The sequence below is a fragment of the Rattus rattus genome, chromosome 3, assembly GCF_011064425.1.
Source record: "Rattus rattus isolate New Zealand chromosome 3, Rrattus_CSIRO_v1, whole genome shotgun sequence".
NCBI classification, from domain to species: domain Eukaryota; kingdom Metazoa; phylum Chordata; class Mammalia; order Rodentia; family Muridae; genus Rattus; species Rattus rattus.
In genome coordinates this window covers 159,543,455-159,615,543 of record NC_046156.1, presented here as the reverse complement: position 1 = coordinate 159,615,543, position 72,089 = coordinate 159,543,455, and positions in this window count along the sequence as shown.

Genomic DNA, 72,089 nt, shown 5'->3' with positions numbered 1-72,089 from the left:
TTTTAATCTTTGCCTCTCTATTCCCTGCCAAGGGTATTCTTGTTCCCCTTTTAAAGAAGGAGTGAAGCATTCACATTTTGATCATCTGTCTTGAGTTTCATTTGTTCTAGGCATCTAGGGTAATTCAGGCATTTGGGCTAATAGCCACTTATCAATGAGTGCATACCATGTATGTCTTTCTGTGATTGGGTTAGCTCACTCAGAATGATATTTTCCAGTTCCAACCATTTGCCTACGAATTTCATAAAGTCGTTGTTTTTGATAGCTGAGTAATATTCCATTGTGTAGATGTACCACATTTTCTGTATCCATTCCTCTGTTGAAGGGCATCTGGGTTCTTTCCAGCTTCTGGCTATTATAAATAAGGCTGCGATGAACATAGTGGAGCACGTGTCTTTTTTATATGTTGGGGCATCTTTTGGGTATATGCCCAAGAGTGGTATAGCTGGATCCTCAGGCAGTTCAATGTCCAATTTTCTGAGGAACCTCCAGACTGATTTCCAGAATGGTTGTACCAGTCTGCAACCCCACCAACAATGGAGGACTGTTCCTCTTTCTCTGCATCCTCGCCAGCATTTGCTGTCACCTGAGTTTTTGATGTTAGCCATTCTCACTGGTGTGAGGTGAAATCTCAGGGTTGTTTTGATTTGCATTTCCCTGATGACTAAGGATGTTGAACATTTCTTTAGGTGTTTCTCAGCCATTCGGCATTCCTCAGCTGTGAATTCTTTGTTTAGCTCTGAACCCCATTTTTTAAAATGGTTATTTGTCTCCCTGCGGTCTAACTTCTTGAGTTCTTTGTATATTTTGGATATAAGGCCTCTATCTGTTGTAGGATTGGTAAAGATCTTTTCCCAATCTGTTGGTTTTCGTTTTGTCCTAAAAACAGTGTCCTTTGCCTTACAGAAGCTTTGTAGTTTTATGAGATCCCATTTGTCGATTCTTGAACTTAGAGCATAAGCCATTGGTGTTTTGTTCAGGAAATTTTTTCCAGTGCCCATGTGTTCCAGATGCTTACCTAGTTTTTCTTCTATTAGTTTGAGTGTGTCTGGTTTGATGTGGAGGTCCTTGATCCACTTGGACTTAAGCTTTGTACAGGGTGATAAGCATGGATCGATCTGCATTCTTCTACATGTTGACCTCCAGTTGAACCAGCACCTTCTGCTGAAAATGCTATCTTTTTTTCCATTTTTGGCTCCTTTGCCAAAAATCAAGTGACCATAGATGTGTGGGTTCATTTCTGGGTCTTCAACTCTGAACTCAGGCAGTATTACAGAGCAATAGTGATAAAAACTTTTCTTATTAAAAACCATTTTCTGAATGACATTTAGTTCCTAGGTTTATCTATCTTTTTTCCATTGGATGGTTTTGGCTCCTTTGTCAAAAATCAAGTGACCATAGGTGTGTGGGTTCATTTCTGGGTCTTCAATTCTATTCCATTGGTCTATCTGTCTGTCTCTGTACCAATACCATGCAGTTTTTATCACTATTGCTCTGTAATACTGCTTGAGTTCAGGGATAGTGATTCCCCCTGAAGTCCTTTTATTGTTGAGGATAGTTTTAGCTATCCTGGGTTTTGTTATTCCAGATGAATTTGAAAATTGTTCTGTCTAACTCTTTGAAGAATTGGATTGGTATTTTGATGGGGATTGCATTGAATCTGTAGATCGCTTTTGGTAAAATGGCCATTTTTACTATATTAATCCTGCCAATCCATGAGCATGGGAAATCTTTCCATCTTCTGAGGTCTTCTTCAATTTCTTTCTTCAGAGTCTTGAAGTTCTTGTTGTACAAATCTTTTACTTGCTTGGTTAAAGTCACACGAGGTACTTTATATTATTTGGGTCTATTATGAAGGTGTCATTTCCTAATTTCTTTTCTCGGCTTGTTTCTCTTTTGTGTAGAGGAAGGCTACTGATTTATTTGAGTTAATTTTATACCCAGCCACTTTGCTGAAGTTGTTTATCAGCTTTAGTAGTTCTCTGGTGGAACTTTTGGGATCACTTAAATATACTATCATATCATCTGCAAATAGTGATATTTTGACTTCTTCTTTTCCGATCTGTATCCCCTTGACCTCCTTTTGTTGTCTGATTGCTCTGGCTAGAACTTCAAGAACTATATTGAATAAGTAGGGAGAGAGTGGGCAGCCTTGTCTAGTCCCTGATTTTAGTGGGATTGCTTCAAGTTTCTCTCCATTTAGTTTAATGTTAGCAACTGGTTTGCTGTATATGGCTTTTACTATGTTTAGGTATGGGCCTTGGATTTCTAATCTTTCCAGGACTTTCATCATGAAGGGGTGTTGAATTTTGTCAAATGCTTTCTCAGCATCTAATGAAATGATCATGTGGTTTTGTTCTTTCAGTTTGTTTATATAATGGATCACATTGATGGTTTTCCGTATATTAAACCATCCGTGCATGCCTGGGATGAAGCCTACTTGATCATGGTGGATGATTGTTTTGATGTGCTCTTGGATTCGGTTTGCCAGAATTTGGTTGAGTATTTTTGCGCTGATGTTCATAAGGGAAATTGGTCTGAAGTTCTCTTTCTTTGTTGGGTCTTTGTGTGGTTTAGGTATAAGAGTAATTGTGGCTTCATAGAAGGAATTCGGTAGTGCTCCATCTGTTTCAATTTTGTGGAATAGTTTGGATAATATTGGTATGAGGTCTTCTATGAAGGTCTGATAGAATTTGCACTAAACCCGCCTGGACCTGGGCTCTTTTGGTTGGGAGACCTTTAATGAATGCTTCTATTTCCTTAGGAGTTATGGGGTTGTTTAACTGGTTTATCTGTTCCTGATTTAACTTCGGTACCTGGTATCTGTCTAGAAAATTGTCCATTTCCTGTAGATTTTCAAGTTTTGGTGAATATAGGCTTTTATAGTAAGATCTGATGATTTTTTGAATTTCCTCTGAATCTGTAGTTATGTCTCCCTTTTCATTTCTGATTTTGTTAATTTGGACACACTCTCTGTGTCCTCTCGTTAGTCTGGCTAAGGGTTTATCTATCTTGTTGATTTTCTCAAAGAACCAACTTTTGGTTCTGTTGATTCTTTCTATGGTCCTTTTTGTTTCTACTTGGTTGATTTCAGCTCTGAGTTTGATTATTTCCTGCCTTCTACTCCTCCTGGGTGTATTTGCTTCTTTTTGTTCTAGAGCTTTTAGGTGTGCTGTCAAGCTGCTGACATATGCTCTTTCCTGTTTCTTTCTGCAGGCACTCAGCGCTATGAGTTTTCCTCATAGCACAGCTTTCATTGTGTCCCATAAGTTTGGGTATGTTGTACCTTCATTTTCATTAAATTCTAAAAAGTTTTTAATTTCTTTATTTCTTCCTTGACCAGGTTATCATTGAGTAGAGCATTGTTCAATTTCCACGTATATGTGGGCATTCTTCCCTTATTGTTATTGAAGACCAGCTTTAGGCCGTGGTGGTACGATAGCATGCATGGGATTATTTCTATCTTTCTGTACCTGTTGAGGCCCGTTTTTTGACCAATTATATGGTCAATTTTGGAGAAAGTACCATGAGGAGCTGAGAAGAAGGTATATCCTTTTGCATTAGGGTAGAACGTTCTATAAATATCCGTTAAGTCCATTTGGCTCATGACTTCTCTTAGTCTGTCTACGTCTCTGTTTAATTTCTGTTTCCATGATCTGTCCATTGATGAGAGTGGGTTGTTGAAGTCTCCTACTATTATTTTGTGAGGTGCAATGTGTGTTTTGAGCTTTAGTAAGGTTTCTTTTACGTATGTAGGTGCCCTTGTATTTGGGGCATAGATATTTAGGATTGAGAGTTCATCTTGGTGGATTTTTCCTTTGATGAATATAAAGTGTCCTTCCTTATCTTTTTTGATGACTTTTAGTTGAAAATTGACTTTATTTGATATTAGAATGGCTACTCCAGCTTGCTTCTTCCGACCATTTGCTTGGAAAGTTGTTTTCCAGCCTTTCACTCTGAGGTAGTGTCTGTCTTTGTCTCTGAGGTGTGTTTCCTGTAGGCAGCAGAATGCAGGGTCCTCGTTGCATATCCAGTTTGTTAATCTATGTCTTTTTTATTGGGGAGTTGAGGCCATTGATGTTGAGAGATATTAAGGAATAGTGATTATTGCTTCCTGTTATATTCATATTTGATGATGTGTATGTTTTGTGCTTTTCTTCTCTTTTGTTTTGTTGCCAAGACGATTAGTTTTTGCCTCTTCTTGGGTATAGCTTGCCTCCTTATGTTGGACTTTACCATTTATTATCCTTTGTAGTGCTGGATTTGTAGAAAGATATTGTGTAAATTTGGTTTTGTCATGGAATATCTTGGTTTCTCCATCTATGTTAATTGAGAGTTTTGTAGGATACAGTAGCCTGGGCTGGCATTTGTGTTCTCTTAGGGTCTGTATGACATCAGTCCAGGATCTTCTGGCCTTCATAGTTTCTGGCGAGAAGTCTGGTGTGATTCTGATAGGTCTGCCTTTATATGTTACTTGACCTTTTTCCCTTACTGCTTTTAATATACTTTCTTTATTTTGTGCATTTGGTGTTTTGACTATTATGTGACGGGAGGTGTTTCTTTTCTGGTCCAATCTATTTGGAGTTCTGTAGGCTTCTTGTATGCCTATGGGTATCTCTTTTTTAGGTTAGGGAAGTTTTCTTCTATAATTTTGTTGAAGATATGTACTGGTCCTTTGAGCTGGGAGTCTTCACTCTCTTCTATACCTATTATCCTTAGGTTTGATCTTCTCATTGAGTCCTGGATTTCCTGTATGTTTTGGACCAGTAGCTTTTTCTGCTTTACATTATCTTTGACAGTTGAGTCAATGATTTCTATGGAATCTTCTGCTCCTGAGATTCTCTCTTCCATCTCTTGTATTCTGTTGGTGAAGCTTGTATCTACAGTTCCTTGTCTGTTCTTTTGGTTTTCTATATCCAGGGTTGTTTCCATGTGTTCTTTCTTGATTGCTTCTATTTCCATTTTTAATTCCTTCAACTGTTTGATTGTGTTTTCCTGGAATTCTTTCAGGCATTTTTGCAATTCCTCTCTGTAGGCTTCTACTTGTTCTCTAAGGGAGTTCTTCATGTCTTTCTTGAAGTCCTCCAGCATCATGGTCAAATATGATTTTGAATCTAGATCTTGCTTTTCTGGTGTGTTTGGATATTCCATGTTTGTTTTGATGGGAGAATTGGGCTCTGATGGTGCCATGTAGTCTTGGTTTCTGTTGCTTGGGTTCCTGTGCTTGCCTCTCGCCATCAAATTATCTCTAGTGTTACTTTGTTCTGCTATTTCTGACAGTGGCTAAACTGTTCTATAGGCCTGTGTGTCAGGAGTGCTGTAGACCTGTTTTCCTCTCTTTCAGTCAGTTATGGGGACAGAGTGTTCTGCTTTAGGGCGTGTAGTTTTTCCTTTCTACAGGTCTTCAGCTGTTCCTGTGGACTTGTGCCTTGAGTTCACCAGGCAGGTCACTTGCAGCGGAAAAGTTTGTCTTACCTGTGGTCCCGAGGCTCAAGTTCGCTGGAGGGGTGGTGTCCACGGGCTCTCTGCAGCGGCAGCAACCAGGAAGATCTGCGCCGCCCCTTCCGGGAGCCTCCGTGCACCAGGGTTCCAGATGGATTCTGGTGCTTTCCTCTGGAATCAGTAATGTGTGCAGAGAGCAGTCTCTTCTGGTTTCACAGGCGTGTCTGCCTCTCTGAAGGTTTAGCTCTCCCTCCCACGGGATTTGGGTGCAGAGAACTGTTTATCCGGTCTGTTTCCTTCAGGTTCCGGCGGTGTCTCAAGCAGGGGTCCTGCCGCTCCTGGGCCTTGAAGCACTTTCTTGAGGTTAAATTTACTAGTTTGAGTGGTGTCAGTATGATTTTCTCTCCTAAAATTTTATTTTGTTGTTTGATGATTTTTTCACATTTTTATTATTTCTTTGAGAACATTACACAACACAATTTGATATAGTCATTCCCTGCATCCACCACCATGCTCACACAACCCTGTTTCTTATTAAAAAAAAAACAGAACAAAACAAAAATCAAATATTTTTGATATGCCATATGGTTTTGAACCCATGGCATTTTTGGCATATACCTTTATAAATGGATCTCTCATCTCTCTCCCTCCCTCTACCCCCATCTCTCTCTCCATGTGTATGTGTTTGTGTCTCTATCTCTGTCTCTGTCTCTTTCTCTCCCTTTTTCTCTCTGTGTCTGTCTTTGGATGTGTCTATTTGTGTGTGTGAGTGTGTATCTCTGTGTTTTGTCTTTCTCTGTGTCTGTCTCTCTGTGTCTCTCTGTTTCTTTGTGTGTATTTTTGTGTCTCTGTCTCTCAGCTGCTATCAATTACTAATCAATCCGTAGGTAGGGGTGGGACCTAGTACCTACCTCCCTCTTTCCAATCTAGAATGTTGTCCAGCTTGAGCTTCCCCATACTTTTTGTATGCTGCCACAAGCTCTGTGAGTTCAGATGTGGAACAGTCCTGCTGTATCTGGAAAGCAGTCATCATACTCCTCTGTGTTTTACAGTCTTTCAATTCTCTTCCAAATGTTTACTGAGCAGTTGGATGAGAGGTTAAGATATAGATGTCCTATTTATGGGTGAGCATTTGCTATCTCTTAGTCTCTGGACCTTAACTAGTTCTGAGTCTGTGTAAATGGTATGGAGGGCAAAAAGAAGCTCCTCTTTGGTTGATGCAGTAAAATACATGTATAACAATAACTTTGTCATTAGGAGTCAGATTAGTTCTATGTCAGTTTAGCACAGTAATAGTAATAGATTCTAATAGAGGGCCTAAGATACATATAGTCACAATCCTGATGCCACGTATAAGCTAGCATCACTACTTGAGCAGTCCTTTAGTTCAAACAGAAACAGTTGGTTACTTCCATAATATTTGATCCTTAGTATACAAATCAATATTTCTTAGCCTCTTCCTTCTCCTTGCACTTTCTAATTCCATGTATGTCTCCCAACTCTTTTCTAAACTCATGACCTCTGCTTGAATTAATGAGTGCTGTTTTATATGAATACATGTACATGCAGCCTAATGAGTTCATTTACTGTTGCTATATATGCAGATATCCAGAGAGTATAGAATGAATATAGTATGCAGATTTGTAGAGGAAACCAATTCCCCCTTCTCAGTACATTGATCAGTTGTAACTTTTCATCTAGGGATAAAACCATGTATAATTTTCTTGTCTACATTAGCATGACAACTGGTGATGTTATTATCTCTCCCTTTTTTAGAAACCAATATGAAATACTGAAGAGGAGTTTCAAAATAATTTAATTTTTACCAATACATTTAGTAATCAACATATATTTAGCTGAGGGAAAACACATAAAATAACTTTCCAGTTAGAGGGCATCTTGTTCATAAAGATATCTTAATTAAATATGAACTAACTATATTTGGATAACACTACAAGCAAACCCCTGTGTTTACATAATGGAAAATAAAAGATAATTTGTGGATTGATGTCTGTGTGCAGGTAAAGGTAGGCACAAGGTACAGCAAGGTCTGTGACTGGGCAATGAAAAAGTAAGATCGGCATAGAGTTTTTGGAGAGGGGAGAAAGAGAGAGAATGAAGAGGAGGAGGAAGAGCAGAAAGAGGAGGAGGAGGAGGTGGAGGAGGAGGAGGAGGAGGAGGAGGAGGAGGAGGAGGAGGAGGAGGAGAAAGGAGAAGAACCAAGATGGAGGCAAAGAAGGACAACCCAGATCTGTGGCCTTAAAGGCCACAGGTAGCTATGAATATTTCATAAGGGATAGATTTTTATTGGAAATTTTATCTTATTTAGGTGGGCAATTTATATCAATATGAATTGTTGTAAGTTTATTGTGTAGACATTTTATACAGTGAGAATTTATTGATATATATTTGATTGATAAATTTCAAGTTTCTAGCATTTCGATTTTACCAGGATATTGGGAAATGTGACAATAACTATAGTGGGTGGATTCTGGGATTGTGAACAGAGTTTACAGAAGAGAGTCACAAGAGGGGCAGCTGTTGCTGGTGCGAGAAAATAGCTAGTCCCAATGTATGGCTAGCCTTAGTTTCAGAGAGACTGCCAGGATAGAGAATAACAGGAGGTCGTGTGGCATAGTACATGGTGCTCCATATCACTTATGATATTTACTGCAACAGTAATTTATTCTAAGACCTGTTGTCTCAGTGAATATAGCAGGGATCATGAATTTATGTTTTCCTGAACAACTGCTGTAGCATATGAATTTTTACTGTCACAAAACAAAAACATCTAGGAAATAAATGTATTCACCAAATATTGTCTAAAAAAGAAATAAGTTAGATTAAGTTAGAATAAGCCAGGTACAATCTTCTGTCTATCTATCTATCTATCTATCTATCTATCTATCTATCTATCTATCTATCATGTATCTATCATCCATCTATCAATTCATCCACCCTTCCTTTTATTCATTCATTCAAAATATTCTGATCTTCAAATTTAGTGGGAGTTAGAGTTTGACTAAACCTAGCAGTAAGTTTCAAAAGTTACATCAAATAGTTACATGTGGCTGTTAGTTCAGACAAACTCCTACAAATAAATATTAAATGGAATGATAGAATGACTGATATAATTGTGTCTTTAAAGTTGAAAATTGAATCTCCATAAATTCACCATGGTTTTCTTAGCCAGCCTACTGGATCTTCAATATAAAGATATCTTTTCAGAGTCTTTCCATTCAACTATAACAATAAGGAATGATATAGTAGTTAGTTAAATGAAACTTTAGTGTTTTCGGTAAAGTTTTCAAAACCCTCCAGGAAAATAAAAGGATCTCATATTATGTAAATTAACCTAATTATCATTTATCCAACCAAGAAGGCAACTTTGCATTATAACCATTGTAGCATGCATATATATATATATATATATATATATTTATCAAGTTACTTTGTGCATTTTTACTTCTCTCTCCAATCCTCTGGCCTCCCCTCCCCACCTCTTCTTGCTCTCTGATGTTTCACACCCATGATTTTTTTCCATCAACCTTTATTTAAAGATTTTATTAAATTATATGAACACTCAGCAATTAAGATGTCTTTAGCTAACATATTTTACTCTATGATTCAAGTCTTTGGCATATGTCTTTGTCATCACTGTTATTGTTAATTGATGAAGGAATGAGACAGAATCTTACTACATAGCCAGGATGAACACGAGGCTGCAGCAATCCTCACTCCTCTCCTCAACAAAATTCAAAATTATCATGTAAGGATTTTAAACTCAGATTCAGCTAAATTCAGATTTACTTAGGGTCAGTGCACAGACTATTACCGGAGGGGGAAATGCCTTGGAACATGCACATCCCTTTGCCAGCATTCTTCACAAATGTAAAAAGCAGGAAAATGTCAACTCAGCTCATGGCAAAGAATAAGAAGGCATTTGCAAAGTGAACGCATGAGCAAATCTGCTTTCGGCAACATTTCTTAGCATTAGTTAAAATGAAAGTTTTCAGCATCACTTGATGATGGGAATGAGATTAGAGACATTGACTTCCACATTTTACAAATATATACCACATAGAGTAATTGTGGAAATACAAATTGCACTATATAACAATGAGTAACTTTGATAAAGGCATATGAAGGTCTTTTATCTTGTGGTCTCTTGACTATCCTAAAAAGATAAATCAGGACTTTAGCAGTTAGTTCTATATCTTTCATTTTAGTCACTATTTAAACCACAAACATCTCCATAAAATGAAAGGTTTTAGAATAGAATAGAGGGATTTCTAAACATTCATTTATTAGTTCTAATATTAGATAAAAGTAGTGATGAGTGTGCTTTGTGTCTTCAAGGAAAGATACAGTATTTCTTATGATAGTTCAACATAGTATTATTAGACATTCAATTGAAAATAAATTATCTATTGTCAAATAAGCAGAGTATTGAATTTAACATTAAAAAGTAAGTATATTATTGAATAAGAATATATTTAGGAACAGTGTACTATAACAACATGTTATAAATCAGCCACAGTTTTGCCAAACATTTGTACTCATTTTCATCTCTTGCACTTTAATCATCCCAACCTGTTTTCATTTATTATCCATGATATTAACTGTTTGATAAAACTTTTATTAACTGTGATCAAATCCCTTTCATACTGTTTTTGATTTGCTAAGATTGCCAGAAACGTGCAGTCAGAATGGATAAAGGAACAAATATTTTCCGTCTAGTTCTTGAGGTAAGAAGTTTAAGAAGGATTCATTAAGCTATGCTTCTCCTAAATTGTTCCTCATTGGCTAAGACATAAAAATTTCTCTTTGTAACAGTTTACGCTCATAACTCCTTCTGTGAATGTATCAGTGATATCAGTGCATGGTGACTCATGAGTTTGTTCCAAACGTGTACAAGGATGAGACAAGAGGAGTTCTACGAGTCTGTGGTCATCCTCGTCTACAAAGGGAGAACTTGCCTCAAAACACAAAAAAAAAAGTAAAGAAAATGAATTACCAGTGTTACAAATTCAAGGCCCAACTTGAATCATTTCAATTTTATCAGTAGCTCATGAAATATAATAGAAATATGGTGATAGCTTGGAGTACTTGTAAGAAGAACAGCAAAATATAACTTGAATGGGAATATAGCTTTAATATCTACATATATTATTTTCTCATTGGAAGATTTTTTATTCAAAAATCATTCTTCACTGGCTTAATGATTAATATTATTGTAAAAGAATCAGTGTAAGGAAAATGCAAAGATGAGCAAGAATATGGATATCAGCACATACCTATGAAACAAATTACACTCCTGATTTTCCAACACAAGTACCTTGTTCTAGGACAATCTTTCTCATTTATTTTGTTTTTTTCTCTGCAAAAAATTTTAAACCAGGATTCCAGTTTTACTCAACTCTGCACATAAATGCACTACTATCTCTTAAACTCCATTTCTACCAAACCATGTACCCCTATAAATCATTATCTATTATTTGAAAATAAAGTATTTCTGATACCTCTAATCCCAGCACTGAGAAGGTTCAACTGCAATACTGACATGAACTCAAGCTCAGTCTTGGTATATTGTAGGAAAACAAAACAAGACAAACAAAAACCAAAATAAAAAAGCAAAACAAAACAAAAATCTCAACCTGAGCTACAGTTTCAATTGTGTCTCAAAAGATTAAGTGTGTATGTATACCCTCATATTTCTATTTATTCTCATAGTTCATATGAATGTAATTAATCAAAATGCCAGTCATAGTAGACAATAAAGAATCATTTGCTAATGGAGCAGTTAATTTAAGTCCTTCCTACAATCATTCTTTGTCTCACACTCTATAGCTTACATGGCAGAAATCCTGAGGGACTCTTTGAGTTGTTTCCATTTCAATCTTCCCAGACATATTCCTATCTTTGTCTGAGAATTCAAGATTCCCATTTTTCTACATTAATTGGTTCACTGATGCATCTATCATAAAATAATCTTACATGGCTTTCCAGCAATACTACTTACCCCCTCCACCACATTTCATTCAAAAACTGTTCTTTTCCATTCTTAAGCAATGCTGTGTCCTGTTGCTCTATTCTTTGAGATTTAATCTCACTTAAGATTCCCTCAAGGCATGAGTTTTATGAACTGACAATTTTATTGTCCAGATAAATGATATACCTCTTTAGAAGATACATCTTCGTTGAAGTGGGATTTATTTCTGTCCTCCTTTTAGCTGCTTGTTATTGTCAGAACGCACTCAGCATAGCCAGTCGGGAATCTGTTTATGAATAATTTTTGGTGTAATACCCTCATGTTACCTGATAACTTCCTCTACTCACTGAAGATTCTAATGTTTCCATACTTTCTTTAGATTTTATACATGAACTTTAAACAACTAACTGCAGTTTCCTTCTTTACATTAGTACTTGAGATATCATTAGACACCTAGGTCTTCTACACACACACACACACACACACACACAAACACACACACAGACACACACACACAGAGACACACACACACATTCACACAAACACACAGACAGACACACACACACAGACACACACATATGATTACAGATTTTAGCTTAAAATTCTTATGGGATTCCTGAGTGAGGGAATAAATAGGATTTATTTAAATCTAAATTCCTCATTCAAAATATTTTATAATTTGGGTTAAGTATAACATTATCAATCTCATATTCAGTTTCTCTTCTTCCATTCTGCACAACTTAGAATCATTCTTTTCTTGTATGCTTTCTGTGTTTTTTTTCTTTATTGAAAATTGAGGATTTTTTCTCATACAATATATACCAATTATAGCTTTTCTTCCCTCTACTCCTCCCAGTTCTTTCCTCCTCTCCTACATTCTCCTACTCAAAGGCATTAGAAAAGGCCTCTGGGAAATTACAATAAAATATCATAAAATAAAATATAAAACTAAAAAGCAAAAGCATCACATCAAACTTGGTCAAGGCAATCCAACAGAAGAAAGAGTCCCAAGAACAGACTCAAGATAAAAAATCCTATTTATTCCCTCACTCAGGAATCCCATAAGAATTTTAAGCTAAACTCTGTAATCGTGTGTGTGTGTGTGTGTGTGTGTGTGTGTGTGTTTGTGAATGTGTGTGTGTGTGTGTGAGTGTGTGAATGTGTGTGTGTGTTTGTGTGTGTGTGTGAATGTGTGTGTGTGTTTGTGTGTGTGTTTGTGTGAATGTGTGTGTGTGTGTGTGTGTGTGTGTGTGTGTGTGTGTGTGTGTGTGTGTAGAAGACCTAGGTTAGACCCAATTAGGTCTGGTGCTTATTGTAAAAATTACTTCTGATCTTGAAGGCTTACTGTTGATTAGCCCACCCTTTCTAGTTCTTTTTGAACTCTGGTTGGTTGTTTCAATCCAGTTGCTTTGACTCAAATCACGTCTAGAAGCTGATTGATCCAATTGGATTTTCTTGGCTTCTAACTGAATTGCTGTGCCTAGCTATGTTCTAATCCTCTGGATCCTTCTCATTCTCTAGCATGTTCTGCCTTCACCTGAAAGAGGTCTCTGTAAAACTGTCACAGTACACTCCCTCCCCAGTCCTGTGTGTGTGTGTGTGTGTGTGTGTGTGTGTGTGTGTGTGTGTGTGTGTGTGACCATGCATGCTCTGCTCTCTAGTTGCCTCTCTGTCCTGTATTATTTCATAAGAGTTGGACACATCTCTGACTCATTCTGTCAAATCCTTTCCCGATATGTCCCTTTATCTGACTCTCAATTAGATGTGACATTTTTGTTTCTTTTCCTTTTAAATTATATTACTTATTTACATTTCAAATGTTGTCTCCCCTCTGGATTCCTCCTCCACAAGCCCCCCCCATCTTGCCTCCCATTTGCATCTAAGAAGATGCTCCATGGCCCACCCACACATTCCAAACTCACCCCTCTAGCATCACCCTTCTCTGGGGCATCAAGTCTCCACAAAACCAAGAGAATCACCTCCCACTGAGGCCAGATAAGGCAAACCTCTGCTACATATATAGTAGGGGCCATGGACCAGCCAATGTATTCTCTTTGGTTGGTGGCTTAGTCCCTGGGAGCTCTGAGGAGTCTGCTTAGTTGATACTATAGTTCTTCCTATGGGGTTGCAACCCCTTCAGCTACTTTATCCCTTCCTCTAACTCTTCCACAGGGGTTTCTAGGATCATGTAATGGTTGGCTATAAGTATCTGCATCTGTCTCAGTCGAGTGCTGACAGAAGGACTTAGAGGACAGCAATGTCTTGCTCCTGTCTGCAAGTACATCTTGGCATCAACAATAATATCAGGGTTCGGTGTCCGCATATGGGGTGGATCCTGAGGTAGGTGATCTCTGGATGACCTTTCCTTCAGTCTCCACTTCAATTTTGTCCCTGCATTTCCTTCAGACAGGAACCATTCTGCGTTCAAAGTTTTGAGATAGCTGGGTGGCCCCATACCTCAAATGGGGGCCATTTCTATCTACTGAAGTTGTTCTCTTCAGGTCCTACCTCCCCACTGTTGGGCATTTCAGCTAATATCAACTCTATTAAGTCCTGGGAGCCTCCCACATCTCTGGAGTCTGGAACTTCCTAGTGGCTCCCCCAGTTCCTTCCCCCACACTGCTGCATTATTCAATTCATTCTGTCCCTCTGGGCTTCCCTCCTGTCTCCCCACCATCCTTGATCCTGCTGCCCCTTTCTTTCCATTCTCCTTTCTTCTCCCACCTAGATCCCACCCTCCCTCCCTCTGCCTCCTGTGATAATTTTGTTCCCTGCTCTAATTGGGATTGAAGAAACTTCATTTGGACCTTCCTTCATATTAAGCTTCATATGATCTGTGAGTTGTGTCACAGGTATTCTGAAGTTTTGAATCTAGATGTCCCTTTTAAATGTGGCTGTTTCCTTTAACAAACTAACCTTACCTACGTTGCTTGTGATTAAAGGTATATACTAAAGGTGCTTTTGTATTCCAGGAAGAAGGAATAAAAGCGTGTCATTCCAACAGGATTGCACAGATCTAGATCTTTGTAACTGATCTCTTGCCAGAGGAACCATGTTACTGGATTAAATTTTTTTTCTACAGATTACTGCTTAAGTCTCTGTGACCTCATATGTACCTTGCTTAGTTGATTCAAAAGATTCTTTTTTAATTGTGTACTTCATTTCCTCTCTGTAAAGAGAATATCATGTATATTGTAGAGCTGGATCACATGAAAATAAATTCCTATGGCCTATATGAAAGTGTAACATCTTGTATGCAGAAAGAATATTGGGATAGAGCCAGCCATAGAAGCATTTGGCCCCCATGAATTCTAATCAGAAGCTGCATGTATCTGAGCAGAACTTAGAAGAGAATAATTAGGATATTAATTTATAAGGAAATAGGGGAACAAATCAAAGCTTATGGTCAACTTGTTTGTAAGTATATATTGGATCTTAGAATCATTATTTCCAGGTAAATTGTGTATGAGTGGGAAAACTACATTTACATCTCTGACTCTTATACTTTTTCTTTCAAATTTTCCATGGGGTTACCTGAGCTCAGAGGAGAGGGATTTAAAGAGACATCCCATTTAGAGATGTGTGTTACAAGGACTCCCTTTATGCATAATATTTGGCTGTGAGTCTATGCATTTGTTTCCATTTGCTTTCTGTGTTAACTTCTCTGATAATGTCAGAATAATGCATTGATCTGACAGTAGAGTAGAATATCATTAATAGTTGTTTACTTAATACTTTTATTTTGACCAGAGTGTTTAGTTTTGTCCTAAGAATCTGGGCTATCTAGTATCTCATTCTTGGTTACCCGAATAGTATGTGGAATAGGTTCTATTTTGTGTAGTGGACCTTAAGTCAAACCAGACTTTGGTTGGCTGCTCACTCAAGCTCTATGCCACCATTTGACCTACCATATTTTGTAGGCAGGAAAGATTTTGAAATCATTGAAATTTATAGTGGAAAGGGAAAAAGAGAAAAAAAAAGAAAACAATCAAGTAAAGAATGATTAATCAATTGAAACATTATAAACAAGTGTCCTGCCAGGCAAACAGTTCTTAGAGGACATCCTATATATTTATTTATTTTAATATGATTGAAGTATTGTAAGACAAATGAAAAAAATTATGAAACCCAGAATCATTTGCCTGCTATAAGGATGAGGTAGACTTTTTAGATTTTTACTGTAGCTTCAAAAGGTAATACTTACAACGTTATAGCTTGGCCTGCATCCAGAGCTGACCCTGTGCCACAACACTCTGTTACCAGATCCACTAGAAGAGAGTTAGATTTGCAGAAGTTCTGACAGTCCTGAGAGCACAAGTGAGATTGCCAATTCTGCTCACGTTCCTGGCCCAAGAGGAACCCTCCTGGAGCCTTCAGGACACAAGAATCAAGAAGCAGTGTGTGACAGGATCCTTCCAGTTTCTATTTGCACCCAGAGTTCAAACTGTGCCACAGCTTTCTGTATCCAGATCCCACTGAGAGAAAGTTGGTCTCCCAGAGTGTTGACACCTGAGAACATAGGTAAGACCACCACTTCTGCTCCAAGGGACCTGGAGCCCTCAGGACACAGGAATAGAGGAGCAGTTTGGAAAAGGATCCTTCCAGTTTCTGCCTATGCCCTGAGCTGACCTTTGCTCAGAGCAGGTCAGAACCCATTGTCAGAAAGGTGGATTATCAGAAATGCTGACAATCCTGAGAGCATAGGTGAGACCACCACTTCCGCTCACATTCTTCACCCATAGGAACCTGCCTGGAGCCCTCAGGACACAGGAACTAAGTAGCAGTCTGGAACAGGGTCCTTCCAGTTTCTGTCTGCACCCTGTGTTGAAACTGAGTCATAGCTCTCTGTACTCAGATGCCCCCTGGAAGAGAGCTGGTCTCCCAGTAGTGCTGACACACATGCTTACAGGAGGGTCAAGCCACTGTCAGAGAAACCAAGACCAGCTAACACCAGAGATAACCACATGGTGAGAGGCAAGCACAGGAACATAAGCAACAGAAACCAAGGCAACTTGCCATCATCAGAACCAAGTTCCCTCAACAGAGCAAGTCATGGATATCCCAACACACCAGAGAAGCAAGGTTTTGATATAAAATCACAACTCAGGATGATGTTAGAAGACTTTAAGAAAGACATAAATACCTCCCTTAAAGAAATAGAGTACAACATAGATACAAAAGTGCATAGTACAAAAGAGATAGAAGCCCTTAAAAAGGAAACACATAAATCCCTTAAAGAATTACAGGAAAACAAACAAACAGGTAAAGGAATTGAGAAAAACCATCCAAAATCTGAAAACGGAAATAGAAACAATAAAAAAATTATAAAGGGAGACAACCCTGGAGATAAAAAACATGGAAAATATATCAGGAGTCATAGACCAAGAGAGGCCCGTAAACATACATGAAGCCTCCAGAACTCCAAATAGATTGGACTAGAAAAGAAATTCCTCCCATCATATATTCAAAGCATCAAATGCACAAAACAAAGAAAGAATATTAAAAGCAGTAATGGAAAAAGATCAAGAAACATAAAAAGGCAGACCTATCAGAATTACACCAAATTTCTCATAAGAGTCTACGAAAGCCAGATCTTGGGAAGATGCCAAAGAGACCATAAGAGAGTACAAATGCTTATGGTGATCTGATTTGACAACAACCACAGAAACAACAGAAAGCCCACATATACATGCAACTTGAACAATGATATACTCAACAATAACTTTGTCAAGGAAGAAAGAAAGAAATTAAAGACTTCTTAGAATTTAATGAAAATGAAGTCACTATACCCAAACTTATGGGCCACAATGAAAGCTGTGCTAAGAGAAAAACTCATAGCTCTGAGTGCCTCCAAAAAGAAACAAGAGAGAGCATACAAAAGCAGTTTGATCACACAATTAAAAGCTCTAGAAAAAAAAAAGAAGCAAATACACCCAAAAGGAGTAGAAGGCAGAAAATAATCAAACTCAGGGCTGAAATCAAACAAGTAAAAATTAAAAGGACTATATAGAATCAACAAACGCAGGAGCTTGTTCTTTGAGAATATGAACAAGATAGATTAAACCCTTAGCCAGACTAACCAGAGTGTTTCCATATTAACAAAATCAGAAATGAAAAGGGACACATATCAACAGAATCTGAAGAAATTCAAATAAATCATCAGATCCTTCTACAAAAGCCTATATTCAACAAAACTGGAAAATCTGAGGTACCAAAGTTAAATCTGGAACAGATAAACCATATAACAACCCCATGACTCCTAAAGAAATAGAAGCAGTTATTAAAAGTCTCCCAACCAAAAGGAGTCCAGGACCAGATAGGTTTAGTGGAGAATTCTGTTAGATCTTTATAGAAGATCTCATATCTATACTGTCCAAACAATTCCACAAAATAGAAACAGATGGAACACTACCAAATTCCTTCTATAAAGCCACAATTACTCTTATACCCAAACCACTCAAAGATCCAACAAAGAAAGCAAACTTCAGACCAATTTCCCTTTTGAATATTGACACAAATATACTCAATAAAATTCTTGCAAACCAAATGCAAGAACACATCAAAATTATAATGCCTCATGCTTCAATCCATAGATGCAGGGATGGTTCAATATATGGAAATTCATAAATGTAATCCACTATATAAACAAACTCATAGAAAAAAAAAAACGCATGATCATTTCATTAGATGCTGCGAAAGCATTTGACAAAATACACCACCCCTTCACGATAGAAGTCCTGGAAAGACCAGAAATTTAAAGTCCATACCTAAATATAGTAAAGGAATATACAAAAAACCAGTAGCTAACATTAAAATAAATGGATAAAATTTGAAATAATCCCACTAAAATCCGGGAATAGACAAGGTTGCCCACTCTCTACTTATTCAACATATTACTCAAAGTCCTAGACAGAGCAATCAGACAAAGAAAGGACGTCAAAGGGATGCACTTTTTAAAAAGAACTTACATGAATTAGTAAAGAATACATGTCATTATTTACTCAAAGATTAGGCATATCTATATCATGAGTCAAAGATCTTAGTCATTGCACTTGAAATTACTTGCTAAGATAAATTGCTGGCAAAAGATCTATGTTATGTTTTCATTGAAAACCATGTTATTTGTTAAAATAAATTTTGCCAATTTCTATTAAAATATAAGGTATATAGGTTTATTCCATTCCCACTGTATCTGCCTTTAGGAATTCAGCTCTTTGGGATATTATCTTACATCACATAGTGTATTGAGTTTGCATCTTAATTTATAATATCTTATATAAAAATATAGGCTCACATAACAAATCATTATTTTCAAGTCGGGTGTTTTTATTTGTATCTGTGATTCCATGCCTAATACCTTTATATGAAATTATTATTAATAACCACAATAGGTAGAAGGATGTAAAATTTCATGAACGTATTTGTGCTTATAAACATGCCAAAGTAATCAAAAAAAAAAAGATAGAGCACATTTGGGATTTTTTCCTTCCAAGGCATGAATAAAAGTATGCCAAATTTTTATTTCTCCCAATTATATTGGAAGACCAATTAGCCATCCATTGTGCTACAGAGTAGTGATCAAGGGTTGTAGAATGATCTTTAAAATGTGTTGTTATTAATTTTCATATATATTTATATATAAAATCTTAGCATTCTAGTAAAATACTATTTGTAAAGTTTTTATGTAAAGCATATTTAAAAACTTTAAGGGAATAACACTCGAAATGTATACTCAAGTTAATAAAAAAAAAGGTAAAAAAAAAAACTTTGTTGTTCATTTGTTACTTTAAAGCAAATAACCAATCCTTTTATAATTAGTGAACACATACTTCATGGTTCCTTCTTCTACAACCTTAATAATCTTTCATGCAGTATAAGAAATTATGCATCAGTAAATATAGCATGTTTTAATTAGATATAAAATAATATACAGAAAAGCAGCTCTATTTTGTAAGAATGTGTTAAAATATAACTATAATTAAAAAGTAGAAAGAAATCATTACTTATGCCTGTGGTATTCAATTGTGACAATCAACTTCATAGATCTTTTAATCACTTTGAAGACAAGCTGTGCTCTAATCTGTAAGGTTTGTTTGTTTGTTTGTTTGTTTGTTTTTAAACTGAATTGAGATAGGATAATACCATAAATGTGTGGCACAGCATTTTGTTGTTGTATGTCTCAAATTATGAGAAATAGCAAGGTAATCATCGGTTTTCCTACTTTCTTGTTTCTTTAATGTAGTCCAACGCAGAACAACTGGTCTACCATTCTGCTAACACAACTTCCCAATGTGATGGACTGCAGTCTCAGCCTGTGGCCCAAAATAAAACTTTCCTTCCTTAACATGTTTATTCTCAAGTACTTTTTTTTTCTCAATAATGAGAAAATTAGTTAATACTTACTTTGTTCTTAATACAAAATTACTTTGCTTTATGTAATATGTTGATATGACTGTTAACCTGAATTTACCCAAAACTCCCTAGTGACTCTTTCCATTGACAGCCGGTTTCTCTGAAATAAGCTGTGTTACCCGAATCACCCTCTGTAATATCCCAGTTATGCCTTCATTTGAGCTTATTTTCTGCCCCAACATTGTAGATGGTTTGAAGAAAATTCCCTTATTGTACTTTCCATTTGATTTACAGACCTGTATTTCCCTTTTCTAAAGTTATAACAACATTCTCAAACTATTTCACTTTTCAATTTACCAGGTATTCTCTAAGCTTGCTGTAATCCTGTGAGGTAGAATATCATTCTGAACATGTATCACTGTATTAATGAGAACAGCATTGGTGAATTTCTTCTCCCTGGATTTCCACATTTCATAAATGCTCCACAAAGTGAAAAAATTACCTCATTATGTAGTTATCACAGCAAACACTTTACACATACTAAAATTATTATTAATTGTTAAATAAGCAATTTACAGTGACAATGATATCGCATATGTCAAAAATTTCAAAATAACAATTTTGAGTTCTACTGAGTTTATTACATTAAATACCTACTAAAAAATTAACAAAAATGAACATGTGAGTCATCAAATTCACTCAGTGGCTATCAATCCAGACCTTCATATGTTTAATTACGTTAACATCAGTCAATTAGTCAAGAAGCTTAAACTCATATACTTTGTAGATCTGCTGATAGAATTTCATATGTTTACAGGTGGGAAAGTAAGAAATCTGTCAGTACTCATAAAAGGAGAACAAAAAATTAACTTTGTTTTCTAAGACAGAATTTTTAACTCTTTTTGTGTATTTACTCTTTAAAAAAAAAAGATTATAACTAGGAGTTCAAGCACATACTTTCAGACAGCCATAAGTCACAGATGTATTGGCTCAGTCCAATTACCTGAATGTAATTAAGTGTATTTACTTATTATTATTATTATTATTATTATTATTAATTACAGATTATTTATGGATGTTGGCTTGATGAACAACTGTCACTCTTTGGGGCTGTAAAACTCAAAAATATTCTGTTTTCTGCCTAGCATTCTTTTTCTGTGTATCTTTCTATCCTCTTTTGGTTAAGTACTGTCATTGATAATATTATAAAATCTCAAGGGCAGAAACACACAGACGTACATAAGCTTAACCACCCACTGCCAATTGAGCTCCACATGTAACACAGTGAGTCTTATCACACTCATGCAAAATCAATTTGAGGATTATTTATCAAAGAAAACATTGATTAAACTTTTAAAATTGAAGAAGTACATACCAAAAGCCATCTGGGTGAGGAAGGAATGTCATTAGGACCAGTATTAAGAAAATCTGTACACACACACACACACACACACACACACACACACACACACACACACACATGAAGAAATGTTTCAAACTCTTTATTTCATAACATAAACATACTAAGGATATTACACTTGATATTGGAATACGTTTTTTTTTTTTAATTCACTACTTTATGTATTTGCATTCCATCCATTGCTCCCCTTCCCGGTCTCCTCTTCCACATTTCTCAACCTAATTCACTTATCTCATGCCTTCGAGAAGGTGTTCCCATGCCTGCCCACAGCTTCTCCTTTCTCTGGAGCCTCAAGTATCTCAAGGGTTAGGTTCATCTTCTCCCACTGATGCCAGACTAGGCAGTCGTCTACTATATATATGACAAGGATCTTGGACCTGCCCGTGTAGTCTCTTGATGTTGGCTCAGTCTCTGGGAGCTCACAGAGGTCCATGTTAGTTGAGACTTCTGGTCTTCCTATGGGTTGCACTGCCCTTCCGCTTCTTCAATCCTTCCCCTAATTCTTCCATAATTCAATTCAATGGTTGGGTAACTGCATCTGTCTCAGTCAGCTGCTGGAAGGGCCTCTCAGAGGACGGCAATACCAGGCTCCTGTCTATAAGCACATCATAGCATCAGTAATAGAATCAAGCCTTGGTGCCCACCCCCATGAGCTGGATGCGAATTTGAGCCAGTCACAGGGACAAAAATGAAGAAGATAGTGAAATAAGTTTTATGTTAATATTTTGGAAAATATATTTACAGAAGTAAAAATTATGCAAATTTCAAACTGAAGTTTTCATTAAAATCATTTATGTGTAGTGTATTCCCAATAGATGCATGAACTGAATAAGATGAGTATTTTCTAGTTGGGATACAAATAATTTTCAAATTTATTTTATCCTAAACATATGTTAGAAGCAAAATCATCAATTCAACATGGCATATATTTTTGAAAATTTATAGATATTCAATCTAAGTTAAATTTCCAAATCTTTCCTTATTTCTAAGCATGAGAACTAGTTTTTAAAACTCTGTCATAAATTGATAATTTAAGTGTTTATTTGCCTGAACATTCATTTAGAGCATGTTTGCATTTATTCAGCCTATGTGGAAATTAGATAATGCACAGGTCCGAAGTACATGTCTGAGGTTCAGTATACAGAACATTACTTGATTAGTTTAATGTATGAATCAGTGATTATCATTTGTTTATTTGGTCTGATGCAGAAATGTATTCATATGAGAAAATCACAGTCTATATGAAACCCCTGAAAAAGAAAATGGCCCAAAGTAATTGTGAAAACAACAGTTTCATAAATTTGTGATTTTTTAAATTTAACTAATGATTTCATTTGATTTTACTTCTTTAATATTTTGAGATTTCAATTACATTAATACTTCTTCCTTCTCCCTCAAGTCTATTTCCTATACCTCTCCTTGTTCTGTTTCCAACTCATGGCCTTTTCTCCTCACACATTGATGTTGTGTGCATATACATATAGACAAGTATATTATAATCACAATCTGATCAGTGTATATAATGTTACACCTACACATGATTTTAAGGCTGACCATTTGATATTGGATAAGTAATAGGTGTGCTCTTCCTGGAGGAAGAGTATTTCTCACCCCCATGGCATTACATAATGTCCTACAATGTTTAATGTAGCATTAAGGCTTCTGCAGCTTTCTCCTTCCCACCTCAGTGGGTCTACCAGTAGTTTTCTTCATTTAACTTGTATATGAAGTAAAACTGAGACTCTTTCTATTTCTTATCTTCCACACATAACGTGAACTATAGTCTTGAGGTCCTATGCATTTGAAAATCAAAGACTCTTCATGCAATTGTTTATCGATCAAAAAAAAAAAACAAAAAATTACAAAAAATAAAAACCCTGTTGGAAAGCTTTAGCACGTTATGAGTGTTTGTAAAGGAGAGGTCAGTCATGGCTCAAATGACAAACTTGAAGCAGAACAGTCCCAGACTTTATAGAGAGAACACAAATCAGCTTTTTCCATAAATCTTTTGGACACCACAATCTATTCATTATAAGCTAACACAGTTAGAAGGTAGCTATCACATTAATACACATCAAATAAGTCTGGTTTTGTGTGAGATCTGCAGAAGAAATTCCAAAGAACCCAAGCGTAAACATATAAACTATGGGATATAGTTCAGTAATAGTGCATTTGCCTAGAATGTATCAGAGAACATTTGTTTTTGTTTCCTAATTGCAAAAAACACAATGAAAAATAGAAAAAATAAACATTTCAAAATAAATTTTAGACAAATATAAGGCAAGTAGGCCATTGAGTTATTTGAGACATTAGAAATGGTGCTATATTCCCTTGCTGTGTGGAAGCTGATGATTGCTTTCAGACATGGAAGATTCTCCTGATGTCACTTGACACATGGAGAATCCAGTGTGAGGATGTGAACCCTCATGTAAAGATGATACTGAACAGCTCTTGAAAAAGTAGTTAATCAGTGTGATTGTGTATAATTAAACTGCATAATAACAAATACCCTTTCACATACAGCTGATGGATACTATATTTGCAATTTAGAAGTGAACCTTCTTCACATGAAGAAGGCAAGTAGCCATTCTGCAAGAATCATTCTATAAGCCTGTAATATTTATAGGAATTAGATAATATCTCTAAAACTTCAAAAGCCTTTCTTATTTTCTATCTTTTTTTCTTTTAATGCAATTTCTGAGATCTGCATTCCCTGCATGCCTTAGGATGTGCCACCCAGTAAGAGGATGAATCACCTTTTCAGAAGAAAATTTACTTTTTAATTTTTATTTAAAATAGATTATTCTCTCATAGGATACATCCTGACTACTTTCTATTCCTTCTAACCCTCTTATTTCCCCAGTTTTCTACCTCAGATTCACTCTTCCTCGGTTTTCTTTGTGAAAAAAGCAGGCCTCCAAGAACCAACCATGACAAAACAAGATACAAAAAGACAAGGCAAAACCATCATATCGAGACTGGAAAATGCAATAGGAAGAAAGGGTTCCAAAATAGGCAAAAGTCAGAAATGCACCCACTCTACAATTAAAAATTCAACACAAACACCGAGCTAACTGCCATAGCATAAAAGTAAGTTAATACATGTGATTTGGTATTGACCCATATAGACCTTGTGCTTACTACTTCAATCTCTGTAAACCAATGCTATCCCTGCTTAGATGGCTCAGGACCATAATTTCTTGGTGTCTTCTATCCCCTCTGACTCCTACAATCTTTCCTCCTCCTCTTGAGGAGCTCCCCAATCTCCTAAGAAAGGGACATATAGTATTTGGCCATATGTATTTGAGCCTTTCAGTACAGTAAATCTTTTTGTCCTAATGAATTAAATCTATAAGATCATGCCTTCCTTCTTTCTCATTTTTACTCTTAAATATTTTCATAGTTTATATTCACTTTTAAGTCTTACAACTCAAAGGACAACAGGAAATAGAGAGGACATTTACGTAATGGTGATCCTCCATGTTACGTCACAAGGAGAAATGGTGTATTTCTCATAGTGGAACTTTATGTGGTATCACTGAATATAGATCAGTTTTGTGCTGATGTTGTTTAATGCTGGCAGGTAAGATTATTTTCATTGGAAATCCTGAAATAACATAAATAAAATGCTTCATCAGGTTAGATTTGGCTTAAAATCCACAATTGGGTTCTCATATGAAAATGTCTCCAGTGTTCTCCTTCAGTTTGTTATCTGTTATGTTCAAAAACAAGAATATATGTGTGCGACATAAAATCATTGGATATAATTTGTAAATATATACAATGTTGGCATAAAACCTAATACAGCAAAATACACAATCTTAGGACAACTTCATTTTGTAATCATTAAAATTATGAAACATAATATATAAGGAAATAGTAATATAGAGATGTGAAAACTTAGTGGGCTCTTATCTGTCAGTAAATATATATATCAATGCTTGTCTATAGAAATACATTATATTACATAATATAATGAACTCTCTTTCAAAAATGGTCTTCCTCTAAATCAGTACCATTAAATTTACTCTAACGAAAACCTAAGCATGTAAATACTTTTGGCATGTAAGCATTAGAATTTTCCCATGACACACATGTTTTCTCTAACAGGATTTATCTACATATAGACTCCAAAACACCATTTTCTCCTCTTCGAAAATTCCTCCTATAATTGATTTATTTGGGAATTCCATTTTCTATCTTTCTTTTCCCACATGCCAAAACCCCACATTTAATGAAACCTCATTGTTAAATTTTTCATTCAAATCTTTTTGATTCTTGTACATTTATTTTGTATCTACATCCTCTGAAATTTCACTAATGTTTCAAATATTACTCAAATATTAGTTATACACATAAGATATTGCATTTCTGATATATTTATATTTCCAAATTTGATGTTTCTTCTTAGGAAAATCTTTTGTATAGTTTATACCAAACTCTTATTCAAGAAAATGATTCAAATTACCTTGAATACTGTTATATCTATCTTAAATTCACCTCATGTGTTAACTTTGCTGGTCAATGTTTTTAAATACAAATATAGGTATATATGAGTAAAAATGACTTTATAAGATGCTGTTCAATATTACATTCATTATCTCTGTTAAGCTAGTTTAGCAGAGTTTTCCTCAATAGGATTGCCAAAAGCAAAGAATAAAATTAGTGAAAATCCAGTGAAATCATTTGAAAATAGAATCTAGTCCTCTTTTCTTGTGTCCTGCTTGACTTGTTATTTTAATTAACACATTTCTTGAAAGTTAAATTAATGACTTATACAAGAGATTCAATGGAATTTTTGTGAAAACAATATACTTTTTAAAAATATCATTAAAGCCACATAATAATTTATATTTATCATTTTAAAAATTAAGAAACAGTAAAATAGCATAATTTCAGTTCATGTTTAGGGTTGCGCTGCTATGTGATAGGAATAAATCTCATGATACACTGATGGAAAAAATAGAAGGAAAAGCGAATGAGTAGCTAAATTATCAGGTATTTAGAATTCTGAAAATTATTTTGAGTCAGTGTGGCCCATGCAATAAATAACAGATATTGTTAGTGTGGATATTCTCATACCTCAAACTTGAATTCAGGATGACAGTAAAGGTCTGTATAAGACAGAGAGAGATGAGAAGGCTGGTAAGGCCTCTCTGTGCTGCACTGCATTAACTTCCCTACTAATTGGCTTTCTTCCTGCATGTGTGAAAATGCTCCTCTCACCCCCCCTAAGATCAAGTTAACATTGACCTTTTTCTCATAAAAGGAGAATTTATTCTCATTAAGTTTAATTGTGTAGTTAATGTTTTCATTGAGGTGCCTATTAAGCTCCTCTCTGACATTTCTAGAATCACTTAAGGTGCTGAACCTGTCATGGAAAAATGTCAACCCATCAAAATGCCCAATTCCCCTTTATAAATGTACTAACTCTGACTATTCGTCTATTTCTTTGGTAGTTTATTGAACCTTTTCTACGAATTTCTTTGGTCATTTCTCAGGAGTATTGTTTCAACTGTTTCTAGGTTCTAGCATATGGTGTATTTTTTCTACGATCAAACTAATGATCTTCTTTTCCACTGGCCTTTAATTATACAATATATATTTGTTTTTAAAAAAAAGTTAAGTGGAGAAAAGTTTTTGTTTTAAAAAACTTTTGGAATTAAGATTCTAGAGGGAAATTAAGTTCTTTGTCATAAGCAAACATTTATTCTCCAAACATATTATCAATACCTTAATTCAATAATCATTAATTAATATTAATTACCCTAGAAATCATGCAGTATGAGAAAATCACTTTCAACTTTAAAAGTACTGATTTTGTGAGGTACTAAACAACAGATCAGTATGAAGAAAATCATTGAGATGCTCTTGGTTACTGGTAATAAACCTTAACCTTAGCCACCATATCAGAATTTCTCTTTTTCGGGATGGTCATATTGAGTATGACATTTATGTATATTTTCTGTATTAATCTTTGTGGAATGCAGAAAAATAACTTGTCATACAGGATAACTTCATTTTTTAAATATTCTGAAGATTATTATAAAAACACAGTGAAAGCACAATTTGATTATTTAAATATTTTATCTTTGTCGCTTATAAAATTATATGTGAAATTAGACTATTTTAAGTGTGTGTGTGTGTGTGTGTGTGTGTGTGTGTGTGTGTGTGTGTGCGCGCATGATGATTTGAGTACCTGTGGAATATAGAAGTCTAAAAGCCTTGGATCATCCAGGAGCTGGCGATTCAATTGACTATGAGTTACCTGACTTAAGGGATGGGAACCCAAATCAGTTTCCATTCAAGATCAAGACCTGCTCTGAAGATCTGAGCTTTTTATCCAACCCATATGAAACTACATGTAGTAAGAGAATGTTCTTGGACCTTGGTTTCTGGAATGTGGGTACAGGCCTGAATGAACAATGTCTGGTAGAAGAGACCTTGCAGACTGTGATCCTGGCTTAGGACATTCCTGAGCAGAATAAGCAGGCCTGGGTAGTGGAATACAAAGTAGCATCCTTGTTTCAGGGGCTAAAAAATGGGTAGAGATAGAAATAATAATTATTTTAAATGGGAATTGGAAAAATAAATCTACATAGTTTCTCTCATATGTGAATTCTTATTCTGAAGCTTTACCGATGTGTTTAAAATATGCAAAGAAACTTGGGAACAATTACATTAGAGATCTGCATCTCCTATTTCAAGTTTCCTAGTCTTTACTCACATTCCATTGGTGATAGAGTGGGGACAAAAAGAAAATAAAGAGTCATGGACCAAAATGGTACAATGGAAAATTGGGGGGATAGGATAAATGGGGGAAGTGGGAAAGGTAGAAGTAAACAAAGTAGAACATGAAGTATGAGGTAAATGTAAAAATGACTTTTATTTTTTATTTTGTAATCTAAATTTTCAGAAGATAAAAATTAAAATAAGAAAAATAAAATTTCATGCTGTGGTCAATCCCTCTCAATCTCTCTGTCTCTCTGTCTGCCTTCTGCTCTCTCTCTCTCTCTCTCTCTCTCTCTCTCTCTCTCTCTCTCTCTCTCTCTATTCCTTTCCCTTACCCAGTGTACTGGGTACTGACTCTGTCCTGTCCATGCTCACAAGATAAATACTGCATGACTGAACAACATTTTTGCATTATCTGTTAAAAGAGCTTTTATTTGGGTCCCTTATTCAGTGGTAATGTACATGCTTAGCATGTACCAGGTCCTGAGACTGACCACTAGCAGAAGAGAAGAAAGGAAAGAAGGAAGGAAAGAAAGGAAGAAATAAGAGAGGTAAAACTTTGATTCCTGGATAATTGTTTTTGACCTTGTTACATCCTGTTTGTGTAGGCAGATCAGACAGTCCTTCTATTTGAAAAATGTGGAATCATAAATGAAAATAAATAAATGAACAAGTGTTCTTCAACTTTAATCCAGAGTTGTTGTCAAGTGGTCTGCCATTACGGTAATAGCATCCCTTTGTTTCTGAAGGAGGCATTAGCTAAATCTTGAGTCCATGGTTAATGTATTATTTTTGGTTATTTTGCTCAGATGCCCTCCTCCCTGTATCACGACATGTACACATATACTAGCTGTCTAACTATGAGATTTAGTTTCGTACAATAAACCTCTGTATTTCAAAATCATCCTAACATAAAATAGAGAAATGGGAAAGAGAGCTTCACCTTTTACTAAAGATTTATAGAAGAGATTTTCAATTTGAAAGATATTGAAGGGTTAGGGCTAATGAATGGACAAGTAGAAGTGAGGTGGACAAAAATGGTGGACATTCAGATGAGTAAGTGAGAGACTGGTATAAATGATGCTGTCATTAATGCAGGATTTTGCCAAACATTTATATCTGTGTTTATTGGTATCATTAGAAGCACCATCCATGTCAGCTGCCCAGTGCTATCATTGAGTTCTAAATCATGTGGCCAAAGGAAGGCTGTTGGCATTTACACTCCAGTCTGTCTAGTTATTCCTACTATTCAGAGTACATTTTTAAGATTCCCACTTTTTCAATTGAAAACCTTACCCATCTGTATTGGAATCTATCACTTGTGTGTGCTGGCTAAATCCCATGTTATAATAAGCTATATTTGGGCTACAGAGATGGCTCAGGCAATAAAGGCTAGGCTCTTCACCAAAAATGCAATAAGCTGTATTTAAAAGTGACTGGATGTTTCCATTGATTTGAACGGTCATTTCTAGCCAAATAAAAACAAGCTGTGAATATAAAAAGGAAAATATCCATAGTTTTCTGGCAAGGAAATAGTCCTTATGAATATGATATATATCTGGTTTTTTGTCACTATTGTTTTTTTTTTTTGCCTTATCATTGTCTACTTAACTCTTTTAATCTCAGATTAACAAAGCTTTTGATGTACTGTCATATATATATTTGTTCCGTTGAAATTTTTGTTTTTTTACATAAAAACATCATGCTCAGTGGAGATCAAAGATATATATCAGAATGCATACATTTGAAACAGTATTGGAAAAACTGACAGAACTAGCTGCAGTAAGTCGTTCTCACATGTGCTCCTAGCATTTGAGAAACTAAGACAGAGTATTGGTATGAATCAGGAATAACATGGGCTGCACAAGGAAAATATGTATCAAAATCCTGAGTAATAATAAAAAATAAATGAAGTTGAAGTACACAGATATTGAATGCATTTTTAAAAAATTAACGTACACTCATACACTGATGTTAATGTTATTCTTCATAAGATGGTATGTACTAGAAGTATTTTACATACATTTAAAGTTTTCATTCTATGATTATGACATTTACTTATTGCTGAGAATTTTTGCCAAGAACAACCTTCCCTGTCAAATTGTAAGGCAAAGTTTAAAAAAAATAAATCTAAACCTGAAATTTCACTAATGGTATTTCATTTGTAACATTTGGGATAGCATAAAGCAAGAAACTAGTTGTTCTCATGTATACCCTTGGCTTTTTGTCTTGTAACATTTTCACATATTTTTAATAGGACTACTTTGAAAAAAATGTAGAAGCACATTTAATCTAAAACCTGTGTTTTATACAAATCTTAGATATATTACTATCTGCATGCTGGTTTAATGAAGTAACATATCTTTGTCTCAATTTTTATTTCCCTTTTTCTGTTATTGAAAATCTTTCTTCCTGCTATGTACACTGATTATGATTCCCAATACCTCAAATCCCTTTCTATCTAAATACATAGAATTTCTGCCTCTCATTAGGAAATGAATAAGCACATAAGGAATAATAATGTGAATAGAATAGAACAGAATAGACAAAACAAAAAAACTGGAAGAGAACAAGACAAACAGGAAGAAAGGAGTCAAAGAAAAAGTCACATGAAGCACGAAGCACATATAGATACAGAAACACAGTTGTTCCTACACTGTGATATCCCATTAGAACATACTATATTGATAAAGGAAGTGTAAGAAGAAAAAGTGCTGACAAAGCATAATTAGACAAATGACCTACAAAGATACCAATGGCATTGAGCTTGTTTTGTGTTCGACATCTATTACTCTTCAGGTGGCTGGACTTTTAAGAGTGCTTTTTACTCTCAGTGATAACTCCTTATAGAGAACTCATTTTTCATTTGCAAATGGTTATCAGGTTTAAAATGTTTCTGTGTTAGTAGAGATTGGGGTTTAAGTCCACTTCATTCAACATTGAGACCTTGCCTGAAGCAGACTCTGGTAGACCACATGCAAGCTGCCATATTCTGTGGATTCATATATGTGTCACCCTGGCTGTGATTAAATGTTTTTGTTTTCTTGGCATCTGTCATCGTCTCTGGCTCTTTATCCCTCCTCTTATGAAAGGTTGCAGAAGCCATGTGGTGACACGAAGAGAGGTGGGGTCCTTGATGAAGACGTTTAGGGCTAAGTGTTGCAAGGTCTTTCTCTTCTTCAAAATGTCTGGCTATAGTTTGTATTTATTCTCATCTCCTTCAAGATGAAGTTTTCTGTTGAAGGTTAAGCAAGGCACCATTTAATGGCTACATTTCTCTAACAGAACAGTAGTATTTGACTTTCTCCTAAGTCTGTAAGTCCCCCAGTATGTCTGGTGTCATGTTCTAACTCACCTTAGCCATGTTATAGATGGATTCCATCGCAGGCAGTGGTCTTTACATCTGATACTATTTACTTTGTGTCCCTACTTCAGATATATCATCGCTGTAGACTAAAGTATTTGTAGCTGGGTTGTTCATTACCAGCCCATTATAGATTATGAGTTTTATTTAGTATTCAGGTCTTTAAACCCAACTCAAATGTTAAAAGTCTGGGAAGATGGCTCAGCAATAAGAGACCATGCACTGGTCTTTCAGAATACTTGTGTTCTCTGGTATGCATGGTGGGGTTCAGCTGTGATTCCACAACCTCTGTTTCTTCCCTCAGGGTTTCCAGAGACTATTGCATGGCAGACAGGAAGGAATGGGTGGGGTTTACAGGATCCAGCTGGGAGTAAGTGAGGTGGTAGGTCGGAGACTGGGAGAGGCCTTCTCTGAGGATTTTAGTGAAATAGCCCTCATACAGAATCTTAGAACTTCACTTGTGCTAACACACTTTATTTGGGGTGACCAAAGACTATATATAAACTTAGGAGAGTGGGGAGGAGTATTCAGGGTGAAGGTAAAATCATTGGCTTGAGTTTAAAGTACAATGAGTGATTTGTTTACATGGAAAGGAAGTCTAGGAATTTTAGGTACTTGTTGGGCAGGTTTTTATTAATAGAGGAAGTTAAGCATGTAGCATTGCCAAGGGCTCCATGACCTTCCTCAGGTAGAGGTTTTGGGGCATTGGGCTCCCCAGACAAGGCCAGAGAAGGGGACAACTCAATGATGAGGAGAGTTCTCTATTTTCCTCTGAGCTCTATTTTGAGCTCAGAGGAGCTAAATGGACATGGTATACTGACTTTAATTAGGAACATTTCCCAAAGGCATTCTATTGCCAGCATTCTCTGAGTAGCTTAAAGCATTCTGTAACTCCAACAATTCAACAGCAGTTCATTCAACAATATCTTATGGCTTCAGAGCACACTATACATATGTGTTATATAGATATATGTACTAACAAAACAGACACACAAATCAAATTTAAAAACATTTTATATTGTTTTGTTTTCCCACATTATAAAACCAATTATTTTTATTACCAAATATACAAAGAACTAAAATATTAGATTATTTATTTATTTATTTATTTATTTATTTATTTATTTATTTATTTATACTTCAGATTTTATTCCTTTCCTGGTCTACCCTCTGAATGTTCCACATCCCATACCTCCTCCTTGTCCCCCCCCCTCAGTGTCCACAAGAATGTCCCTACCTCACCTTCCCCACCAGACCTCTAAAATGCCTGGGGCCTTCAGTCTCGTGAGGGTGCTTGAACGTAGACATGGTAATCCTCTGCTGTATTTGTTTTGGAGGTCTCATATCAGCTCGTGGATGCTGGCTGTTTGCTAATCCTGTGTCTGAGAGATCTTGGTGGTCCAGGTTAAGTGAGACTGCTATTCCTCCTATTGGGTTTTCCTCCTCCTTAGCTTCCTCTGGCTTTTCCCTAATTCAACCACAGAGGGTCAGCAGCTTCTGTTCATTAGTTGGATGTAAATATCTGACTCTTTAGGCAGCTTGTTGGGTCTTTTGGAGGGCAGTCATGATAGGTCCCAGTTTGTGAGTGATTGTTCCATAGCCTTGGTAATGTTGTCAGACCTTGGGGCCTGCCCTTGACCTGTATCCCACTTTGGACCTGTTACTGGATCTTCTTTTCCTCAATCTCTTCTCCATTTCCATCCCTGCAGTTCTTGCAGACAGGAAGAACTATGGATCAGAATTTTAACTGTGGGATGGTAGCCCCATGCCTCACCTGATGCCCCATCTTTAGGGCTCTACAAGTTTTCTCTCCCCACTGTAGGGCATTTCATCTCGGATCCCTCTATTTGAGTCCTTAGTAGAGACTCTCACCTGCCAGGTCTGTGGTATATTCTGGAGGGTCTTGCCAACCTCCTAACTCCCAAGGTCACATGTTTCCATTGTTTCTACTGGCCCTCAGGCCTTCATTCCTTTTCTCCACCCAATACCAGAATATGGGTTCACTTTGTCCTCTTTTCCTCCCAGGTCCCTCCCTCCCTTGTGGTTACTTTCTTCTCCCTCCCAAGTATCCTCACTTGGGCCCTTCAGCTTGCTGACCTTCTAGAGTTCTATAGACTATATCTTGGGTATTCTGTACTTTTGTTGGCTAATATCCTCTTATTAGTGAGAAAATACCATGCATGTCCTTTGGGGTCTGAGTTACCTCACTCAGGATGATAATTTCTAGTCCATCCATTTGCCTGCAAAACCCAGGATGTCCTCATTCTTAATAACTGAATACTATTCCACTGTGTAAATGGACCACATTTTGCATCCATTCTTCTGTCATGAGGCATCTGAGTTGTTTCCAGCTTCTTGCTATCCCAAATAAGGCTGGTAAGAACATAAGAACATAGGAGAACAGCTGTCCCTATGGCATGGTGAGCATCATTTGAGTATATTCCCAAGAATGGTATTTCTGGGTATTTTGATAGACCTGTTTCTAATTTTCTGAGGAACTTCCAAATTGATTTCCAAAGTGATTGTTCAAGTTTTCAATCCCACCAGAAATGGAGGAGTGTTCCTCTTGTTTTGCTTTGTTTTTTAAGTTAAACAAATATATAAGTGTAGTTATAAGGAAGTCTCAGTGTTTCTCATTGTTCCATTCTGGAAAAGAAAACAAAACACCACTTACACTACCACCAGAACCAACACCAATAGAGTTTATCTCTCTATGTCCAAGGCTTATTTTAAATCACCATCTTGCTATACTATAAGGTATTTGGTCTAAATAAATGTATAGAAAATGAAAACAGCTAATTCCTGTGCCTTCTTAAAGTAATTTTAGTTTAATTTGTTAAAGTCTATTAGAAAGCATAAATCATAGTACTCATCAATAGCCACATGCACATAATATACAGATGTCATATAGAGAGCCTGTGTGCATAAAGACAGAACCCCCAGTTATAAAACGCTTTCAGAGCAATATAATATATTTGAGTACGTCTGTAGGAAATTGCCTATTGATAAGGTAACCATTGTTACCTTAAAGTGATTTTAATGCACCCATTTTCTCTAGATTCCAAAGGCTGCAATTAAGAAGCACAATATCTTGGATCTGTATTCAATGCATGCTTTGGCATGTGGTGCCCAGTGTAAGGTTGACTCACCTTGGCAGAAGAAATGACTTAAGCACATTTAGAAATGCTTCAAGAGCATCTCCTGGCAAGAAAGCATTTTGAACATGAAGGTGCTACTTCACATATACACATGTAGAGCTCACCCAGGTATTAAGTACAGACTTCAAATTCTTAAGCTGTGAATATTTACTTAAAATGCAGGGGAAAAAAAGCTTTCTATGGGTAGCATATGTTTAGGATCCCTTTAATATATTTTGTAGCTTCAGGTGAAATCTTTTGAAATTGCTCTTTCGTGCTGAGAATTGAAAAGGATAAAAATAATCTCTCTCTGCTCTGAAATAAAATGTATGACATTTTCAGAAGAGCAAGTTGCACAGAAGGAAATGGAGTTCATGGAAATGACAGAAAGGACAGCCAATCCGTATTTAGAGCCAGGCTATTGACAAAGGCATCCACAAAGGTGTTGCAGAGATTCATTGCATGCCACACTGACTTATGCTCAACACTGACTACGGCATAGTAAATTGAGAGGAGGATACACTTGAAAACTAGGCATATCCTATTTCCTTTCATGATAAGGATTGTGTGATACTGTAATGAAAATATAATGTAAAACCAGATACACTGAAACTAATAGAAGAGAAAGTGGGAAAGAGGTTTGAACACATGGGCATAGAGGGAAATTTCCTGAACAGAAAAACCAATGGCTTATGCTATAAGATCAAGAATCGACAAATGAGACCTCATAAAATGGCAAAGACTCTGTAAGGGAAAGGGCTCTGTCAATAGGACAAAAGAGCAACCCACAGATTGGGAAAAGGTCTTTACCAACCCTACATCCCATACAGGGCTAATAGCCAAAATATGCAAAGAACTCAAGAAGTTAGACTCAGGAGAACAAAATTACCCTATTAAAAAAGATTGAGCTCCCAGGGTCTAAATTACCAACCAAAGAGTACACATGGAGGAACCCATGCTCTACCAGTATATGTAGTAGAGGATGGCATTGTCTGGTAACAGTAGATAGAGAAACCATTGGTCCTATGAAAGCTCATTTCCCCAGTGTAGGGGAATGCCAGGTGTTGAGGTGGCAGTGGGTGATTGGAGTAGGAACTTCTTCATCAATCAGGAAGAAGGGGGAGGAGGAATGAGAGGGGGAAAAGAGGATAACTTTTGAAATGTAAATACATAATATATCCAATAAAATATGGGGTAAAGAGCTATATAAATAACTCTCAACTGAGAGATATCAAATGACAAGAAGCACCTAAAGAAATGCTCAACATCCTTAGTCATCAGGGAAATGCAAATCAAAACAATCATGAGATTCCACCTCACACCAGTCAGAATCGCTAAAATAAAAAACTCAGGTAACAGCAGGTATTGGCAAGGATGTGAAGGAAGGAGAAAACTCCTCCATTGCTGGTGGGATTGCAAGCTGGTACAACCACTCTGGAAATCAGTCTGGCAGTTCCTCATTAAACTGGAAATAGTTCTACCTGAGGACCCAGCTATGCCACTCCTGGTCACATACCCAAAAGATGATGCAACATGCAAAAAAGACACATGCTCCATTATGTTCATAGCAATCTTATTTATAATAACCAGAAGCTGGAAACAACCCAGATGCCCTTCAACAGATAATGGATACAGAAAATGTGTTACATTTGCACAATGGAGTACTACTCAATTATTAAAAGAAATGATTTCATGAAATTCTCAGGCAAATGGATGGAACTTGAAAATATCATCTTGAGAGAGGTAACCCAATCACAAAAGAACACACCTGGCATGTACTCACTGATAAGTGGATGTTAGCCAAAAAGAAGCTCAGAATACCCAATATACAACTCACAGATATATGAAACTCAGGAAGAAAGAAGATCACAACAAAGTGTGGATGCTAGAGTACTATTCAGTAGGGGGAAGAAAAAAATCTCTGGGAAGATAGAGGGAGGGCTTTTGCAGGGAGAGGAAAAAGGGAGGGAAAAAGGCACCAGTTCAGATTTGGGATGATACTGGGGAGAAGTACGAAGTGTCAGGAATTTGAAAGAAGGTATGTAGCACTGAGAGAGGTGGACCTGTGGGGTAGCCACTAGAAAGTCAGGGACCCAAGAGGTTCCTAAACCCACCAGGGAGAACTTTATCCAAAATAGCCAACAATGGAAAGATAGAACCTGTGCATATCATATCCAGTGGATAGGCACGGTACCCGGTGGAGGGAAGGAGATACCTACCCATCTCAAAAATATTAATCCAGAATTCCTTCTGTCAAAAGGAAATGCTTGAACAAAGAATGGAGCAGAAACTGAAGGAAAGGCTATCCAGAGTCTGCCCCACCTAGGGATCCATCCCAGTTGCTGACACCACACCCAGACAACCACTACAGATATCAAGAAGTGCTTACTGACAGAAGCCTGGTATAGCTGTTCCCTGAGAGGCTCTGCCAGAGCCAGACCCACACAGGTACGGTTGTAAACAGCCAAATATTGCATTGAGTTCAGGGACCCCAGTGCAGAACTTAGGCAAGGACTGTAGGAGATGAAGGGGTTTGCAACCTCATAGGAAGAACAATAATATCAACCAATCATACCTCTCAAATGTTCCAAGGAACTAAATCACCAACCAAATAGTACACAGGGGGTACCCATGGCTCCAGCTTGATATGTAGCAGAGGATTGCCTTATCTGGCATCACTGGGAAGGTAGCCCCTTGGTCCTGTGGAGATTTGATGACCCAGGAGAGGGGAAAGCTAGACTGCTGAAGCAGGAGTGGGTGGGCGGTGGAGGAGCATCCACAAAGAAGTAGGAGAGAGAAGGGACTGGGATAGGGGGCTAGTGGATGAAATGTAAATATATAAAATAACTAATAAAAAATGCAAAAAAGATAATAGATTATACTAAATAGTACACTATATTTATGAAATATAATCATATTATTTTATGTTATCAGATGTAAAAATATAATACACTATCTGGAAAATAATTTATTAATAAATACTAATATACTGAAATTAATTATGAAATGAGTATGAATTATACATAAAATATTTTAAAAATCACATGATTCAGTATTGTTGTTTATTCCACTATGTGAAATTTCATTATGTGTTACATAGCAAAAATTTTAAATATACAATTTAAAAAAATCTTTAATTTTTTGTTTTGTTTTGTTTTGTTTATAAAATTTGGAAGCAATCAAGTTGGCTCAGTATGTATAGATGTCTACCACACAAGTTTGATGACGAAAATTCTATTTCCAATATTCACGGAAATGTAAAAAGAGAGAGTCAACTTCAGAGAGATTTTTCTCAGATCAATGCATGGGTGATTAGGCTCGTGCACCCAGTCATCATCATCATATACACATAAAATATAGTAGTGAGAAATTAGCACATTTTCAGGATTTTTTTTATCATAGCTGGTCTTTCTTTTTAAACAGTTTTTATGCTAAAATAATTTATAACTCATTATCCAAATTTATTCTATGCTCTAAGAGAAAAGATAAAAGGAAACATAATAGTTGGCTTGAGTTAATTTCTGTTGTTTGTGAGTGCTATTTTGCAAATAAAGTACAGTACTTCTAGGAAAGTATAACTTGTTAAATTTCCATACATTCAGGCAGTGTACTCATTTATATTAACAACCAGCAACACTTGTAATCTCATGGTCCCATTTCTTCAAATGCTATATTCCCCAAATATCTCCCTTCTCCATGGATATCTTTGTTTTCATTTAATATAGTATTTAGAACCAAACTCAGTGTATGACATGAGCTGAACAAATTCCTTATTACTGAGCTACAGTCATTCTGCAAAGTGATTTTAAATCTCGATTTTCTGTATTGGAGAAAATATACAACCCTTAATTTTATAGGCATGGAGTATTTCAGTTTTCGCAGTAGACTTTAGTTCAATTTTTCATAGATATTATTATTTATTATTATTAATAAATATCTTGTTATTCTTCCATAGGTAATTGTATTTGTGGGTTTTTAAAAAATTGAATAATACTCTTGTGTGTGTGTGTGTGTGTGTGTGTGTGTGTGTGTGCGTGTGTTATACATATCCATATAGATATGCCAACATTTCATTGTGACTCTTTTGTTTGGAGGCATATGTTGATTCTATTTAATGACTTGCAATAAGATTGATGCAAATAATCATGAATATGTTTCTATATCTACTACGCCATGATTTTTATTTTGTTAAGTATGTATCTAAAACTAGCCTATATAACTTAATATTTTATTTATTTTTATTGAATATTTTTATTCCTATTTCAAATGTTATTCCCTTTCCTGGTTTCCTGTCCATAATCCCCCTATACAATCCCCCTCTCCCTTCTTCTATGAGGGTGTTCCCCCTTTCCAACCAACTCCCCTTCCTGCCATCCTACCCTAACATTCCTCTTCACTGGGGCATCATGCCTTGGCAGGACCAAGGGCTTCTCCTCCCAATGGTGCCCAACATGGCCTTCCTCTGCTACATATGCAGCTAGAGCCATGAGTCAGTCCATGTGTACTCTTTGGGTAGTGGTTTAGTCCCTGGGAGCTCTGGTTGTTGGCATTGTTGCTCTTATGGGGTTGCAAGTCTCTTCAGCTCCTTCAATCCTTTCTCTAATTCCTCCAATGGGGACCCTGTTATCAATTCAATGGTTTGCTGCTAGCACTCACCTCTGTATTTGTCATGCTCTTGCTGTGACTCTCAGGAGACTTTTAGCACTCGCTATGATTTTTCCATTGTGACTATACTAAGTTCTTTGCCTAATAGCACAATCTAAATATTCCCACCACAATCTGATTATATTTCAAGTATTTGTTATCATAGTCATTTTCACGGATACTAAATGAAACACAAGTGAGATTTAGATTTTCCTTGTAGGCAGGAATGCTGAATAGATTTTTATGTATTTAAGTGCATTTTACTTCTTTTAGAATTGATTAACTCACTGATTTAAAGATTCTAATACTTATTCTCTGGTTAGCTTTTACAATTTTTTAATAAGTTCTGAATATGTATCCATTGTTGATGAAGAACTAGCAAAGTCTTCTTTCCATTTTTTTCTCAATCACTGTAAATCACTTTTTTGTGCATAGATCTTAATATTTCTTAAATTTCAATTAATTCTTCATAGTATTTCCTGAGTCATTGGAGTACTATTTGAAAATTCATTCTATATGCCTATACTTGTAGAAATTTTCTGGAGTTATGCTTGTAGTTTGACTGGTAACATATTAAAATTTTTGATCCATCTTAAATTGACTTTCCTGTAGAATAGATCTAATTTTAGGCTTTTATACACAGTCTATATGCACAGATCTAATATGTATTTATATACACAGATTGAAAATCAGGCTTTTGTTTGTGTATATCTAATTTTCTCAACCATTTTCTCAGAAGTAATCTGTTCTTTAATATATATCTTAGTACATTCATAAAAATATCTATTGAATGTGCCTGTAATCGATTTAGTTCTGAGTCTTCTGTTTCTTTCTTTGTATCTGTTTTCATACCAATGCAATACGTTTCTGATCATCTATATTTTTATTATAAAATTAGAAACCTTATTTTGTGCTCTCTTCAACATTGCTCATTTTGTAAGAATTATTTGGCTATTTGCATCTTTTATAGTTTTGCACATATTTTAGGATTGCTTTTTCTAGTTTTATGAGTACTATCACTAGAATTTTAATGGATAGTGTATTAAATTTATAGAGAGCTTTTGCTAATATGTCTGTCATAACAATATAGATTCAACACTAACATGAAAAACTTTTTGAAGTCTTTTAAAACAATTTTAAAGTGTATACATATACCTTGGTTGAATATATGCTTTCAAAATAAGTGTCCTTATATTCTGAGCAATCTAAAAGCCTTGTCGTGTCTACTTTTTGATTTATTAAAATTGTAGGCTTCAGTGTTGACTCTGCTGTTGTTATTATAAATAGTTATTTTCTCCTTTGTAAATTTTTAGTATGGCCTTTTTACCTTTCTATTTTATGTAGATTACACAGCTCCCTTCATCACCATCTCCACTTCTTCACTCTTTCTTGCATGCATTTCAGTCAACATCTCTTCCAGGGTCAGCTAGTGCTTGTGGAAAGTACTGTCAGCTTCTTCAATATCTAGACGTCTTATAAACCATAATGCTGCATAAAAATGCTTTGCACTTGCCATTGACGCCTCCCTTTCCACTGTCATTTCATGTGCTGTGCCTTTAGAATTGCATTAGTCATGTATAGACTTCAGGAAAGTGCTAAAACATACTCACCATTTCTTCAGCTAGTGAAGAAACACTCATTATCCTACCTACCCTCAAACTTTATTGTGTGTGTGCTCTCCCATGCATGGATGTTCTCATGTCTCCATTGTATCAGCTTTCCTTCTTGCATTTGTCAGCTTTTTTTTCTCAGTCTTCTCTCCCAGGTTCACATTTGTTTCTTCTGGTTCACAGTTCAGATACATTTAAGGCTGCCTCTCCACGCTTTGATCTCAGATGACTCATTCCTGATTGATCAATTTTTCATGATTTATCATGCCTCTGTCCCACAACATATTTGTTTTTCTAACAATTTACAAAATTTTATGTAATTTAATGTTAATGTCTGATTTGCTATAATTTTTTCGTGGTATAATCATAAAATCTGGAAAGTAACATTTCCCTGGCACACAGCTGTGGGATTCTAAATCAATGTGCATTTAGCCATGAGTGGATTTTTAGACAACATCAATGATGCAGGAAATATTTAGGCACATGGAGTCCACCTGTTGTTCTTTTTTATTTTGTTATTTTTTTCTTTTTTATTCTTTAATCCTTCTTTACAGTCCAGTTTTCATCCCTCTCCTGGTCTGCCCCACAAGCCCTCCCCATCCCATGCATCCTTCCCCAACTCCAAGAGGTCGTGTGCAACCCTACATCCTCATTCCTACAGACCCAGTTATTCACTCCAGTCGTTTTCTTTTGAAACATGTGAATACGTGAGAAACTCATGTTTTTGAAATGAAGTGGAGAAAAAAGCTACTTTCAAAAATAAAAGCTGAAGCAGAAATGACTGACATAATATTAGTTATGTTGAACAGACAATGCAGCTAGCCTTAGGGAGACTCATTTACTGGGGCAAGTCATTGTCCTTCCTTCTATCTATATGTGATCATTTGTGCAATATGGATTAATTTATAGAAAAAAATATAGGTGATTATTTTTATATTTGGTCATGCAAAGAATATTTCATATTAGCAGACATGGTAATCATCCACATCAACTATGATTATAATAGTTATTATTATACTCTCAATCATGTATAACTTTAAATTCTATGTTATACATTTATATTGAGGGATACAAGTCTTTTTTGAATTCCAAAAAATAAAATTTATATCCTTAAAATATATCTGGAGAATTGAATACAGATACTAACTATAAAGGACATTAAACACTATGGTTAATAAACTTCCTATTAAAAAGGAAAGAAAGTAAAACACACAACAAACAAAACAGAGACCCAAGAAAGCACTTGAGAGCATTAGTGTGTAAAGAGCCTATCCTGTTAAGTTAAGCCTGGTGTTGTCTACCAGCTTCCAGAAATAAGACTCAGACTCAATATGTCTTTACAAGTACCTTGGCCATATAGCTAGGCTCTCCTCTTACTAGAATCATTACTCAAGATAAGCAGTTCATTTGAAACTATATTCTGCCATATAGCTAGTCACCTGTGCAGCTAATATGTGTCTGTCTCCCTGCCTCTTCCCCTGTGGACCTTCTTCCTCTCTCCCAGAATTCTTTCTCCTCCTGAATGTTCTACCTTCTATTTCCTGTTTAAGCTATATGCCATAGACTTTTTAATTGACAGATGTTCCATCTATCCTATCACTCCCATGACCCTCAAAGAAAGAAAAGTCACAATCTCAGGATTGATAGAGCTAAACTGTCTTATTATAATCTCATAACTCTTTCCCCGAGACATGCCATCTGGAGATGACAGCATCCAGAGTATTCCATGTGCACTGTGTAGCAGTATCCATCATGTCTTCTGCATTCTAGTGCATATGTACTTGATTGTTTACTGGTCAAAAAGATGTACTTCATCCTCTGATTTCTTGTCCTGTTAATAGAAGTTTGGATTTATGCACTCATCTTACTTCTTTGGGAAAAAAATGGAATAGCAATATTTAGCAAATTTACATGGAAAATACTGGACATTTGCACAGTTTTTATTTGTGTGTAAAATTCCAGAAAGATTTTTCTTTGTTGTCAAGTAATATTTTGTGATTTTTTTTCACTATGAAGTTTATGTTATTAGACAATGGATTTCAAACAATACATCTCCATACCAAATGTAATATTTTGTCCTTTTATTGAAATTTGTAATCACTAATCTCTAAAGTTCTCAAATATAGGTAGACTCATTTAAATGTAAATTTAAAATACTAAATACTCTGGTAATCTATTACCTTCTAGTCATCTAACCATATATCCACTACCCATCACCTATCTTCATTCATTTACATATAAAGAAAAATCCAGTATGTTCCTCAAATTAAAGATTCACACAAAGCTCCAGCCATAACTATTCACAGGGGTTACACTCGTCTTTGTTACCTAAGTTTCTTCACACATTATATCATATTATGGATGCTCTTCCAAGCATGAACGTTCATGTTCATATATTACATCATATCCTGCATGTTAATCTTTCATTTGGGATTAATATTATGCAGAATGACACACTGGCTTTTTAAAATCAAGGATTTGAAAGAGGAAAACTGTGCTTAGCCTTCTGCTCTTTGGAGATGTGAGAAGAATGAACTTATCTTTTTGAATTAATTGTTCATTCAATTTACATTCCCAATGTCCAGCCCTTTCCCTACCCAGTAACACTCACACAGATCTTCCACCCATTCACCCTTCTCCTTTGAGAAGGGGGAGCCAAACATTGTTATCATGCCCTGCATAACACCACACCTCAGTCTCCAATCTATGCACACGTCACTGCAGGACTAAGCACTTCATTTCTCACTGAGGCCAGAAGAGGCTGCCAAGTTAGGGGAACAGGATGCATAAGCAGGAAACATACTTAGGGACAGCCCCCTCTCCAGATTTTGCCAGACCACATAAAGACCAAGCTGCCCATCTGCTACATCGGAATGGAGGCTAAGGTCCAGCCCATACTCATTCTTTGTCTGCTGGTCTTTCCATGGAGTTCTCTTTCTCCTCGGGTCCCTCAATTCTTCCTCCAACTCTTCCCCAAGAGATTCACCTAATATTTGGCTTCAGGTCTCTGCAAGGTTCTGGGTGGAATCTCTCAAAGGAGAGCTATGCTAGGCTCCTGTCCAAAAGCATAACACTGTCAGGGATTGGTGCTTGCCCATGGGATGGGTCTCAGTTTTGACCAGACATTGGACTATTCCCTGCATCTCTGGTCTCTGTTTTGTGTCTCTGAATATCTTGTAGGGAGGACACATTTTTGGACCAAAGATAGGTGGGTTGTTAGTGTCCTTATCTCTCTAGTCGGAGTTTTGCCTGGCGACAGCAGTAGCTACTTCACGCACTTTATTTCCCATTGCTAGGAGAGGAGTCTAAACTAGAAATGCCTCTACATACATCCTGGAGACTCTCCCATCCAGATCTCTTGCATATCCTAGAGGTACCTCTTCTAAGCCTGCCCACCCCAGATTTCCCTGCTCTCTCTGCACGTAATCTCCCTGTCCTACTCTGCTCCTATTCTCTCTCCCTTCTCTCACCAAGTTCCCTATCTCCATCCACCTCCCCTATCTATTTTGTTTCCCCCTTTTGGGAAGATTCAAGCATCTACCCTTGGTCCCTCCTTGTTATTTGGCTTCTTTGGATCTTTGGACTATAGCATTGTTATCCTGTACTTTATATCCACTTATAAGTACTTATCTTAAAGACACTTATCTGAATTATTTTATTACCAACTAATACTAACAGAATCTCAATTTAACAGTGGGTCTCAAAATTCCAGGTCAATTAGCTAATGTTTCAGCTTTGCCATATTCCCTTTTATGTGTATTTTAAGAGTAGATATCTGGAATCTTATCCACATTCATCCTTTGTAATCATCTTAAGAACATAATTAATGATATCCAGAATAACAGAGAAAACCAATTTCCACCCATAAAATAATGTTTATGCATTCAACTTCAGTTCACTGCATACATGTATACATGCTAATTGCAAACGTCACTGAAGGAAATAGCAATGCCACTCTGTAAGCACCATTCTCATTAACCTATGCCAGCTTACTCAGTAGCAACATGGTTTCTAAAGAGTGTTGACTATACTGTGGGCTTCCAGTTTTTATTCCTAAATTACATACTATGCTCAATCTGCCTTTGAATGTAGTAATTTTCTTTTGCCTGTTTACATGCTGTGTGTTACCTTCACATATGTCTGTCTACCACATGCATGCATTATGCTCAGGGGCTAGAAGAGACTGTCAAATATTCTGGAAATGAAGTTAGAGATGTGTATGTAACACTATCATAAAGCTAAGAATTAAAACTTATTTCTTGACATGGCAGCCATTAACTGATGGTGAGCCATGTTTCCAGACATTGTATCTGGAACATGAATGATGTATATTACATTTATTTACTGTTTATACTACTTTGTATATTACTGAGTATATTACTTTTATATATAATGGTGAATTAGCAACATATTAGCATGTTTTTATATTAATGTATCTTTCAAAGTCTTCCAAAGGACTAGGTCACTATTTTGAGCTATCACATGCAATAATCTTAGCACGTCTTTAATCATCCCAATGTTCTCCCTTGAACCAGAGTAACAACTGATCAGAAGTACATGTACATATCTGTAGGTATAAGGTAAATGTTCATAAGTTGCTGTTAAGTGTTATGACTGTTTAGTAAGTTAGTAGTCGTGTATTATTCTCCCATAATTCAACTGAACTACCTCACCTTAGTTAGCAGTGCTTAAACATAAAGAACTGTAAAAAATCATGTAAAATTGAACACAGGAGAGGTTGCCCTCCCCAGAGAAAAGGATAGCAACTAGTTGTAAGGTGTCAAAAAATCACCTCTGAAAACAGACATAAAAAAAAATTATACAGACTTAACAAATAATATTTATGAATATATGCATACAATTGCAACTGATTTTAAAGGTCACTGTGAACTAAATGGAATAGTTTATAGGGAAGAAGAGAAAGAAAGAAATGTTATAATTAAAATATAATGTAAAAGTAATCATCAAAAAGTACAGCTATAAAGTTTGAATTATATGTAATTCTTGGAGTGGTCTGGTGAAAAAAATTGTGATTGTGTATAATCTTGAAAATGTTTAATTTTATTGAGAGTTATATTAAATGGTTCTCCTATATGAAATATATAAGTATATAAAATATATATATTTAATATATAGCATATGTCACATATATACATATATACCCACATATAGCCATATGTAGTATTATACACACACACACACACACACACACATATATATATATATATATATATATAAAATGAAAACTATTCCACATGCAGAACACCATGTGCTGTTTTAACTTTAATTTAGCTCATAGTATCTCACGATGCTGACATAAAATTTCCTAGAATTTTCAAGTATTATTGAGCATTCACATCCACTCCTTTATGTTAGGACATCTGCCATTTAGTTTTCTAACAGCAAATTAAAACAATTATGGGTATTTTATTATTACTAACTTAAGGACTCATACAGGGTGTGATTATATATTTCAAATTCTTGTAAAATATTTGTCTTGGTATTTGTCTTACAGAGTGTGTTGTTTAGTATCCTTGAAATTTTTTTATATAAAAAAACACGAGTTTTCAAGGGTTGAGTAGGATTAGCTACGTCATCAGCTGCTTATTTGATAATTCGCTCTGGTAATACAAGCTATCACTTTATATCACTTGAAGTTGTTTATTCAATAACTAAGGATATAGTTGGGTATTAATTTTATATACCTTAGTTTGACTTTCTTTTCTTTACTTTAAAAATTATTTTACAGTATTCTCCTTGTACCTTGGAAATCACCACTGTAATGTATTCTTTAATAAAATGAGTGCTCCACTACTCCTTGAATACATTGAGCTTTTGGCTGTTTTGTTTTAAGTGCTTTTTGTAGAGTTAGATGTCACTGTTTCATTCTCCAAGTCTGCAAACTGCTTTCCTATAAATGTATCCTTGTTCTCTGTCATGTAGAACAATCATCTCATTTTAAAAGCTTTAAACAGTACAGATGTATTGTAGTTTGCATAATGTTATAACATGTACACATAATTCTGTAGAACTCTTCTAAATGTCAAGACAAATCAATTTCGAAAATGTCAGTGCGACATTCATGAAACTCAGCTCTCTCATAGAGAAGTGTCCTCCAATTAATTACACATCTACAGCATTTCCACTTACTGCCTTTCCTGCCATTCAAATCAATCAGATTTCTAGGATGTTTGTACTAGACATTCAATTTAGTATGGCATAAATACTGTTTCCAAATATATAATTCTAAAATAGTGTGGTATCGTTATCATTTTGCTCACATTTTAAGTGTTGATGTGTAGGTTTCAGAGAATTTTTAACAGTAAAGTAACAAATAATGGATTCCCAGTTCATCATTAGACAGTCTCTGTAATATTTTTCTTCTTAATAAAGGTACTGAATTTCAGAAATTTCTGTTCAATTATTTTCTGAAGTCTGACATCAGAGTATCACGCATTAATATAACTTATAAAAATTTATGGAAAAACTTAAGGGTTTTTAGCATATCAGGGAAGGCAATATTGCAATGGTCCAACATAGAAAGCAAATACTCCTATATTTTTTGAATCAGCAATTACTTCTATTGCACAGTTTGATAAATGTTCATGATGCAGAATTTGTAGATGATATTCTATCATCTTTGGAACACCTTCCCAAATCCAGTGTGTGTGTGTGTGTGTGTGTGTGTGTGTGTGTGTGTGTGTATGTATGTTTGCTTGTATATCTGTGTCTCTGTGTATCTGTATATATAATAAACTGATTTATATCTAATAGATAATATTTATAACAGGATATTATGAATGTATTTCTACATTAATTTGGGCATATTAATACTCTAAATGTTAGGCTTTTAGTATAAGAGAATAAAATGTAATTTTATTTGCTTGGGCAGGTTTTGAAGACTTGTGAAAGAACATCACTTGTACATTTGCACACCTGCTTTCCTTTGCTCACTTCCACCTGATCCATTTTGAATAAGATAATCTAGGCACACTCTTTGTGACACCTCTCTGTCCTCTGCCCTTTGAAAAGCTCTGTAAAGATGAGATAAATGGCAATCATTCCTTTTTAGTTTCAGCTATGTTTCATCAAAGAAGCTTCAAAATACTCATAAAGTACAAAGGCTTGTATATTCATCATGGCAGGGTTTACTAACTAAGTTAAACACACCATCTCACTTCTCACAGCAGTTTACTCCTCTCACAGCAGCCACACTGATGCAGGAATATTATCAAGAAGGGGCTTTAATACCAATGCCCAGTAATTCTAGAGCTAAAATGAGAAAACATTTTAGCAGCTTTTATTTATGTGGCACTACACTGCCATTCAGATACTTGCTGGGCAGTGTTCTCACACTAAGTATTTAGCATTTGTAAGCTCTTTCCTGGGTGATGGATTTGCAACTGTGATCATTTTCTGAAAAGCTGTAATATTGAACCATAAACACAGATATAGATACACATAACATTATATGGACTAAACAGGCTATGTTTAGCAACACACACACACACACACACACACACACACACACACACATACACACACAGTACATGCCCCAACAATTTAGTGGAAAAATAGGGACAAGATCTGAAAGAGAGTGGGGTATGATATCTGGGAGGGTTGGGAGGGTGGAGAGGAAGGGAAAAAATGCAATACTCCATGGTCATTTAAGAAGTCTGAATAAAGCTTAATACACATTATTGTTTCAAACCTATGTATCAAAATTTAATCTTTTAAATGTATTATTACAGATATTTTTAAATTACAAAAAATCAAAATTAAAGATATTCATATTTATCTTACTTGGAAAAAGACACTACCAGATCAGCAGGTATTTTCAGAACTATTTTTATTTTTATATTAATTAATAATGCAAATCTTGTACAAGAAAATAATTCTGTATAACCAACCTATATTTTTGGAAAATAAGAGACTGTTTCTTGAGATTGTCAAGATGAACAATCTTTATTGAAATTTTATAAAGAAAAATTTTCTATGATACTTTATTGTACAATATTTAAAGACAATTTAAGACATGTTCTGTACAGAAGATATCTTTCCTATGCCAGTAAATTCAAGGCTATTCTCTATTTTATCTCTTTCATACTTAGCATATAAGTTTTGTGTTGAAGTCTTTGATCCATTTTGAGTTAAGGTCTTTGCAGGGTGATAAATATGGATCTATGTGGATTCTTTTATAAGTAGCTATTTAATTTGACCAGCACCAATTTTTGCTGTCTTTTTTCTAGCATGTAGTTCTGCATTCTTTCTCCAAAATGAGATGTTCAGAGGTATGTGGATTTATGTCTGGTTCTTTAACTTGATTCTCTTATCAACATGTCTGTTTCTATGTCAACACCATGCTGTTTTTATCACAACATCTCTGTATTACACTATGAGAACAGGTATGCCGAAATCTCCAGCAGACTAACTTTTCGTTATCATTCAGTGTCCTTAAATTTAGATAAGAAGCTGAAAATTACCTCTTCAACATGTGTGAAGAATCATCTTGTAATTTTAAAATGAGGGTTGGATATAAATGTAGATTTATTTTGATAGGATATCCATTATTACTATATTAATCCTATAGATCCATGAGCATGAAAGATATTTATGTCCTCTCATATCTTCTACAGTTTCTTTCTTTAATGTCTTAAAGATTTTTCATTAAGGCCTTTCTCTTGCTTGATTATATACATTTTATATCGTTTGAGACTATTGTGAAAGTATTTTTCCATAATTGTTTTTGCAGTACTTTTGCATTTTTATATAGGAGTGCTATTGGTGTTTGTGAGATAATATGTAACTACTTTGCTGAAGGAGTATATCAGCTGTAGATTACAGATGTATATTTTGTAGCTTCAATTTTTTATGTCATGTTACATGTACATAAAGATGCGCTTTCTTCTTCCTTTCTAATTTATATCCCCTTGGTCCCTTCAGTTATTCTACTGTCCTAAATAAGATTTCAAGTATAATATTGAAAAGGTATGGAGACAGATAAATCTGTCTGTCTGTGTGTGTGTGTGTATGTGTGTGTGTGTGTTTGTGTGTGTGTGTATGTGTATGAGAGAGAGGGGGGGAGGGAGAGAGAATTTTAAAATATTTTTACATTATGTAGAAATCAGAAGACAACATTTTTTATTGGGTAATTTTTTTATTCACATTTCAAATGTTATCCCCTTTCAAGATTTCCTGTTCATAAGCTCTCTCTCTATCACATCTCCCTTTCCCTTCTTGTATGGGGGTATTGCTGAACCCAACTACCCAACCGTTCCTGCCTCCTCGCACTGAAATTACCCTATATTTGGCCATCAAACCTTGACAGGACTAAGGCATTCTCCTCCCATTAGTGCCCAAAAAGGCCATCCTCTGCTACATATGTAGCTGGAGCGATGGGTCTTTTCATGTGTACTTTTTGGGTAGTGGTTTAATCCCTAAGAGCTCTGGATGGTAGGTATTGTTCTTATGGGGAGGCAAGCCCCTTTAACTCCTTCAATCCTTTCTCTAACTCCTCCAAAGGGGACTCTGTTCTCACGTCAATAATTTGCTGCTAGCATTCATCTTTGCATTTGTCATGCTCTGGGTGAGCCTCTCAGCAGACAGCTATATCAAACTCCTGTTAGCATGGACTTTTGGCTTCATCAATATTGTCTAGGTTTGCTGGCTCTCTATATATGGGCTGGACCTCAGGTAGAGCAAGATCTGAATGGCCATTCCTTCAGTTTCTACACCAAACTTTGTCTCTATATCTCCTTTATGAATATTTTTATTCCTCCTTTTAAGAAGAACTAAAGCATCGGCACTTTGGCCACCCTTCTTGAGCTTCATGTGGTCTGTGGATTGAATCTTAGCTAATTTGAGCTTTTGGCCTAGTATCTACTTATCAGTGAATGCATACCTTGAATGCTTTTTTGTGATTGGGTTATCTCACTCAGGATGGCATTTTATAATTCCATCCATTTGCCTATGAATTTCATGAAGTCGTTGTTTTTAATAGCTGAGTAGTACTCCACTATGTAGATGTATCATATTTTCAGTTTCCATTCCTCTGTTTTTTTGTTTTTTTGTTTTCTTTTTTTCGGAGCTGGGGACCGAACCCAGGGCCTTGCGCTTGCTAGGCAAGTGCTCTACCGCTGAGCTAAATCCCCAACCCCTCCATTCCTCTGTTGAAGGGCACCCAGGTTCTTTCAGCTTCTGACTATTATAAATACAGCTGCTATGAACATGGTAGAGCATGTGTCCTTGTTATATGTTGGAGTATCATTTGGATATATACCCAGGAGTGGTATAGCTGTGTCCCCAAGTAACACTATGTCCAATTTTCTGAGGAACCTCCAGACTGATTTCAAGGGTGATTGTACTAGCTTGCAATCCCAACAGCAATGGAGGAGTGTTCCTCTTTCTCCACATCTTCACCAGCATCTACTGTCAGAGTTTTTGATCTTAGCTATTCTGACTGGTATGAGGTGAAATCTCAGGCTTGTTTTGATTTGAATTTCCTTGATGACTAAGGATGTTGAACATTTCTTTAGGTGCTTTGAAGTCATTCAATATTCTTTAGTTGAGAATTCTTTGTTTAGCTCTTTACCCTAATTTGTAATAGGGTTATTTGACTCTCTGGAGTCTAACCCCTTGAGTTCTTTGTATATATTGGATATTATCCCACTACCAGTTGTAGGATTGGTAAATATCTTTTCCCATTCTGTTGGTTGCCATTTTTCCTAATAACAGTGTCCTCAGCCTTACAGAAGCTTTGCAGTTTTATGGGGTTCCATTTATCAATTCTTGCCCTTTTAGCATAAGCCATTTGTGTCCTATTTAGTAAATTTTCCCCAGTGCCATGAGTTTAAGTCCCTTCTCCACTTTTGTTTGAGTCAATCTGTTTTGATGTAGAGGTCCTTATCCACTGGGACTTGAACTTTGTAGAGGGCAATAAGATTGGATCAATTTGCATTTTCTACATGCTGACCTCCAGTTGAACCAGCACCATTTGTTTAAAATGCTATCTTGTTTCCACACACAAACACACAATATACACACAAACACAGAAAAAGATACAAAGAAATAAACTGATGGACAAACAAACACACACATATATACACGTGTATATATGTATATATGCATATTTGTATATGTACTCATTGGGGAAAGTAACATAACTCAAAGCTTAAAATCAAAAAGAGAGGGCTATACAGCTATATGATTTTGTTTGTTAATGTGCACTGGATTTGTAGAGATGAAAAGAATTCCAACTGTGTCTCTTTGGAAAGGGATTGGTACTCTGCCATCTCCTCAAGGGAAGTGCTTCTGTAACTTTTTAAGCCAATGTTCCTCATGCACAGGAAAACTATAAAAGTTCCATGTAGATGACTTGGTTTTGTTTTTTGTTAACTATGTTGTGACTCCAGGGAGAATAGGACTTAGCTACTTTTTGGAGTCTTTAGAAGAATAGAATTTGTATCTTGGTAAATATATGCATATCAATTAAAAATTAATCTTAAAGAATGAAATACATATGAGAATATTTCTGTCTGCTAATTTTTTTTAAAGTGTTTCTATAATCAGGTATTTGACACGTTGTGCATAATACTTCCAAAGAATAAAAACCAACCATGTGTAATATGGCTCCCTTTTAGAAAAACAGATTTCAAGAAGAGTCTTGTCTTGAAATAACTATATTCATCTTCCTGGGCAAGCAACATGTACATATCAGGCACAAAATGGCCTTAACAGGTACACTAATACAGAATTGGATGACTAGGTCAGAAAATACAGCAAGTAATCATTGCTTTTGATGGTTTTCATTCAGGTTTCATTGGGAATAAAAGCTACAGCCATATTCATGTTAGAGACAGACGATACTTCTCAGGTATAACACCAAGCCTAATTTTAGGACTTACCTCTATATATTAGTCTAAAATCATTTAACAGTTTCTGAATGATATTGTTTATCTTAAGAATCAGATGTTTGGGTGTCTGTAAGAAGGCTGGATTATTGCTACATACAAATACTTTGAAGGGCTTATTTGATTTAGCGTTTTATGTTCTCTCAGTACATGTTTTCAAATGGCCAATGAACTATGTAAAATTAGGTCTATGCCTTTGAGATTTTATTTGCATAATTTTTCAGCAACATTAAAATTTAATATGATTTAAATGTACTTCCATCAGTCAAAAGTTCTCAAGTGAAGCTTAGTTAAGAACAAGAAATCACTAAGGATGTAAATAAAATCAACTTTAATATTACATTTTAATGTTGTATAATTTTAAACAGTATTCCTGAAATTGATAGTAATAGTACAAGAAAAAGGAGGAGGGAGAGGAGGATGGAGTGGAGAAAAAGGAACAGCAGCAGCAATAAATAAATAAATAAATAAATAAATAAATAAATAAATAAATAAATAAATGGAAAGAGGAGGATGAACAGGCATCCAAGGGAATATCTACTAAAAATGAGCTAGAAAGGTAAATAAAACTGGGAACAAACCCTCTATCAAGGCTGGATTTTGTAACTCAACAAGAAGAAAATTGTCCCTAGTGCATGTGAGCATGCATGCACACACACGCACGTGTACACACACACACACACACACACACACACACACATACACACACAAAGTGTGATAACCCCTCCTCCCATCGATGGGAAACTCAAAAGAGCATTAAGATAAACATCTATAAGATATATACATGAGACCTACGTCAGACCCATACAAGGTTTGTGTTTGTTGCTTCAGTTTCTGTGAGATCTTATGTGTGTGTAATTGATTCTGTAGGCCATGTACTACTCCTGGTATCCTTGAGCCCTCTGCTTTATACAATCTTTCCTTCACCTCTTCCTGGAGTTTCTCTCTCTCTCTCTCTCTCTTTTTTTTCTGCCTAGGGTTTAGCTCTGAGTCTCTCCATCTGCTCCCATCAGTTTTTGAGTAATGTCCATTAATGAAAATTGTGCTAGGCACTGATCTATAAGTACAGTAGAGTATCAGTAGGAATCGTTTTATATATATTTTGCCAGTCATGTTTGGTTCTATACTTTGTCTCTGGGCTCTCATGCCTCTGACTATTGTCCATCCAGTAAGTGTCAGGCATGGGGTTCTTCTCCTGTTGTGGTCCTAAAGTTGGATGACTCATGATTTGGTCATTCCCACAAGTTCTATGCTACCATTGTCCCAGAACTACTTGTAGTTAGAACAGACTGCACATTTGTGGCTGAGTTGATGTAACGGTCCTACTACTAGAGCCTTGATTGGATAAAGAAGATGACTAGTTCTCTCTACAATTACTGAGGACATTTCTGGGACACTCCCATATTCAAAAGTTTCCATTGCCATAGATTTTTTACCTCCTAAATCCCAATTCCTGTCATCTCTCTAGTATATTTCTGCCTTGTCTTTTCACCATTGCCTAATCTCTCCTGTTCCCATCCTAACCTGACTCCAGTCCACTTTCAATACCTATTCTACTTTGCCTTCTTTGAAAGATCTTTGTCTATCTCTGTGCCCTTCTTGTTACTTAGTGTCTCTGGGTCTGTGAATTGTAGCATGGATATGCTGTAATTAACAGCTATTGTCCTGTCCACTAATACATGACTAGATACCAGGTTTGTCTTTCTAGGTGTGGGCCATCTTACTCAGAATGATTTTTTTCTATTTAAATCTATTTGTCTGCAAATTTCTTGATAATTTTTTTAACAAGTAAGCAATACCTCATTGGGTAAAGGTACAACATTTTATTTATCAATTTTTCTGTTGATGGTCATCTAGGTTGTTTCCAGTTTTTGTACATTATGAATAAAGCTGAAATGAATAGACATGAGCAAGGGTCCTTATCCTAGAATGCAGCTTTGTATGGGAATATGCCCAGCTGTGGTTTGCATGGTTCTTGGGGTAGATTGATTCCCAATTTTCTGAGAAAACCACAATACTTATTTCTAAACTGGTTGTACAGTTTTCCCAACAGCAAATGGAGGAGTGTTCCCCTTAATTTATGTTCTCACCACCAAGTACTGTCATTGGGGTTTTTATCTTAACCATTCTGACACATTAAGAAAAAATCTTGAGGTAGTTTTAATTTGCATTTACCTGACGTCTAATAATATCGAACTTTTCTTAAGTTTTTCTTGGCCACTTGAGATTCCCTGGTTGAGAACTTTCTATTTAGATCTGTATTCCATTTTATAAATAGACAGTGTCCTTTGGCTTACAGAAACCTTTCAATATTATGGTTTCTCATTGGTTTATTTTTGATCTTATGGCCTGAGCCATTGGTACTCTGTTGAGGAAACTGTTTCCTGTGCTGATGCATTCACGGCCATTCTCCTCTTTATTTTTAAAAGGTTCCATGTGTCTGGTTTTATATATTGATCTTTGATCTACTTGGCTTTGAATTTTATGCAGGATGTACAAAATAGATCAATTTATAATCTTCTACATGCTGACATCCTGTTAGGTCAGTACCATTTGCCAAAAATACTTTCTTTTCTTAATTTTGTCTTTCTGTCTTTATCAAAAGTCAGATAGGCATGTGAATTTTTGCCCTAGTCCTTGATTTGACTTCACTAATCAACCTGTGATTTTTTCTAATACCATGCAGTTTTGATTACTATAGCTTTTGCATAAAGCTTCCAATTAAGGAAGGTAATACCTCAAGAAGTTATTTATTTATTTATTTATTTATTTATTTATTTATTTATTTATTTATATTGGTACTGGATTGTGTTAGATAATATTTGTTTTTGCTTTTGTTGTTGTTTTGCATATGAAGTTAAGAATTATCGTTTCAAATTCTGTAAAGAATCCTGTCTGATATTTGATGGTATTTGCATGAATTTGTAGATGCTTTGGTAAGATGGCTATATTTACTGTGTTACTTCTACTGATCCATGAGCTTGGGAGATTTTTCCATGTTCTTCTGGTATACCCCAAATCTATCAGACATCACATAGGTTCTTCCAGGCCATCCCACGCTTTCAAATTGCCAGCACTTCCTGAGAGCAAGTCCAGCCTACCTGCAATAGCACCAATTCTTCTCTATAGCATAGCTCCACCCACCATTCTGTTGGAATTCTCTCTGTTTGTATATAATATGCATAAAAAATAGAAACATATCATGAAATTGCAAGAGAAAGGAGGGGTTCATAGGAGTATTTAATGGAGGGCAGGACAGGAGGGAATGATGAAATTGAATTATAGCTCAAAAATAAAAGAAGAAATAAAAACAATATTCCGTCAACAAGGTAAGCCTTGCAGATTTTTCTCTTCCTTTTAAATTATTGTTAAAATCGCTTTTCCATTTGTCTTGACATAATTGCCTTTGTTTAGATCATAGCCCTATATTCCTTCCAATGTAATAACCTTTTAATTTGTCTCTTTTTTATTGCCTCACTTTCCTAAAGTCTATCATTAGATTGGAGGCAAAGTCATCCGCACAAATTATGTCATGCCAAACCCTTCCTTCCTCACTACCTAGCTTGCTTTTCTCAACTAAGTCCACATTCGACAAGCCATATACTACTATTAACTTATTCAAAATGCAAAGACCTTCAGTCTTCACTCAATTACAGTAATAAATATTTATTTATCCTATTATATGCCAGAGAGTTGTCAAGTGAAGAGTATTTAAATTAAGTGAAGCTATTTAAATTAATAATGTAATATATTTAAGACAGGTTGTAAGGGGATTGGCCTATACAAATCATGGAGATGCTGGTGTATGTACCTGCTTAGAGACACACCAAGTTTAGTGACACATAACAACTTTAAGGCTCATAGCCAAGCTACGTATGCTGGGTCACAGATAATCTCAACATATAGGCACCTTGCTTAGATTGGCTATCACTGTGTGTCACAATCCAAACTTTGCCTTCATGTTATATAATAATTATCTCAGGGCAAGTATCTTCATGGGGATTTAATTAATTTATAATTTAATGGCACACAAAATGCTTCTTTCAGATCTTAATTATTTACTCATACTCACAACTACCATACTTAGTACAGGTTGAGTCTCTTCTTAACTATTATATTAACTTGCAGATAAGTTTAGCTTTTCATGAGTCTGTATATTTTCTTTTCTGTGCACAATAACTAAGTAGTCTAAAATAATGTACATTATAATGATTTTAATATACTAAAGAACTTTAATAAATATTAAGCCTGTACTATTAGTATTAGTTAAGAAACAAATTTCTATTTTGATTATATATATTATTAGGTATTTCACATAGATCATCTCAGCACTGTGGAATATACTTCTCCACAGATTCAAATGATTTCTGAATCTCCATATAAAAATGTTAGCACTCTTTCATTTTCTTACAACCAGTACAGATGGAATATCATTAGTTATTTGGAAAAAGCTGTGTTAGAAAATGGACAGGATCTGTTTCACCCATATGTTCTGTCATAATTATAACACATATTTACATAATACTATTTTTATTGACAAACAATATTATTAAAAGTATAAAGGAAACACTCAGTTTTAAATAGAATAAAGACAAGTCTATCCAACTTCCAGTTCTTTCTCCTTAGATGTTTTAATTAAACAGAAATGCAAATAATTTTGGGTTTCCCTATACAACTCTCACTTTTACACAAGCTTCTGCTGGTACCAATAAGATCAGAAGTAAATCTACTGTCATATCTACTTGTGTGACTGTCCAACACTGAAATATTGCTTGATTCTTACTCTCTGTAAAGGAAACAGTGAGAAATTAAATCATCTCTTCTGTATTTGATAAATTTCTGGATGGATCTTGGTGGGAATAACATATTTGTTAACATTTTTATGTGACTTAGGACACACAAATTTCTATGTAATTGTGAATTTTAAATATGACTCAATTAATATATGATATTTCTATATGCATGTAGTAAATTTTTAAGGTTAAAATATTTTTTTAAATTTGTCCACAAAATTAAGACTTTTTGCCATATCTAATAAAAGATAAAAATCCTGTTTTGAAGCATTGATAATCGCATGTGCAATGCCATATATGATGTATGTGAATGCATACCATGATAAAATTTTAGATTCAGAAAACCCTGTAGTGTTGTTATTTACTTCTTTACTCACTTACAAGTAACAAGCAGCATATATACAACTGGTCATACTACTTCCCCTTCAATAAATGATGAGTAATATTAAATTCATGAGTGTTCAGAGAGGCTATATTTAATATAAAAAGTAAATAAATAGAAAAACTAAGCTACTAATAGTGGGTGCATTATTTAATAGGGGATCTGTGATTTACTCAAGCAGTAAATATATTGCAGGCAGGAAATGTTAATGTAATTTGGCATCTTGCCATGTTTTCTTCCTGTTTTAACTGCTGTGTTGCAGACATGGGAAATCAGCTTGAACACAGGTCATTGCTTCAGTCTTGCAGGGAGAGGATCCAGCATATAGTGTTCATTTCAATACCATAGTGAAGTAAGGTCTAATTCTCCTCCTGATGTATTGGCCTGGGAAGAATAAAAAATTGTGAGAGGGAAAAGCCCAGAGGAAAAAATTGGTGAAAGATAGGATGTCTGAGCTGGATGAAAGAAAGGACAGAGGGAAGTCAGATAGAGACAGACTACCTAGGCCTACCTCTACACTGATGGAACAATCAAAAGTGACAAAAACAGAATAGTTACGTGGGCTATTCTGGGACACGGTGTAGCTATCACAGCCATGGGGCATGTAGTGTTGAGGCTAGAAAAGTTGAATCCCCCAAGATATATACTACTAATTTACTTGAATGTATTTGAAAGTATTTCTTTAAGATCATCCTTCCTTCATATTATATAGGGAACTTAATGACTAAATAGCTTAGGTAGCCTGGACACCATGAACTCCTCAAATTTGAGTTATTCTCCATTTCCAATCAGGAAGACAACAGCTATACATACAAAGCCAAGAAGCCTTCCCATGATCCTTGGCCCTGCCTGAATGTCACTCTACCTTCCCTGATGACTTTCTCAGGTTTGCTCTAAGCAATAATAAGCCTACCGTCTTCTTTTCCGGAAGAACTTCTACGATCCAGCAAACCATAGACTTGCTTGGTCCTATTCTCTTCCCATCCAGGTCCTTTCCTCCTCTGTGCTAAAAAACATGGACTCAGGAGTCCTGGCCACTGCTGGTATAAATTCAGCCTAAGAACAGAGATCTGTAGGATGAGATCAGCTTCATTTAGAAGGAACTGATAAGTGAAAAGTGAAAAAATTGAAAAGGAGACAGATGTCAAATGCCAGTCTGGGGAGGTTCCTAACTGAGTGGGAGCTCATACAGACTTCCAAACCCAAGGGATCCAAATGCCCAATACCAAGTCATTGGTGTATGTGGCAGGGATGATTGAAAGAGATAGAACCCTGGAAATGTTCAAGGCTTCTGGATAATGTATTACAATGGAAACAGAAGAAGAAGCATCTCACTAATTGACACTAGCAATTCACTGAAATTTGAATTTTGTATATGACTACTCCTTCACATTCTAAACCATTTGTTTGCGTCCTGATTGATAATTTCCCTTTACTCCATTTTAAACTTTACCAAGCTATAAAAAATCTAAGTCATAGGACAGACAACTGTTATTACATGATTACCGCAAATAGTGCTAAACTACAGATGTTCATTTCCAATTTGAGAAAAGTTAAAGCTATTTATTTCATTTGATATGCTAATAAATCAGGCAAAGCATCATTAGGAAGTCAGCAGTTTGAATCACTGTGATTCTTGATAATGAGAAAGTGATATTTAGTAGACATAATTGGTGAGAAAAACCCTTTTCAATAAACGTATTTTTTTTCAACTGCTGCACATGATTTTCTTACATTCTAGAGCAGTGGATCTCCACTTGAAGAAGCTCCTGTTAGGTCTACTGAGATGATTAATATTGTCATTTCTGCTTTTGACTTTGAGAAAGGAGGTCATGTATATTAGGCAAGTTTTGAACTTACTGTTTACCTGGGGATGAAAGTGATCCCCTGATTTTCTGATTGCATTTCACAAGTACATAGATTATATTTTGTGTCACCACACCATGTCATTTCAGCAAAAAGATAAGTTTAGGGCTTCATGCATGCAGACTAAGCACTATACCAACTAGCTGCATCCCCAGCTGCTGGGCTTTCTTCTGCAAAGACTATATTAACTTTATCCTGAGCTAAGTTTATAGATATTAAATAATCTTAAATCGATTATATAGAGATGCTTTCATTTTTGAAACCTAACCATGCTTTTCTCCCTCCTCCAAATAGTTCTCAATAATTTTTCAAATCATTCTTCCCAGTGCAATAAATTGTACATCCCCACTTGTACCTATTTTAGGCAGAGTCTCTTTTCTTTCTCTCTCTCTCTCTCTCTGTCTCTCTCTCTCTCTCTGTCTGTCTCTGTCTCTCTGTCTCTCTCTGTCTCTCTCTGTCTCTCTCTGTCTCTCTCTCTCTCTCTCTCTCTCTCTCTCTCATAATTACAATAGTTTTGATCCATCAGAAACCAGCTTGAATAAATTCACCTTGCCATTTTAACTTGTGCCAGAATAATTTTTATTTACCCTGAGATGTGTTGTGAAGCCCGAAGTCCTTCCGTGTGATGCCCATGGTGTGCTGTCTCTTTGTATCTGTCACATATATAGTTATTGGCAAGTTCTTTCCAACCCCCCACTTTTAATTTCCGTTTCCTAATCTGCAGTGTTTAAGAAAACAGATAATCAAAGTTGTTAGAACTGTGTGCAAATTAAGGAAATAAACTCTAAATGATGTTCTAATGTTTAGTCTTAGTAACAAGTATCTCTGTAACCCAGAGCCATTTTCTCCATTACTTTCCATTACTTTAATTCTAGACTATATTTAGAATGTTGGCTTAGAAGAAAGCACCAACTGGGAATGAAAAAATAAAATAAGATACTGCCCATAAGCAGTGCATAAAAGTGCCAGTTATATAACTTTGATTTGCCTTGAAGAGAAAGCTACAGATGTTCAACAAATCTTAATCTTTGTAATTATATCTGCAGATGATCTTTATATATAATTGAGTAAGTATATTATTTTACAGCCAATTTTACATTTCAGCTAAAATATTTGTGATCAAATAAGTGGAATAATTCAGGTTTCCACTTGACTGCTTGACTAGCATTTTCTCTATTTTGGGATTTCTTTTGTTCATAGCAAATGAAGTCCCATTGAGCAGTAAGGGAGAGAAAAAAAATGCTTAAGAACAACACATAATTTAGATGAGTCTAATTTGAAAACTGCTATTAATTGTTGCTGGTAAGGGAGAGTTAAGTAAAAACAGTGAGACTTTTTAAGGTTCCATTAACATACATAAACATCATAATTTGTCTCAGAAAAAATCGTCTTAAAGAACAAAGAAAGGATCTTGTTAGGCAGTATAAATTTATTTATTTATTTATTTTTTAGTGTATAGAATAACTGAGCAGACAGGCATGGCATTACATGTTTTTAATATCACTACTGAAAAGAAACAAGTTCACAAGTGTGAATACGTAGACTATGTAGTAAAACAATACATTAAAAGAAGTTATAAATCTAAGAGATATTATATTGCATCTCTCAAATTCGAATGTGACTTAGACGCTCCACTAAAAATGGGCTTATATTTATTTATTTACTTATTTAGATAAAATTTTAGAAATTCCTGATAAATTCTTGACAGAATGTGATAGTAAATAAGACCTAGACCACTTCTCATAGACAGATTCTGTGTGAATAGGGGAAGAAATGTTGACTAGTCCCCTCAAATAAATATTTTTTATTAGTTAATATAAATTAGTAGGTCTTTCGTTGGTAAATTAATAATTTTATTTTTCAGAAATATAATAAAACATGTATTTCTAGTTGAATAATATGAAGTTTATAAAACATAAAAATGCACTATAAATGAAGTTCATAAAAGGTAAACTAGATTATCACTCTTTTACCTACATCCAATTTGATAATTGATGTTTCATTAAATTATCTGTTTCAATTATCCATTTATGTTCAAATGTATCAACACAGAAAGAAAAACTGTTTTAATCTGCAAAATTATGACATTTCTTGTTAAAACTTTTTCTTCATTTTGACAATTTCATACCTCTATACAATGAAAAATAATCATGTTTATCTCCTTTTCCAGCACCATATGCTAACCTACAACTCATACCTACTTCATAAGTCTCTCTCTCTTCTCTCTCTCTCTCTCTCTCTCTCTCTCCCTCTCTCTCTCTCTCTCTCTCTCTCTCTCTCGTGTGTGTGTGTGTGTGTGTGTGTGAGTGTGTGTGTGTGTGTGTGTTTGTATGGGTGTATGTGTGTGTTTGTGTCTGTCTCTGTGTGTCTGTGTGTGTGTTTCTCCAGATAGTCGTTCCAAATAATCGCTGGCTTTGACAGTCCAATGGGTCATGGAAAATCTAGTAGGGGCAATATCTACTACATCATCTTAGAATGTTGGCCCTCTTGACTGTACATGTATTTTGTGATGATCACTACAGTGTCTGGGAATTTCTAAGTGTGATGGTTACATCATGTCATATAACCACATCTCACAGCACTCCTCATCTTCCAGTGCTTACATTATCTTCTATGATGTTCCGTGGGCATTGTTGGTGCTGTGTTAATAGAGATATATTCTTGAGGGCCAAGCCCTCAGTCTCTTAGTATCCACCATAGACTTTAGATTAGGGTTAAAGGGCAAGCTTGAAACTCCTTTCAGTGGAGCAAACTTGAAATCCAAGAGGAAAACAGTTTGTTGATCCATAGAAGTCATGCAACAGTAGACACTCAAGATTTTGTTCTAGAAAGAGATTCTCATATCTACTCATCCCAATGCAGTTATTTAACAAGAAATCTAAGCTATTTGGTGTGTCTATTTGACTAGTTAATATCACTCTTCTATTTAATACTCTTATATTACGTATTTCAAAATAACAATTTTGTATTAAAAGAAGTCATATAATTGGTCCCAAAGTGTAGGTTTTGCTTAACTAGTCTTTCTGAGGTAGACTTTTGGAATTTCTTTGAGCACCATAACACGTGAGTCCTAGTTCTTTAGCTGATGAACAATGATGTGCTTGTATGTGTCACATTCTCTTTAATTTTGTAGCACTTTGCTTTGAGATAGAACATATGAGGACCATTTTCATTAAACAGTGTTAATTATTTTTATTGAATTCTAACACCTTTTCCATCTTCCATTTTTCTTCCCCCTTTTATTTCTTTCTACTTTGGTACAATTTTGTGGTAATTAGGTTTGCTTGTTTTTGTTTGTGTGCTACATGATTACAATATAAAACTAAATTCTGGTTATCAACAAAACCTTCTATAATATAAATAAATTATGTACATGTTTATACACACACACACACACACACATATATATATATATATATATATATATATATATATATATATATAGAGAGAGAGAGAGAGAGAGAGAGAGAGAGAGTTCTGTAGTGACTGGTTCTGTGTGTCAACTTCACACACAGTAGAAAAAGGAGCCTCCCTTGAATAAATGCCTCCATCAAATCCATCTGTAAGGCATTTTCTCAATTAGTGTTCAAGGGTTAGAGAACTCATTGTGAGTGGTGCCATCCCTGGGCTGGTAGTCTTGGGTTTTAAAGAAAGCAAGCTGAGCAATCCAGGGGAAACAAGCCAGTGAATAACATCCCTCCATGGCCTCTGCATCAGCTACTGCTTCCTGAGCTGCTTGTGTTCCAGTCCTGACTTCCTTTGGTGATGAACAGCAATGTGGAAAGTGTAAACTGAATAAATCTTTTTCTCTCCAACTTGCTTCTTTGTCATGATGTTTGTGAAGGAATAGAAACCTTACTAAGACAACTTCCAAATATTTATTTGTGATGTGTGTATGTGTGTAATGTTTATTTTATTTTTAATCTTTCTTTTCTTTTATGGAAATACATTTTCTTATACAATATATTTTTGTATCTAGGATACAATTTCCTCTCTTAATATTCCTCCTAGTTCCTTCCCACATTCCATGCCTTCCAGATCTCTCCTCTCTCTCTCTCTCTCTCTCTCTCTCTCTCTCTCTCTCTCTCTCTCTCTCTCTCTCTCTCTCTCGCTGTGTATGTGTGTGTGTGTGTGTGTGTGTTTCTCATTATAAAAAGGTTTGTACTAGAAAACAACCAGATATGACCAAATAAAATATAAGGAGATGAAAAAAATATTATCATACCAAATTTGGATACAATGATCAAACATGAAAAAAGAATACAAACACCTAGAACTTCAGAAATATACCCTGTTATGTCTTTTATGTGGAAATGATGTAACTCCAAGACAGAACACTGCAACAGATGATTAAAATAAAATCATTAAATTAGGTTTTAGTTACTTGCTAGAAACTTGTCCTCAGGAGATTCATTACTCTACATATTGTGAATATGATACTTGTTTATGTAAAGTGTTAAAATGAAATGAAAGTGCTAATAATTTATTAATATATCAATATAATCTCATTTTACCCTTCACTGTTATGTAATTTCATTTATTGCTTCTGTCAATGACAGATACTGTAAAGATGGTGGAGGGTTAATTCAATCAGTCACGACCTCTGTGATTTTCTTCCAACAGCTACTTGGGCAACTTGAAAAATATTGACAAAATTTGTTAAAAATTTATAGTCGTATATTTCACGATAATCACTATACAGCCTTATTTGTATTTTGGTTTCCATGTCTCCACCAATATAATTCAGACTTCAGAGAATATTCTTATTGAAGAAGTTCAGACATTTCTAGAAAATTAGTGTGGGAGGACCAAACAGATTCTGGCATAAAAAAAATAATAAACAGTCAAATAGAGAAAAACAAAAGAATAAAACAAATATTACTTATATAACCTGTCATCCAGAGAAGAGGCTTCTATACAAGTTCAGGAGCTTCATAATAATTACTAACTTATAAGACATGATCTATATTCTCTTCACACTTATTAATGCTCATACAAGGAGGCAACACTGTTTGTAAATTGATTTCATACACATTTAAGGACTTCGGCTCCTTAAGGTGACAACTTATACACAGGGTATAAAAATATCCACTATCATTTTGCCCTTTGCTAAAACAGGTTGAAATTGAGGAATGGTTAGGAGTGAATGCTGTTAAACTGACAGGTAAGAACCTTACTTTTTGCAGGCCAAGAATTGTGGTCCCATCGCTAATGACATGTCTCTCATATCTATGAGCTGTTGGGGATTTATCACCTTCGTAACTTGGTGAACCAGTCCTTCAGTATTAGAAATATATTGTTCCACACACAGAATATTCAAATCATATTTTTTCAGACCAATGATGTAAACCATTAACACTTTGTCTCCTTGATCCATCTGAAACCACTTATTACTTAATTTATTTTCACATATAAACTTATTCACGTATAAAATATTGGCTTCAAATAATTACATTAAAATTAATTCAATTTGAAATTGCCAGTATCAGGTTACAGAATTCAGTTTCATCACAATATCTACTAGGAATTAACTCTTCTAGTGATTCTGCAGTACAAATTCTTCCTACCAGCACAGAAGAACATTACTTATTCTATCTTTAAATTATTAAGCCAGTTACTACTTTCTCTCTCAGATCATAAATTCTTTTAATGTAGTACAAAATAAATTTTATTATTAATATTGTTATAAATTATATGATTCATTTTTTTAACAAAATGAGTCACGCCACGTTTCCTAAGGAAGAACTAATACTTCTTAGGTTATACACAAGAGATACTTACTATAACATTAATTCATTTCTTTTTCTGACCCTGAAGAATTTTTCTCCTTTAGTAGGGCTTGGAGAATATGTTTGAACAGAGACCCACTTTTCTTTCTTTTTTTCTTTCCTTTTTCTTTTCTTTTACCAGATATTTTCTTTAATAACATTTCAAATGTTATCCTATTTTCCTGTTTCCCCTCCGGAAACCACTTATCCCATCCCCCTTCCCTCTCATTCTATGAAGGTGCTAACCCCACCCTCTACCCCCGGTGTCATTTCTCTTCACTGAGGCATGGATCCTTTCCAGGACCAAGGGCCTCTCCTCCCATTGATGCCCAACAAGGCCACCCTTTGCTACATATGTGGCTGGAGACATGAGTTACTCTTTGTGAACACTTGGAGCCATGGGTTGTTGGTGGTTTAGTCCCTGGGAGGTCTGGGGTGTCTGATATTTGATATTGTTGTTCTTCTTATGGAGTTGCAAACTCCTTCAACTCCTTCAGTCCTTTCTCTAACTCCTCTTTTGGGGACCCTGTTCTCAGTCCAATGTTTGGCAGCAAGCATCTGCCTCTGTATTTGTCAAACTCTGGCAGAGTCTCTCAGGAGATAGCTATATTAGGCTCCTGTCAGCATGCTCTACTTGGAATATGCAATAGTGTCTGGGTTTGGTGACTGGTATGGTCCCGAGGTGAGGCAATCTCTGGATGGCTTTTCCTTCATATTTTAAAAATAAATTCCTTTATCTCAGCTATTTAGCCTTGAATTGCCTTTAAATTTAAATGTTTTATTCTTGTGTGTTTGTATGTGTGTGTGTGTAATAGGGGGGAGATAGAGGAAGAGAGACAGAAACAGAGAGTCAGATAGACACACACACACACACACACACACACATACTGAGAGACAGAGACAGAGACAGAGACAGAGACAGAGAGAGACAGAGAGATAGAAGGGTAGGTTCGACACATGCAGGCTAGGTAATCATACAGGTCAGAATATAATTTTAGGATATAATTCTCTTGCTCCATGGTAGATTCTAAAGCATGATTCAAACCATCAAATTATCAAAGCTATCTTTGGACCTGGCCTTTTTTTATTTTTCTTCTTAACTTTTTTTTTTTTTTTTTTTTTGGTTCTTTTTTTTTTCGGAGCTGGGGACCGAACAGGGCCTTCGATTCCTAGGCAAGCACTCTACCACTGAGCTAAATCCCCAACCCCTTCTTCTTAACTTTTAATAAAACTCTCTTGATTTAAGATTACATATAAACATATCTCTTTCGCATTCCATCTACAAATTGAACATTATTAGGTTAAAAGAAGATTATATCTCTCCTAAAAATCCTTAATTTTCTAAATGTACTTTTTATCTTTATTTAATCACTTGTTTTATTTTTTAAATCAGGAACATAGTGTGGTGATTCAGTAAACTTCTTCTTCAAATGCAAATTTAAACCTTACATTGGAATATCAATTTATTATGGTTAATATGAGGATATAACAATTTACATATTTAGAATCTCTCCTCCTTTAGGTTATTTCAATTTCTAGAATTCAAGAATCTTAACCACCATTTATGCTCTTAGAGTGAGTTGATATACAAGAAAGAAATATCAAATAAACTTATCTCTTTATACATATAAGTATACGCATTGTTAAGCTATATGTATATGCATACTTTAACACTAGTATTGGATATCAGTTTTTTTTTTTTTTGCTTCTGATATTGTCTTTAAGGCCTGATGAAACACCATGAAAAGTATCAGAGAGACCTGTTATATAAAGAGAGATTATATTTAAAAATAATGGTCACATTTATTTGAGTTTGGAGAGTGAAAGGAAAGAAACCAAGTTAAGGTGAAATAAGCTAGTGGGTAAATGCAGGAAGGTAGCAGTAGGAGGTGTGCTTTCAATTTCAGTTTAAGAGTTCATGAATTAAATACTTTCTCTTTTGACAGTGCAGCAGGGATGGAAGTCAGGGTAGGTGTCCACAACTTTGTGCAGTAATCACAGGAGGCAATAATTTTATCTCGAAACTTGAAATAGCCTTTGACTGTCATGGCAGAATGCTACTGGCTTATGATCTTCCACTTACATGTATGTAAAAAATATTGCTATACAGCACAAAATTGAGAAGTGATTTAACAACTATCATTTGATCAAACAATTGGCCAAATATCTCAGTTATAGTACTAAAATATTTTGATATCCAGGAATCAGTAGTGTCTTCATACAATTCCTTTAAATCTTGGCAAAGCTAGCAGAACTTATGCGAAATTTAAGAAAATAGATATAGTAATAAAAGCTCTTAAAAATACATGAGTTGCTGAAGTTTAAAAGATGGTTAACATTTAATTCCTAGAAAGGTTTCACTTTTTTATTCATTCTGTTTTTTCCTCACAGACAATGCTACACTTAAATACCTCAGGAAAAAAAAATGGCAACTGTTTTTCCTCCTTGAACTTTTACTCTTGGCCTTCCATTTTCATTATTCAGGAACAGGCAGGCAAACTAGGCCTGCCTGCTGACATGACTCTCTCAGAAAATACTTGCAGACAGCAATATTATTTTCAGTTGGATGTACACAAGGTATAGTTCCCTACTCACCAATGGTTTGATTTTTGTTCTAACAACAGTACTTGAATAACAAGTCTGACCAGTTTGGAGTTCTTGTTTTCTTGAAGTTCTGAGAATGGGGTTAGAACTGATGGTAATTTTCTTACGAGGATCTCTAAGGATGTCTAAAAAGGAAATGTGGGTTTTTTAAAAAATGTTAATTAGCACATCCTTCACATTGTAGCACGATAGCATAATTGTAATTTGTTCTAGCATCTTTCTTAGCTTGACACACAGCACTGGCTATAGAAAGTGTGGTGACTTTGCTCCATTCCGTTGAAAGCAGCTGAATGAAGTGGGGGCTGACAAGGCTGCAGTTATCATCACACTCGGCCATTAATGATGTAGAAAAGACCCAAGGGGCGTATATGTTTCAATTCCTGTCACAGTGATTATAGGTTTTACATGTAAAGGAATCACCAGAATATTATGAATTCCCTTTTCTCATTGGAATAACAATTTTTCATGCAATTATACTGATCTACTTCAGCCTCAGCCAGAAAAATATTTGAAGGACTTCTTCATCTTGGAACGTCCCATGTGAGAATGAAGTGGGCCAATCCTAATTCATCTCACTTTATGTGATTCCTTCTGGAGCTCAGCAGTGCTTTATTTTTATTACTTCTTTTATATTTTGAAATTATAAAATAATTACAGAATTCTCACTGTTTTATCTTCTCCCTCCAAACAGTCTTGCATAATGTTCCTTGCTCTTTCAAATTCTTTTTTCATTAATTGATGTTTGTTGGAGAGCTACACTCACCATCTCTGCATCGCTGTGTCTTTCTCTGGCTTTCTAATTGAACATGCCATCCCCTCTTGAATGTGCTCCTATCAAGATGTTCAGGCTTAGGTAGCAGACATTCCATGTAGTTGGCTCTTTGAGCTTGAGTTTCTAAAACTATAAATTAATAGTTCTTTCTTTTATAATGTATTTTCCCCTAGAAAATTGTGAAGATAGTAAAAAAAAATACTGAAAGTAACTCCATATTTTACAGCAACATAATATTCAAAACATCTGATATTATGATGAGCCTTAATCTGATAACTGATTATAGAGAAAATATAAAAGGCTGCCATGGACAGAGATAGGCAGAAATGACAATCTTCATGCCAAAGATTTAGACTGCAGAGTGCAGATAACACGCCTGAGCTCTGAGAAAATATATCTCTGTTTTTTTAAATAAGCTACCGTATGGTATTAGCTATAGCTATCCAAACTAAATTAGGCAAGAAAAGTCCTTATGAAGAGTTCAGCAAAGCTTACTATGATTGTTGAATTTAAGTTCCTTGTGTAACCATTAGATTTCTTTTTTCTCCACCTGTAGTCTGTCTCTAATTACTCTAATCTGCCTGTTTTCTCAGGATATTATTTCTCTGTCTGAATGCAAATTGAAATTAGAATATGAATGATGTGTCTAAAAGTTGTAAAGCCAATAGTAGTTTGGTGGAAATGAGTACTAGTTGTTAATTTGTTCACACCTCATCAAATTACCTGTCCATTTCTCCAGATGTTCCTTTATCTTATGCTGCATAACTCATCCTGATAACCTTGGATCTGTAACACAATAGGATGCATGTTAAAACATTGTGGTATCTCAGATAATTTTTCATTAATGATGACTAGTTTACCAATGTCTCATAAATAAATCATACATTTATAGAAATTGTATTGAAAATTTGAAAGCATGCATAGATGTCACCTAGGTAGGTATGAGACAGATCAGTAATCATTGTTATGAATATTAAATAGGAACAGTCATGGGTTCTTTCTTGTACATTTCCAGATACGCATGATGCTTCTTACTAAATTAGTTTTGTGCATCTTTTTAGAGAAAAACCTTAGACAATTTAAGCTTAATGAAGGTTGTTTTAACAAAGTAGAGTGAATATCTCTTTGCTCTTAGAAGCAGATTACAATACTGGAGATTTTGTGCAGCAAGTGGAACGAAGAGCATTTACCAGCAGGCCATCCCAACAATGTCAAAAATCATCTTGATTATCTACAGTTAGGTGAACACTTTACGTGGCTCAGACCATGTACTTATATATTAGCCATACTTTGGTATATATTCATAATCGAACCTTATTAGTATATATGAAAGTTGGTTTACTGTTGATGAATAGATGAGGTTCATTAATTTAAGTAAGTTATAATAATTTTACTAAGTATTATTTTCCACTCTACTTTTTCTGAGAATTTTACAGAGAAATAACAGTTTTAATCAATTCTATTTTTGATGAACAAATCCCTTATTAATATATTGTATTATAAAAGGACAGGGACACAAGTATACACAACATAGAAATTAGCAAAATATGCATCTTTCTCCAACAAGTTTAATTAATAAATACAAACATATCAACAGATATAGAGAGATGTCTTATTCTTTGAATATATATATACATTAAACTATATGTATATGTTATACATGTCTAAGTAATGTATAAAATAATGACTGTCCTTACTTTGCAGCTTTCCTCCATATTATTCTGAATTGCTGTTCTTCATCACTTCCAGTTAGACTCTCCCAATGCACACCATTCCTCTTCACCCTCTTCACACATGTCCTTTTTAACTTTCCTGTTCCTAAAGTTAATTCAACTGATATACTGATATCTGACTATTCTGATCTAGAATCCACAAATACACCTGTGGCATTTCTCTTTCTGGGTCTGATTTATTGTACACAACACAATATGAGTCTATAATTCCATCCATTTACTTGAAAACTTCATGATTTTATAAGTAAATTGAATACTGCTTATGTATGTATGAAACATTAATTTTGTTTTCAAAATTTGAGGGAATTCTAAGCTTTTTTCATTCCCTATTTACTGTAAATAGAGCAATAAATATCATGCTGAAGGAATCCCTCTGTAGTGTGATTTAATTTCTTTAGGTATATGCTGAGGGCTGGTAAAGTTGTGTTGTGTGGATGTGTCTATAGGGGAAGTTTTACAAGGCACCACCCTCAGATGAGGGGCTGCAGTAGCAGGCTTCCTGTTAAGTTGTCCATTAGCATCTGGTAGCATCTGCCTTCATCTCTAAACACATGTTTATATAAGTGAAACTAAATTGAATCAGTAGCATAAATCATATATGTATATATGTATGTATGTATGTATGTATGTAGGTAGGTATGTATATGTGTGTGTGCGTGTGTGCATGTGTGTGTGCTGCTGCTACAAATAAATATATGTCATACAACATTAAATATAGAATACATTTTTAATCTTATGAAGGTGGACATTGGAGGAATTGGAGCAGGATAGGGAGGAGGAGAAATAATGTAATCTCAGTACTTTGTATGAAATACTCAAAAATGTTTTCTTTAAGTCAAAGTTAAAAAAAACTCTAAGGTTGAAAAAGATGACTCAGCAGTTAAGTACAGTTACTGCTTTTGAAGTAGACCAGGGTTTGTTTCTCAATACCCACATGATGCTGAACTCCAGTTCCAAACCCACTTCTGTCTTCTCTGGACATCCTGTATACATGTAGATCACATACATAAATCTAGTCCACAAAGCATGTAAAGAAAATGAAATAAATTGAATAAAGAATATTTCGGGCATGAAGTGTTTCTTTTTATATTTTTGAACTTGTGAAAACTTTACTCTAGCAAATGAATTTCTTATGTTACAAAACATAAGCTATAATTTGAAAAATGCAAAGTATTCAAACTATTCAACAAAAACAAACTATTCGACATGGTATTAATAATAGACTCAAATGCATAATCTTAACTTATGCTATGAACAGCAACTTTATTCATCATTTTTATTGATTTCATGCTTGCCTTGTATTTAATTTTTAATTCTCTAAATGAAATATGAAAAGTAATATTTTATTACAACTAGATTAAAAAAGAATTAGAATCTCTTTTAAGAGGTCTATAGATTAAAAATTATGCACTACATAGAGAACTTATACTTGAGATGCACATATAGTTAGCAATGACTGCAGAGAATGGAAATATAACTATCTTTTGCCACGTTGTCAGCATATATGTTTTTGAGATGCTGGTCAGAGGAATATGAGAGTTTCATTTTCATAGAATGTCAGTTAGTATC